Raw genomic sequence first — 69208 nt, 5'->3', positions numbered from 1 at the left:
CATATCCCGGAGAACATCATTAACCAGGGCCTGGAACACAGCAGGAGCATTGGTCAAACCGAATGGCATCACTAGGTATTCATAGTGTCCGCTAGCAGTGTTGAAGTGTCGTCACCTTCCCTTATCCGTACCAGGTGGTAGGCATTCCGCAGGTCTAACTTAGAGAAGATAGTGGCCCCCTGGAGTGGCTCGAAAGCCGAGGCGATGATTGGTAGCGGGTAGCGGTTCTTAATCCCGGTAGTCGATACACGGGCGCAGGGATTTGTCCTTCTCCACAAAGAAGAACAATGCGTCGGTGGGGGAGGCAGAAGGATGGATACCCCCTGCAGCCAAGGAGTCCTCGATGTACGTCTCCATAGTCTTGGTCTCCGAACCTGACAGTGAATACAGCCGTCCCTGGGGTGGTGTAGTGCCCGGGAGAAGGTCGATCCCGCAGTCATAGGGTCTATACGGAGGAAGTGAAGTGGCCCGGGCCTTGCTGAAAACCTCCCGGAGATCCTGGTACTCTGGAACGGCAGAGAGGTCCAGTTCTTCCGAGCTCACAGGAGGACGTCCCGGGGAAGGCTGCGACAACTTCAGGCAATAGTTGTGGCAGAACGGGCTCTAGCCCACGATAGTAACAGCAGTCCAGTTGATAAGGGGATTGTGGTGCTGGAGCAAAGAAAACCCCAATACCACGGGACCTGAGACTTTATGAGCATAAACTATATAGACTCAGTTGTTTCCGGACACACGCAAGTGGATAGGAGTAGTGTTGTGGGTGACCCTGCCTATAGAGCGCCCATCCAGTGCTCTAACGTTCAGGGGGCTGGAGAGGGGCTGAGTGGTGATGCCCAGCTCAGACACCAGCGTGGTGTCCAAGAATCTCTCGTTAGCCCCAGAGTCAATGAGAACCCGGAAAGATTTAGACTGGTCGCCCCACAGCAGGATGGCATGGAGAGGGTGCGAGTAAGGGAAGAATATTCTCTGTATGGCCCAGAGTACTTGTACCTACTGATGAGCAGGGATCTCGGGAAGCCGGGGTGGCCTGTAGAGATGCACTGCTGACAGCTGTGTTACTGGGAGGCTGGAAGGCTACTGTTGTGGCCGGCTGTCTCACAGATAATCCACGGAATTGCTCCAGCAATGTATTGAAGGCACAGTCATGGCTTTCTGCCAAGGTCTGGAATCTGTCCAGAAGACCTCGAAGTAACTCCTCGTGTCTCCCAATGGTGGCTCCTTGGGAGGAGATGGCGTTGCGGAGCTTGTCTAAGTCTACTGGGTCAGTCAGGGTAAGACCAAGATGCAGACAGTTCGAAGTAACAAAAGTTTATTACAAAAACAGGGGGCAGACAAACGGCAGGTCAAGGGCAGGCAGAGCAGAGCCCGAAAGGTACAGAACGGCAGTCAGGGTCAGGGCAGGCAGAATGGTCAAAACCGGGAAAACAAGAAAGCAGGGACTAGAGCGATAACAGGAGTACGGGAAATACGCTGGTAGGCTTGACGAGACAAGACGAACTGGCAACAGACAAACAGAGAACACAGGTATAAATACACAGGATAATGGGGCAAATGGGCGACACCTTGAGGGGGGTGGAGACAAGCACAAAGACAGGTGAAACAGATCAGGGTGTGACAGCCTGTGCCTAATGAGGAATTATACAATACATTTCTTTAGAAATACATTTGATTACTATGACATATCTGTAAGTATATGGTTAATATACACAAATGCCTTGGATTTACAAAAGGTTAATAAAACAAACAAGACATCCGAATTAGGATGTGACAAGCTGATGGCTGAAATGAACCAACCTGGGCCCGGTTTCCCAAAAGAATCTTAAAGGATCTGATCTTTTTTTTCAATTATCACCTAAAATGACATACCCAAATCGAACTGTCTGTAACTCAGGACCTGAAGCAAGGATATGCATATTCTTGGTACCATTTGAAAGGAAACACTTTGAAGTTTGTGGAAATGAGAAATTAATGTCGGAGAATATAACACATTAGATCTGGTAAAATATAATACAAACAAAAAAACATACGTTTTCTTTCTTTCTTTTTTCCATCTTTGAAATGGAGAGAAAGGCCATAAAATTACATGAGTTTAGGCACAATTTAGATTTTGGCCACCAGATGGCAACAGTTTGTGTGCAAAGTTTCAGACTGACCCAGTGAAGCATTTCATTACTGCACAACATCGTATCATATCATCACTCTGAACAGTCGTAACCTCCTTGCATCTGCAAAAACCCGAGCCTTGCTTGTGATTCAAGACTACACAAATTGATTTAATTATTTATTTACTAGCTAATTAAATGGGAACACAGGATAAACATACACACTCTGAACCGGTTATTGACTGGAGACTTAATACGCTGAAAACAGGTCCCTCGCGGAATGACAACAACATGGATGCTTGTTAAAGAAGAGTTGGAGAGGGAGAGAGAGGGATAGAGGCACTTAACATTTCCACATTCAGAAACTACTCTCACCTACAGTAACCATATACTTTGCACACGAACCGCTGCCCGCTTTGAGAAAGAAATCATGAATGTATTTATCATGAATGAGTTTATCGCCTCCACCTCGTGTTAAGATTCAAAGTCAAACCATTTTAAACGCGCAGCTGCAGCTTCACGCTTTTCTGGTCTAATGTGTTAACTTCTTCACCCATCCTTTATACCTTTGGCTCGAAAGGGGCGGTTCTGGCAGGCTGGCACGCTCCCTGACCTCACTCCGGGGTGGTGATTACTCACTGTGAAAAGTTCTGGAAAATAATGATCTCTTATAACTTCTCAAATCACATCCGTCTCTTAACAAAAACACTTTCATAATTTTTCATATATGTGATATATATTACATATAGTATGGACAATGCATAGTATGGAAACATCATATATGTAGTGGCTATACTTTCAAAGTTACTGTATTTCCTTTATAACATTTTGAATGACATCACAAAAGAACAAATAAAATGACATTAGTATCCTATAGATCACCTCTGACCATTCCCCACATTCTACGTTGGAAATATTGCTCTAGTATTTGCTTTTGAATGTATTAGAGTTTCAGTGGGAAAAAGTTTGTTGAGACAAAGCACGTTCCTTTGGTGAATCTTGAGAGCACAGGCCTGGATCTTCTCTCTTGATTTACAACAGGACGTGAGTTGTTAAACCCCACTAGTTCTTTCCTTCCCCGTCTACGGGTTTGAGGGGTCTGATTGAAGTTATTCATTGTAAACCTGATCTGACCTATTTGGATTCTCGTAGGCAGTCATGACAGTCCCCCTCTGGTAGGTTACATTTTGGAAGGATTCTGCAAGTTTCAACCCCCAACAAGAATGACCACGGGATGTCCTGGTTGTGGATTGTCGTGACAGTCCCCCTCTGGTGGTTTAACCTGGTATGATTTCTGCAAGCTGCAGACCACCACAAGAATGGCCATGGGATGTCCTGGTTAAGGATCGTCGTTCCGCACCTGTCGTCCGGTTGATTTAGGCAGTAACTTAGGCAGATGTTAATAACGCACCACACTCACGCAATACATCCTTACATTTCTTCCCCAAATGAGTGGCGTTGTGGCATCATCTGGTGGTCGAACGGGGAACTTGTTAAGGGCCGTATTACTTTCTAAATGTCCCAATTTAAATTTAAAAAACAATATTTATGATATAGTTACAACACCTTAATAATCTAATTGGTCTCTATTCTACATACCTCCACGGTCTTGGCTAAATGACTCTATCATGACATTTTGTCTAATGTCATATCTAGGGTGATCCTACTTAGTGCCCTAAGCAACACACCACTATCTTAAGTTGATAACTACATGATGAGGCTAAAGCTGTAAGGCACTAGCTTCGGACAGTCTATAGGGATGACCTATGGACCTCTGGGGAGAAACTGGTGATTAATGTAGCTGTAGAGTCAAAGGGGCTTCAGGGTCTATTTACAACTTGACCAAGACTGGTATTTTGCTTTAACCCTAAAGTGATCCTATTATAAATTGTCATTAAATGTTCAGTTGTGCATGCCAATTTTTGCTTGCACATGCCAAGGGCAAAAAAAACAAGTATCATGGTAGGCTGCAACCTGGGCAATGAGTCTGAGGTCATCAGATAATTTCCATGTCAATGACCGTGTGTCAGTAAGAATCAGTGCCGACCTCAAGCCATATGCCAAGGGGACCGGTAGTGTTTTTTCTACAAGTCAATGTGTCTTACACCATTGTAGTGGCGATAGGTGTGAAGGAGTCTTTTTCATAGCTATGTTATCCACGGAGGAGCTAACTTCATAACGGAAGTACTCTATAAGCACTGAACCAGCGGCATGTGTGTTAACCATCAGAAGAGTGTTTTGAAGATTACCTTCCACGTGTTGCAATCTGAGTGACTACTACCTCCTCTGTCGCTGTTATCAAGGGCAATTCGACTTGTTAGGTCTCTAACCTTCTTACTGACTGTGGCTGGGCTAACTGTTGCTGGCATTGGTACCCCAGGAGACTAGCTACCCTACCGATTTATTCCGTAATATTATAGTGCCTTACAAAAGTATTCATCCCCCTCGGCGTTTTTACTATTTTGTTGCATTACAATCTGTAATTTAAATGTTTTTTTATTTGGATTTCATATAATGGACATACACAAAATAGTCCAAATTGGTAAAGTGAAATATAAAAAATAAAAGTGGTGCGGCATACAGTATGTACTCACCCCCTTTGCTACGAAGCCCCTAAATAAGATCTGGTGCAACCAATTACCTTCAGAAGTCACATAATTAGTTAGATTGCACACAGGTGGACTTTATTTAAGTGTCACATGATCTGTCACATGATCTCAGTATATATACACCTGTTCTGAAATGCCCCAGAGTCTGCAACATCACTAAGCAAGGGGCACCATCAAGCAAGCGGCACCATGAAGACCAAGGAGCTCTCCAAACAGGTCAGGGACAAAGTGGGGAAGAAGTACAGATCAGGGTTGGGTTACAAAAAAATATCAGAAACTTTGAACATCCCACAGAGCACCATTAAATCCATTATTAAAAAATGGAAAGAATATGGCACCACAACAAATCTGCCAAGAGAGGGCCGTCCACCAAAACTCATGGACCAGACAAGGAGGGCATTAATCAGAGAGGTAACAAAGAGACCAAAGATAACCCTGAAGGAGCTGCGAAGCTCCACAGCGGAGATTGGAGTATCTGTCCATAGGACCACTTTAAGATGTACACTCCACAGAGCTGGGCTTTACCTAAGAATGGCCAGAAAAAATACATTACTTAAAGAAAAAAATAAGCAAACACATTTGTTGTTCGCCAAAAGGCATGTGGGAGACTCCCCAAACATATGGAAGAAGGTACTTGTAATATTCATATGTGTAAACATATGGACTACTACAGCAGATACTTCGAACTCGACAAGCTTCACAGCACTACATCTGCAGCTGTGATACACAAGCTGAAAGCAGCCTTTGCCAGGCATGGCATTGTAGAGACTTTAATATCTGACAATGGGCCCTGTTACAAATCAAATGAGTTTGAATCCTTAACAAAAGCATGGGAGTTCACACGTCACCACAAGCCCACACTACCCTCAAAGTAATGGCCTTGCTGAAAAATCAGTGCAGATTGCTAAATCACTCATGGACAAAGCAAAAGCAGACAAAAGAGACCCCTACCTCAGTCTCCTTGAATACCGCAACACTCCAGTTGACAACTTCAAATCACCAGCCCAGCTGTAGATGAGCCGCAAACTTCACTCAATCCTTCCCAGCACCAACCAGCAGCTGCAACCTGAGGTCGTCATCTACACGGAAATGCATGAAAAACGTGCACAGAGACAACAACAACAAAAGAGATACTACTACAGGTCAGCTAGACCAATGCCACCACTGATCGACGGAGAGTCAGTTAGGCTCCAGGAGCATGGCCTCTGAAAGCCAGCAGTCGTCATCCAGCTAGCTGACACTGAACGTTCATATCACGTCCGCACCGCAGAAGGAGTGGGGTACCGCCGCAATCGCCGTCACCTACTGAACACAAAAGAACAACACACTGATGAGATGAGCTGTTCCCCTGAAAGAGAACGTGATGGACTTAACACACACACAGCACAACATACACCATGCTTACCCGCAACACCACAAGAACTGTTGACTGACACAGAAGCATGCTCAGCATCATATCGCACAAGGTCAGGAAGAGAGGCCAAGCCCAGAGCTGTCCTAGACCTGTGAAATGTCAAAGGGTGTAGGCGGATCGCTGCCCTAAAAGAGTTCCAGACTGTAAACTTGTTATTGAAAGTTCACTTGAAATGCTTTGGTATTGTATTTGTTTGAAATGTTAAGATGTAACTTCTACAGTGAAAGCTGAGTTGCTGAGAATCCCTTGTTCGAAAAGTAACAGTATGTTGGATCATTGTTTCAGAGTCTATGTTGATTCAGTTGGTGTAGTATGCAATATAAATGGTTACTTACACTGAGTTCAAACTACAGAGCATGTATTCAAAAGAAATGCTAAGAATATGTAAAACATTTTTCTTTTGTTTTAAAAGAAGGGGGATGTAATATTCATATGTGTAAACATACTGAATTATAATTGGATGCATTTTACCGCCGTATGCTATGATTGGTTAAGACCACCCAGATGGTTAGGTCATGGTCAGTTGATCATGGTTGGAGATACGTGAACATGCAGTTGTAGCTAGCTAATAAAGAGCTACGTTAAGAAATATCCTGTAGTACTGCATGTTATTATTTTGTACAAAGCGTGCAAAACAAGACAGTACTCTGGTCAGATGAGACAAAAATGTTGCTATTTGGCAATCAAGGAACACGCTATGTCTGGTGCAAACCCAAGACCTCTCATCACCCCGAGAACCCGATCCCCACAGTGAAGCATGGTGGTGGCAGCATCATGCTGTGGGGATGTTTTCATCGTCAGGGACTGGGAAACTGGTCAGAATTGAAGGAATGATAGATGACGCTAAATACAGTGAAATTCTTGAGGGAAACCTGTTTCAGTCTTCCAGAGATTTGAGACTGGGACGGAGGTTCACATTCCAGCAGGACAATGACCCTAAGAATAATGCTAAAGCAACACTCAAGTGGTTTAAGAGGGAACATTTAAATGTCTTGGAATGGCCTAGTATAAGCCCAGACCTCAATCCAATTGAGAATCTGTGGTATGACTTAAAGATTGCTGTACACCAGCGGAACCCATCCAACTTGAAGGAGCTGGAGCAGTTTTGCCTTGAAAAATGGACAAAAATCCCAGTGGCTAGATATGCCAAGCTTATAGAGACATACCCCAAGAGACTTGCAGCTGTAATTGCTGCAAAAGGTGGCTCTACAAAGTATTGACTTTGGGGGGGTGAATAGTTATGCACGCTCAAGTTTTCATTTTTTTTTGGTCTTATTTCAAGAAAAAATCTTTTGCATCTTCAAAGTGGTAGGCATGATGTGTAAATCAAATGATACAACCCCCCCCCCCCCAAAAAAAAATCAATTTTAATTCCAGGTTGTAAGGCAACAAAATAGGAAAAATGGCAAAGGGGGGGTGAATACTTTCGCAAGCCACTGTATCCTACCGGAACACATGATTAGAGCATTTTACTAGTTGCATTGTAGTTGAGACTACGCATGGCAAGGAATGATTATTGTTACAATTTTTGGTGGGGAGGTGGAAAGTCCACAGGACTTATTTTACGATCAGTGTGGGACACATCAGTGATATCTCAAGATGTATTCCAAGGTCGTCCACCCCTCTCTGTTCTCGTCGGGAAGTTTACAACTTGATTTGTTTCCTGAGCGGGCGGCCTCGTACAGTGTTGCACGTAGCCTCGACCCCCCCCCCCCCCCCCCCCCCCCCCACGGGCCTCGGGCCTAGTATTCCACTCCTTTGTGTCTTCGGGCCCCCCGACCAGCGGTTGGTGTTGGTGTCTGAGGCACAAACAAAAAGGTTGTGCCCTTTGTATGAGTTGTCAGCAGCCGTGTTGTTAGTAGATTGGATGTAACCTTTCAACCAAATCTCTTGGTGTTTGTGCTTCAAAACTCTCAGTGGCTGTCGTGGCCTGCCATCACCATAGCGTCCGCGTTTGGCAACCGTTCCAGTACCTGCCAACTGAGACAAGGATATCTTTCGGCGATATCGCACAGTGTTTCACCAGTTGGAGTCACCAGGTCAGTTGCGGGAGTGACGCCGTTAGTTGCATTGTAAGGGGTTTCAGTCCCCCTCAAAGCGGAAAATGTATCATCGGAAGCAGAGTCCACTCTGAACGTTGATGCTTTGTTTCCTGAGACAGCCGCGGTGTCTGAAGGACAAGAGAAGTTCATCTTAGCTAGGCTGATAACATACACAGGGGGAACAAGCAATAAGTTTGGGAAGTGTAGTTTCAGCATGAGACGCATTGTGAGAGGCGAGGTAGTCTGAGTGAAACCTCAAAGTTTAGAGTCGCATCGCTTCATTTTTAACCAACAATTAGCTGGGTTCACAGCCCTTTTGCGACCATTGAACAATGTTTGAGAGATGAGAGATATTGTCGAGCCCAAATCAATTAGCGCAGCATGTGTTAAGCAGTCCTCCAGGACTGTTTCCAGGTAGCAACTTTCAGAGTTGCGTTTTGTGGTCATATTCCCCAGAAAGTGGAGTGATAGTTCGCAACGGCGTAATGTATCATTTGTGTTCATGGTGAAAACAGCGACTTATCGACGTTTGAGTGGAATTGGCTATTGCGATGTTGTTTATCTCATGTGTTATGGCATTTGTATCAGAATCTATTGTCAAAGCCTGTGGGCTTGTTTCTGGATCGAGCAGGCACTGGATTGGGTTTCAAGTGAGAGCGGGGGTTATTGGATTGTGTCATGACTGTCCACGAGAAACTAAATAGGTCAGACCAGGTTTGCAAGGAATAACATCAATCAGACCCCCTCTCACCCGCAGAGGGAAGAGGAAATAACTACAGGTGAATAACAACTCATGTCCTGTCATAAATCAAGGGGAGAAGATTCAGGTCTCCCTCTCTAATATTCACCAAAGGAATGTGCTTTGTTTCAAGAGACTTTTCCTGCCGAAACTCTAACACGTTCAAAGCAAATACTGGAACAATATTTCTAACATAGAACATGGGGAATGGTCAGAGACGATCTATAGAACACAAATGTCATTTTGTTTGTTATTTTGTGATGTCATTAAAAATGTTATGAAGGAAATACTGTAACTTGGAAAGTATACACACTACATGTACAAAGTTTCTCCTGTGTTGTATATCTGACAAAAGGTCAGAGTGTGTATGGTGAATTATTAATTTCCAGAGCTAGGACATAAGGGTCAGCCGATTTAAGGAAATTTGAGAAGATATATTAGTTTGGCCGAAGCAAAGTATTGTCTCTCTGTCTCTCAAGCTTCATGAGCATGAGTAGACGCGGTGAGTGTTTCTTTATGTTGCCGCGTATTCCAGTACCATTGCTAGCAAGAAACGCTGATTGTGTTGAATGTGAGACGTTGTTTGTAAACCCCCGGTCCCAAATTGAAGGGGACCTTTTTGTGCTTGAAGTGAACATGCTTGTACAAGAATGGCTAGCTTTGCATTAGAAGCTAAGCTAACAAACAGAGAGAAGACATTGTTCTTTGTTTATAGCAGAAATCCCGAGCTTTGGGCGATGGAAGTCCCGCCTTTGCCGGAATCCCGTGTGATTTCAGCTTTCAGGGGTAACTGACCCCTTGTGGTGAAGAATTGCCAACAGTGTTTTTGTGAAGACAAAAAAAAAATCCAATGTGAGAGCAAAACGTCTTCTCACATCTGTAACAACTGGTTCCACTTTATAATATCCAACCAATATCAACTGATTGGATATCGTTGTCTCAGTTGATTTAACAAGGAAGTTAAATTGCCTTTTTACCAGGTTGATCATTCGGCGCAGGACCAAATTAATTTGTTCCAACCAATTAGACATTTTAAACTTAGCAATCTTAACCTAGATACAGCGACGCTTTCAGGTTAATTCAAGTTTAATTCCCAGATAGCCTATACATTTAAGGTTAATCATTAACATTGCTAAATCAATAAAATTTGCTTTTGCAAGTTCATAGATGTCCAACTCTCACATTACTTTTCCAGTATTGATGATTCATTAATGTCTATAAATTGATTAAAATCGTTTTTGCAGCTTCCAAACAGTCAAAACCCAAACTTATTTTATTTTTATAGTAATGACCAAGCTATCAGAGAGGGTGGCCCGCATTCCACCGCTAATTAATGAACCCTCACCCACAGAAAGATTGATCGATGACCTCAGCAGCGATATAAACCCAAACTATGCCATAAGCGAAAGAATAGCAGAAATAACAACAAATGCCCTACAAAATAAACCATCAGGCGCAGGCCTTGTAAAGGTTCTCTCCAGTTTAGCCCTGAAGTATGGCCACCAGCAGATTGACATCGGTCCAGTACCGCAGTGCACAGCAGAAGCACGAGCAAGAAACGGTTGACATGAAAGGACAGGTGGTGAGAACCATGAAACTAATAACAAAAGCAGAAAAGGAAAAGATACTGCTAGCCGAGGAACTGTGTTTGAAAACTGAACAATTAAAAGAAATGGCAAAACTTATGACGACGAACGAGCACAAACTCTTGAACAAAATCATCTTCTACAGGAACAACTCGATGTAGCCAAAAATAAATAAGACAAAGTCCACGCCAAACTAGATAAATCTGACGAGTTAGCTACAAACAGGGGCACGCAACTTGATAACATGCATGCAGTTTTGATGTAATGATGTATTTGGTATTTTATTAGGATCCCCATTAGCTGTTGCAAAAGCAGCAGCTACTCTTCCTGGGGTCCACACAATACATGAAACATAATACAGAATGACATAATACAGAAAATCAATAGACAAGAACTGCTCAAGAAAAGAACTACATACATCTTTTAAAAAGGCACACTTAGCCTACATGTCAATGCATACACACAAACTATCTAGGTCAAATAGGGGAGAGGCGTTGTGCCGTGAGGGTTTGCTTTATCTGTTTTTTGAAACCAAGTTTGCTGTTTATTTGAGCAATATGAGATGGAAGGAAGTTCCATGCAATAAGGGCTCTATATAATACTGTACGTTTTCTTGAAAGAATAAAAAATAAAACGGAAAGGATGCATGTTTTGGAATATTTTTTATTCTTCCTTCTTTTCACTCTGTCATTTAGGTTAGTATTGTTGAGTAACTACAATGCTGTTGATCAGTCCTCAGTTTTCTCCTTTCACAGCAATTAAACTCTGAAACTGTTTTTTTTCTGGCTGGATTGGGGACGGTGTCAGCTGGGATGCTACCGGACGTTGTTCAGGTGAGGTACTGATAAATTGCATGGTGTGTTTATTTGTTGATCTGTTATTGCGTTGTGTATGGGTGTGTACTGTATTGTGTTTTAGTGTAGTGCATGGTATGTTTATGTATTGTATTGTGTGTCTGAATATTGATCTATTGCATTGTCTACTGGTCTGTCTAGTAGTGTATTGTGTGTTGGTGTGTACACTACATTGTGTGTCAGTTTATTACAGGGCTCTCCAACCCTGCTCCTTGAGAGCTACCATCCTGTAGGTTTTCATTCCAACCCTAATCCAACCCTAATCCCTAACCCTCATCTAGCGCACCTATTTCTAATAATTAGTTGGTTTAAAAGATTAATCAGGTTAGTTACATCTGGAGTTGGAGTGACAGGAGGGTAGCTCTCCAGGAACAGGGTTGAAGAGCCCTGGTCTAATGCATGTTATGTTGGTGTATTCAACTGTGGGTGTGTTGTTGTGGCAGCATTGGGAGGTGTTCCAGAGAGTCACAGAGATCTTCATCCTGGTGCCAGTTGCTATAACAGCCTCCACTCTTCCGGGAAGGCTTTCCACTAGATATTGGAACATTGCTGAAGGGACTTGCTTCCATTCAGCCACAAAAGCATTAGTGATGTCTGGCACTGATGTTGGGTGATTAGGCCTGGCTCGCAGTCAGCGTTCCAATTCATCCCAAAGGTGTTTGTTTGGGTTGAGGCTGGGGCTCTGTGCAGGCCAGTCAAGTTCTTCCATACCGATCTCGAAAAACCATTTCTGTATGGACCTCGCTTTGTGCACAGGGGCATTGTCATGCTGAAACAGGAAAGGGCATTCCCCCAACTGTTGCCACAAAGTTGGAAGCTCAGAATCATCTAGAATGTCATTGTATGCTGTAGCATTAAGATTTCCCTTCACAGGAACTAAGGGGCCTGAACCATGAAAAACAGCCCCAGACCATTATTCCTCCTCCACTAAACTTTACAGTTGGCAGTATGCATTGGAGCAGGTAGCGTTCTCCTGTTATCTGCCAAACCCAGATTCATCCGTCGGACTGTCAGATGGTGAAGTGTGGTTCATCACTCCAGAGAACGCGTTGGCATTGCGCATGTTGATCTTAGGCTTGTATGCGGCTGCTTGGCCATGGAAACGCATTTCATGATGCACCCGACGAACAGTTCTTGTACTGACATTGCTTCCAGAGGTAGTTTGGAACTCGGTAGTGAGTGTTCCACTCGAGGACAGACGATTTTTATGCACTACAAGCTTCAGCACTCGGCGATCCCGTTCTATGAGCTTGTGTGGCCTACCACTTCACTGATGAGCCGTTGTTACTCCTAGAAGTTTCCACTTTACAGTAACAGCACTTGCAGTTGACCGGGGCAACTCTAGCAGGGCAGAAATTTTACGAACTGACTTGTTGGAATGGTGGCATCCTATGACGGTGCGACATTGAAAGTCACTGAGCTCTTCAGTAAGGCCATTCTAATGCCAATGTTTGTCGATGGAGATTGCATGGCTGTGTGCTCAATTTTATACACCTGTCAGCAATGCGTGTGGCTGAAATAGCCAAATCCACTAATTTGAAGGGGTGTCCATATACTTTTGTGCATATACAGTGTACCACACTGACCTTGGGAGGCCCAGGTTGTAAATTACAGCTCTAACAGCTAGCTAGGTATTTACAGCAACGGACGAACACCAACACTAGTTTAAAAACACCATTTATCCCTATCCTCACATCACCTCATTGTCCTACATAGGTTCATGCATGCCAATTCCTCCCTGCAATAAGGCCCTCTTCACTAGCATCTTAGTGTGAGACTGCAGTTGCTATAGGGAAGGTGCGTCTTTCTACATACCATGCCCTCTCTATCACGGGGGCACGTGTGTATCCATTAATCATTATTACTAATGACTATTTACCATATTGAATACAGCTGCGGGATTCCTGCAAAAGCCTGCATGCTCTTTCTGTCTATGGGACACAGAACATTCAGCAAAGAGACCAGGAAACAACTAAAACTAAAACTGTAGGTTTCTTCCATATTAGAGACCTTTTGGTTGCTAAATAATTTTATGACCCAAATAAAACCAATGCTTAAAATCTGAGAGACAGACCAGACTCTGTAGAGCTTGTGATCAAGGACAGTCAAATCAATTATTCATGTGGTTTTATATTTTGAATGCTGGTTAGGGAAAGTTGTACAACTGAATGCCTTCGACTGAGATGTGTTTTCCGCATTTAACCCAACCTCTCTGAATCAGAGAGGTGGGTTAACTGCCTTGCTCAGCGGCAGAACAGATTTTTACCTTGTCAGCTCGGGGATTCAATCCAGCAACCTTTCGGTTACTGGCCAAATTCTCTAACCACTAGGCTACCTGCCACTCCTAGGTTACTTCCTGATTGTTCCAGATACCAGACACGTATCAACTCTATTCCAACAATTTCAACTTCACCATCTGTGTTTACGGGTTCTTAATTTTAATTTACCACTGGATATAAGGGGAAGTGAATAATGCCACTGAAGGCTATTTCATCACCTGTGCCTTCCCCCAGTCTGCTGCTTCTCCCAGCTGTAACCACATTGCTTTCATTTGTGCACCTCTTTGCTCCTCAATTCATGCACCTTGGTTGGAGAGCCATGCAACTCTGAATAGTTGACTGAACCACACTCGACTGTGTCCTCCCAAGGATGATCGTGGTGGGAGTGATCATCGGCTCCAAGAGGATAGGCATCAACCCAGACAATGTGGCCACTCCCATCGCTGCCAGCTTCGGTGACCTCATCACCCTGGCCTGCCTCAGCCAGGGGCTCTATGAATGCATAGGTGAGGGGAGAGAGCAGCAGGCATAGAGAAGAGGAAGGAAGGGGAGGTGGGTAGTTGAGAGGGGCAGTGAGAAAGAGAGAGGTTTAGGTCACTAGGGGGCAGTCTGGCCCATTTACTGGAGAGTCATAGCTACATTTATGGCTCTGACACTAGTCTGTCTGGCTATCAACTGTGTTTGTTTAGCAAGTATGTCTGCTCCTCTCTGTCTCCACAGAGTATTATCCCTATGTGTCGTACCTGGTGTGTCTGATCTTCCTCTGCCTGACCCATCTGTGGGTGGCCGTCTCCTTCAGAAACCCAGCCAGTTGCATTCTACTCTACACAGGCTGGGAACCAATCATTACTGCCATGGTCATCAGCAGGTCTGCTACCCTGTTCCGTGCCCCTGAAGTCGTCACAGCATTCGAATCTTGTGAACTTCATGGAAATACCATGCTTCAATAAAAAAAAAATCTCTAGTATCGGAGGACTCATCCTGAACACAACTGTATCAGACCCGAACATGGCGGGAATGATAGTCTACACGGCAGTTATGAATAGTAAGACGGGGAGCTGGGTTTTTAGGAGCACACATTCAGGATCCTTCAAGAAAATGGGAAGTCATAATGCATGTGATCATTGTGTCTCTCCTCCTCATCTCAATCTAGGTGTTGGGGGGAACTTGGTTGCCATCTAGTCCAGTCGTATCACCACTGATCTGCAGGCAGGTGCCTGAGGACCGAAGGAGCTGCTACAACCCCTGCAGGACCTTTTGTGGCCCAGGTAATGACACACACATGACCAATCCCTTTAACATGCATGTGAGCACAAAATTAATTAAATCCTCTGTTGTCAGTGTATTTTACCTGTCAGTTCAACCATCTCTACCTCTCTAACAAGAGCCAATCATCGCTCTGCCCAGGTGCTGCTCCTGTCTATCACCTTCTTAGCTGCAGCCCTTCTACATGTAAACCATGAAGCAAGAGAGATCAGTTAGGCCAATTCATGTGTCTCAGTAGTCATAAGTGGATTATTTCTCCTCTGCTCCTTCAATAACACTCATACTGAGTATACCAAACATTAAGAACACCTGCTCTTTCCATGACATAGACTGACCAGGTGAAAGCTGCTGTATGATCCCTTATGGATGTCACTTTTTAAATCCACTCCAAATCAGTGTAGTTGAAGGGGCAAATGATTTTAAAGCCTTTTGAGACATGGAATGTGTATGTGTGCCGTTCAGAGGGTGAATGGGTAAGACAAAAGATTGAAGTGCTTTTGAACAGGGTATGGTAGTAGATGCCGGGCACACCGGTTTAAGTGTGTCAAGAACTGCAATGCTGCTGGGTTTTTCACACTCAACGGTTTCCCGTGTGTAACAAGAATGGTCCATCCACCCAATGGACATCTAGCCAACTTGACACGACTGTGGGAGGCATTGGAGTTAACATGGACCAGCATCCCTGTGGAACACTTTTGACACCTTGTAGAGTCCATACCCCGACGAATTGAGGCTGTTCTGAGGGCAAAAGGGGGGTGTTCTTAATGTTTGGTGTAGTCAGTGTATACTATAATAAAGGGCTGCCTCTCTCACTCTTTTTCCCCGTTCAGTATATCTTCCTCTGTGTTCTCTTCTCTCAGGTTTTCACTCTGCTGTGTCTTGCTGACTGGATGGTCCATTGCCTGTGGCGGACGGGCAAGGACCCAGACAGTTACTCCATCCCCTACCTCTATTGGGCATGGCCCTCCTCGCTCTGGCCTTCTTCCTGCTCTGGCTCATAGAGGAGCAGGTTCCCACTGGAGACTGACACCCTGGGTACTTCATCTTATACTATTCTCCTTTCATTCTGCCTGGGTAAAGTAGGCACAAAGCGTGGCAATGCCTTCAAATGATGTAGTCAACTCCACACAAAGTTGAGAAATTCTAAACATTCCCTTTACATGTAAAATGTTTAATAAATTAATTTGAATTTATTCAGACGATTGTTTTGTGGTGTTGGTCCTTCAGTTGGTTGAAATTTGAGACTCAGGAAAGTGTTATTAATCCAACTTCAAAATGCGTTTCTCTGCATGTGACAATCAAGATTTGTTTGCTCGTGCACATGACAAAAGTAACCGAAGTCTGCAGGTGTTTTCATGGTTTTTCGCATGTGCCAGGTTATATAAATTTAAACGGCAGTACAGGCGCTCTAAAAAGTCAGATAAACAATACTTTTTTGTGGATATTTTGTCTCAAATTTCGACTGGCTGAAGGACCAACCGCACAGACAACCAGTAAAGTTCAAATACTGAACAAAAATATAAACGCAACATGCAATGCAAATTTAAAAGACTACTGAGTTAGTTCATATAAGGTAATAAGTCAATTTAAATTAATTAATTAGGTCCTAATCTATGGATTTCACGACTGGGAATACAGATATGCTTCTGGTCACAGGTAGGGGCGTGGATCAGAACCAGTCAGTATCTGGTGTGATCACCATTTGCCTCATGCAGCACGACATCTCCTTCGCATAGAGTTGATCAGGCTGTTGATTGGCTCCTGGATGGCTTCTTGCCATCCAGGACCTCTATACCAGGCGGTGTCAGAGGAAGGCCCTAAAAATTGTCTAGGACTCCAGCCACCCTAGTCATAGACTGTTCTCTCTGCTACCGCACGGCAAGCAGTACTGGAGCGCAAAGTCTAGGTCCAAGAGGCTTCTAAACAGCTTCTACCCCCAAGCCATAAGACTCCTGAACATCTAATCAAATGGCTACCCAGACTATTAGCATTGCCCCCCCTTCCCCGCTTCTACGCTTCTGCGCTTCTGCTACTCTCTGTTATTATCTATGCATAGTCACTTTAATAACTCTACCTACATGTACATATTACCTCAAATACCTCGACTAACCAGTACTCCCTGTATATAGCCTCGCTATTGTTATCTTACTGCTGCTCTGTAATTATTTATTACTTTTATTTATTACTTTTTTAAAGTATTTTCTTAAAACTGGTTAAGGGCTTGTAAGTAAGCATTTCACTGTACAACCTTGTTGTATTCGGCACATGTGACAAATCAAATTTGATTTGATTGTGGAATGTTGTCCCCACTCCATATTTATTCATATGGTCCACTTTCTTCATTTTTTTTCTTGTTCGCGATCTTACAGTGTGTCTAAACTCCAGTCCCTCTCAATCTCTTCTTCACAATCCACGTCTCAATTGTCTCAAGGCTTAAAAATCCTTCTTTAATCTGTCTCCTCCCTGTCATCTACACTGCCTGAAGTGGATTTAACAGGTGACATCAATAAGGGATCATTGCTTTCACCTGGTCAGTCTATGTCATGGAAAAAACAGGCATTCCTAATGTTTTGTACACATGTATATTTGTATTATTTTATAAAATGGCATCTAGTGGTCTTTTTGAGTACTGCAGATTATCACAGGCGTGTAATTATTTCTGGCTCTCTGTGGCCTTCTCACATGTAAAATATATAAAATAATGAAAGAAGATGATTTTTAAATAAAACATTTACTGACCAAGCTGTAAAACATTATCCTAAATATAAACCATCAACTTAGTAAATAACATTGGTGTTTAATATGAGGCCTCAGGTTTCAGCATGAAATATCCTTCTTTCTTTTTTTTACACACTTATTTATTTTACTATGTCCAAATGTCTTTGTTGTAAATGTTTTGGCACCAAACTGGTGGCAGTTGTGAAAAAAGTGAATAGTTGGAAAAGAATGCCATTGTTGATTAGATGCTATTTTCTCTTGAACCATATGTTATATCCCCTATAAACTCATTGACACAGATATATATATATTTAAAAAAAATATATACCATATATGTATACATTTTTTTAAAGTGAATAAAGTCTAAATTACCAAAGTTACCATACCCTAAATTTGACAATGTGAGACAATAATGTTGCAGTTACTTCCTTCCCTTATGAAAAAAGATTGCAGTCAGAGTGCAACATACAATGCGGCATAACTGTGGTTATAGTGAAGTATAACTGCTGTTATTCTACATTTACTGTGTCCAAAATATTACAGTCAATCTTTTTTTGCTAAGGGTTATCTGTGTGACTTGTCTTGCATTGTTTTGTGAGTTGAGAATGAGTCCAACAAACTGTCTAGTGAATTAAGAAAAATATAAAAAATCTTGTTCTGCCTCTGCATCTATATGACGAGTAGCCTAATTTCCAGGTACCAGTAGTAGTAGACAGGTCTACTGGACAGTGAAAACATTGCTCCCCTAGCGGCAGAGTGAGATAGTGCTTTTGGGAAGCAGCACTTCGCGCTGGGACTGGTTCTCTCGCAGCCATTTTCTGTCCAACCACACGGCGGTTTAGAGAAGCTAACCAACCAGGGCTGTATCGGAGGTTTGTGGCTGGCTCCGGCCAATGATTGCTATCCGATTTCGCTTTACCTCGAATCGAAATCTCCGCGTTTGACTGTTTCTTTTTATTTGATGGTAGTGTGAATGGGAATTAGCAGCGGGAAAGTAGAAATAAAGACTGCGAGTTGTTAAATTACAGGACTCGCTAGTAAATGGTTTCCTGCTATGGGTTCTCACGCACAGGCCCCCCAAACAAAGACTAGCTCAAAAAAAATCATCTGTCAAATGTAGCTATGGTAATTGGCTATGTTAGGCATGGTGGTCAAACTGGTGAAGTCGACGGGACATCTTGAATATTGTTTAAACATGAAGAATTTTTCCAAATCGTGAGTTACTAATCGATTTAACAATGGCCATTAAATGGTGCGTTTTTGATTTAGTATGAATGTGAGTTGGCTAGTACGAGCTAACATTAACGTTAGCTCTCCTTCCCATCTAGCTAGCGCATCTTGTTATCATAGCTAACTAACGTTAGCTAGGTATCTAAAGTTATCTTAAGTTAAAATGATAACTGTTCTGTCTCCGCGTATTTACCGTCTCTGGGTTTTTGGCAAGTTCGCTTCGACGACATAAGCCAGTTAACGTTATACTCGCTACTACTAGCCAACCAGTTAGCCATTGTATTTCCCCTCTGGCTAATTGTCAGTAAACACGGGAACAAAGAGAATGTTGCAGAGCCATGGGCTCTGGAAAAGCTAGTGTTAGCTAGACTCTAGCTGGGTAGCAAGCGGCTTATAGATTCATGACCATCCATGTCTGAACTAGTAACAAGTCGTAGTTTTTATGCAACTGTGTTAGATTCTCCATTCCATGCTAATGTGAATGTACTCTGTTTTAGCTGCGACTAGACAGCGGTGCTCACAGATAGAACAATGAGACAGATATTTCACCGGATGTATAAATGTGAAGCATCCGCTTGGCGTTTCCACTCCAGTAGCGAGGGGATGGCCGGTGTTGTGCCGAAAATCGCCACCATACCAGAATCGCCCCCATCTAATTTTGTGGCTAGAGTCAAATACTTTCTATGGAACAAACTTCACGTCAGGATAGGCAACCGAAATTAATAATGAATGTATGTGTGTTACATTAAACATAGAGGAGGGAGTAAAATGTTGGCAAGCAATGAATTATTATCCTTACACTTTCAAAAATACTAGTTGGGTAAGACATGGGAGAGATGACACATTTTGGCGAAGAGATTTAATCATAGACTAATACAAATCGGTAGGAGCTACATGGGCAGCCTCCCAGGAAAGCAACTTTCGCCCCCGGGTGTGGGTGGGCACTGAAGGGGGGGGTTCGCCCAAGGCGCCATACCAGCTAGAACCGCCACATACACTTGAAACAAATAGCCAAACCGAAAACTGCAGACATAAAATGCTTTCTGCTACTAAGATCAGTGAAATGTAGGCTAAACTGACAACGGAGTGAAGTGCAGAAATCTCAACTAGCAATCAAGTCGCAGCATTGAATAACGTGAAGGGGGGGGGGGGGGGGGGGGGGGGGGGGGGGGTTGGCACAACACCGGCAGTGTGAGATGGATTTTGGCCGACATTCTGCTAATGTTCTAATCGATTAAACATTTGATCTCAATACAGTTTTCTTATCGCAAAACTAAAATATGTTACTTACAGAGTGAACTAAGTTTTGTAGACTTTACCCTTTTCCAAAGATTTAAAAAGTTGCGTTTAAGAATGCAAAGGCAAATTGAGTTATTTTCACATGCGTTCCCTAATGGCAATATGCAAATGTTCGCTAGAATTCGCCAATCACGTTACATTTGTGATATAAAAAGGAAGGGGGATTAACAATCCACTACCCCATTCCAGCCCAATGCAAACAGCCTGGGAGGACGGGACACCACCACTCAATGCACCCTGTAACTCTTCTGAAGTCAAATCTCATAAACAGTACCAGTCAAAAGTTTGGACACACCTACTCATTCTCAGGGTTTTTCTTTATTTTTACTATTTTCTACATTGTAGAATAATAGTGAAGACATCAAAGCTATGAAATAACACATGGAATCATGTAGTAACCAAAAAAGTGTTAAACAAATCTAAATATATTTTATATTTGAGATTCTTCAAATTAGACACCATGTGCCTTGATGACAGCTTTGCACACTCTTGGCATTCTCTCAACCAACAAGTGCTCAGCATATGTAGGAACTCCTTCAAGACTGTTGGAAAAGCATTCCTCGTGAGAGAATGAGAGAATTGAGAGAATGCCACGAGTGTGCGAAGATTTCAAGGCAAAGGGTGGCTACTTTGAAGAATATAAAATATATTTTTATTTAACACTTTTTTGGTTACTACATGATTCCATATGTGTTATTTCATAGTTTTGATGTCTTCACTATTATTCTACAATGTAGAAAATAGTAAAAATAAAGAACAACCCTGAGAATGAGTTGGAGTTTCCTAACTTTTGACTGGTACTGTACCTAATACTTATCTGCAGCTGCCACCACCTCTATTTTCTGTGATTTAAGTTCCATTGCTGCGGTACAGTTCATAAGCCATTGCTATGAACGATAAGAAGCCAAACTTACTGAAGCATAAATCACTCGTTGGCCTATCCCTTTGTGCTGGCACAAATCTACTCGCACCCTTGACCCATCCTCTAATTTCTTCACTGCCTCATCATACGACACCTTCTACACTACTCTGACTCTAGCCACCTCAACCTGCCTCTCTCGCACCGGACACTTCCGATCCCCAGCAACACGGGCACCCCTACTGTTGACACACACAACTTTATCCACCGAAACTACACAATCCTCTATCCCATGCCTTCCTGCACACTTCCCACATATTGGAAACTCCCTCCTACAAACTGCTGCTACATGACTAAACGTTGCACCTGAAACAGCTCAGTGGATTCGGCCCAAAAGCTCTAACAGGATAACAGATATATCCTAACATGACTTTGTCAGGTAGAGACTCTGACACCTCATAAGGACTGCCGGTGGCTCCTCTGTTTCACCACCCTCCCCACCGGGTTTGCGTCGCATCAAACAGAGCGGGCGTCGCACCAAACAGTGGGCGTCGCAAATTCCAAGGATCTTGTACTTCAATTGCTCCACCTTCACATCTAACACTACCCCAGAAATCCCTGCTTTTAATGATACCCTGTTCCTAAGATCAAAGTAAGAAACAGATCTTGACCCAAGTTGTGTGACACGGAGCGCCTGCTCCCTCTGATTAGAAGAAACAAACAAATATCACAAGTCCACTACAGGTTACCTTCATTGATTCAACTGCACCCAACTCGTTTCTCACCCACCCTGAAGCCACATGGATCAGCCCACTTTCTCCAAAAATGTCGCTCCTGCTGGACCAGATTCTTCTTTATCATGTCCAACGATGCTAAGCTCGGGTTCCAAGCCCTTCACAACACCTTCCACCTCACTTAACTTACCCTCATGCACTTCTATTGCCCTTCCAGAACTCGGTCCGGCACACGGTTCATTCTGTTTGCACTACACAACACCAATCTTCTTCGACACCCCCATTCATTGTTATCGCCGTCTTCCTCAGTTTTAAATCCATCCTCTGCTTTTCATTCTCTTCCTCTTTTTCTGCCTCCATTCCTCCTCAGAAATTCACGTTTCTGTGTCCATGCCCCAATATTGCTGATCTTGTTCCATGATTCCCATGTAGCACCATTCAGCACAAGACCACTTGTTTCATGCCAGCTAACAACCTCAAGATGTCCTCTCCGTCTGAAAAAAATGCTTCCCAGGCGACTAACATGTACTTTCAGTTTTTGATTGGCTATTTGGATAGTTCATCCAGCCAGTGATTGGTTAATGTAGCTAAAACAGAAACAGGTTAGAATACACAGTCAACCCATATTGTTGTATTTCCCATGAATGGATTAGGGTCTATATGCAGACTGCGTTTACTACATGCTGCGCCCACTACGTGTCACTTACTACATGCCACGCCCACTGCTATTGAGGCTGTTATCTAGCTAGGACACTTGCACACACTGTCCTTCGCCCCCGCCTGTCGCGCACTGCTTTCCCGCAGTTATTTTAACATGACGACGAGGGTAATCACAACCCGGTAGTGTCACGCGGGAGTTGAGTTGTCGACATTAGTTACTTCCCCCATCGTAACTTCCCCCCCAGCTAGTTACTTCCCCCATCGTAACGTTAACAGAACTGCGGGAAAGCAGTGCTTGGCAGGTGGGGGCGAAAGACACTGTACCGGTGTCCCCTAGCCTCACTAGCTAGAAGCCTCCTTTGGTGTTTTTGTTGGGTGGTTGGCATTGGTGCATTACTGCAAGCTACTGTGCTGGAGTGTGGCCCAGAGACAGAGCTAGCAGCCTCAATGGCAGTGGACACGGCATGTGTCGTGGAAATATTCAGTCAATAATGTTTCTCAAATACTGGAACCTGTGAGTTCAAATAGACTTTATTACAAAGTAACACAAGCCGGGCTGGTTCACGAAGCATCTGCCTTCCCAGCCTTGGCACACACTTTTTATACAGTTTTCATCCTTACGTCACACATACAGTAATGCCTCCTTATGTTAATGATTCATCCCCTCTGGCATTTAGCCACCATTATCTTTTTTCCTTGTACTAATTTTAGCTTGGTTTCACATTAGGTCATAGATTCCATTGGTGGCGTAACCACAGCGACAGTGAACATTAGGCCATAGCAATGGTATAAAAAGAAACAGACATGCAGACTCCTAAGACAGGTGCATGTCTAATGGTGCTTAATGACCTTGACACACATATAGAGTGCACTTATTCTTACTACTCTAAGATGTCACACATGTACTGGAAAGTTCCCAATACTTGTAGTTAGTGAAATATATAGTGGGCGTAGCATATAGTAACTGCAGTCTGCAGATAGACATTATTGCATGAATGCCCTAAAAATAACTGAGTTATAACTTCTGCCTGTTTACAGATGGACGGCGACAGTTCAACCACCGACGCCTCTCAGTTGGGAATGTCAGGGGAGTACATGGCAGGAAGCCACTACGTTCTTCAGTCACAGGACGGTAGGTGGTGGAACTCACCTCACAGACTAAGCACCCCTAATCAGCCACAGCCTCTTTTCCGACATCCACAATCCCTTGGTCATAATAACTTGGGTGCCCAATGATGCTGGACACAATCAGAGCACCCCTATATAAACATAAAGATACTGACATGGCACTACCACCTTTCACAAGCCCAAAGATGCTTCACAAATAACCAGGCTTACATACTGTAGTAATCATAAATTATCAGGCTTGACATGAACCAAGTCACATGTAGATTTTATCTAGATAGAAGATTTGTATAGACACAATGTGGTGTTGAATAGGGATCTAACATGTCCCTCTCCCTGACAGATGATGGGGATGAGAGCCTGCATGACCATGAGGAAGGCAACGGCAGCAAGGAAAACTTCCGTGAGCAGGACATCTACCTCCCCATCGCTAACGTGGCTCGCATCATGAAGAACGCCGTCCCACAGACAGGAAAGGTATGGATTCAAATGTTATTTATCACGTGGCGAATACAGCTGGTGTAGACTTTACAGTGAAATGCTTGCTTACGAACCTTTTCCAACGATGCAGAGGTTACAAAATAAAATAGTAACTAACACAAGGAATAAAATAAAATACACATGGAATGGAGCTACAGTGGGGAGAACAAGTATTTGATACACTGCGGATTTTGCAGGTTTTCCTACTTACAAAGCATGTAGAGGTCTGTAATTTTTATCATAGGTACACTTCAACTGTGAGAGACGGAATCTAAAACAAAAATCCAGAAAATCACATTGTATAATTTTTAAGTAATTAATTTGCATTTTATTGCATGACATAAGTATTTGATTCATCAGAAAAGCAGAACTTAATATTTGGTACAGAAACCTTTGTTTGCAATTACAGAGATCATACGTTTCCTGTAGTTCTTGACCAGGTTTGCACACACTGCAGCAGGGATTTTGGCCCACTCCTCCATACAGACCTTCTCCAGATCCTTCAGTTTTCGGGTCTGTCGCTGGGCAATACGGACTTTCAGCTCCATCCAAAGATTTTCTAATGGGTTCAGGTCTGGAGACTGGCTAGACCACTCCAGGACCTTGAGATGCTTCTTACGGAGCCACTCCTTAGTTGCCCTGGCTGTGTGTTTCGGGTCGTTGTCATGCTGGAAGACCCAGCCACGACCCATCTTCAATGCTCTTACTGAGGGAAGGAGGTTGTTGGCCAAGATCTCGCGATACATGGCCCCATCCATCCTCCCCTCAATACGGTGCAGTCGTCCTGTCCCCTTTGCAGAAAAGCATCCCCAAAGAATGATGTTTCCACCGCCATGCTTCACGGTTGGGATGGTGTTCTTGGGGTTGTACTCATCCTTCTTCTTCCTCCAAACACGGCGAGTGGAGTTTAGACCAAAAAGCTCTATTTTCGTCTCATCAGACCACATGACCTTCTCCCATTCCTCCTCTGGATCATCCAGATGGTCATTGGCAAACTTCAGACGGCCTGGACATGCGCTGGCTTGAGCAGGGGGACCTTGCGTGCGCTGCAGGATTTTAATCCATGACGGCGTAGTGTGTTACTAATGGTTTTCTTTGAGACTGTGGTCCCAGCTCTCTTCAGGTCATTGACCAGGTCCTGCCGTGTAGTTCTGTGCTGATCCCTCACCTTCCTCATGATCATTGATGCCCCACGAGGTGAGATCTTGCATGGAGCCCCAGACCAAGGGTGATTGACCGTCATCTAGAACTTCTTCCATTTTCTAATAATTGCGCCAACAGTTGTTGCCTTCTCACCAAGCTGCTTGCCTATTGTCCTGTAGCCCATCCCAGCCTTGTGCAGGTCTACAATTTTATCCCTGATGTCCTTACACAGCTCTCTGGTCTTGGCCATTGTGGAGAGGTTGGAGTCTGTTTGATTGAGTGTGTGGACAGGTGTCTTTTATACAGGTAACAAGTTCAAACAGGTGCAGTTAATACAGGTAATGAGTGGAGAACAGGAGGGCTTCTTAAAGAAAAACTAACAGGTCTGTGAGAGCCGGAATTCTTACTGGTTGGTAGGTGATCAAATACTTATGTCATGCAATAAAATGCAAATTAATGACTTAAAAATCATACAATGTGATTTTCTGGATTTTTGTTTTAGATTCCGTCTCTCACAGTTGAAGTGTACCTATGATAAAAATTACAGACCTTTACATGCTTTGTAAGTAGGAAAACCTGCAAAATCGGCAGTGTATCAAATACTTGTTCTCCCCACTGTATATAAATCGGACGATTAATCGGTATCGGCTTTTTTTGGTCCTCCAAAAATCGGTATCGGCGTTGAAAAATGATAATCGGTCGACCTCTAGTTTTGACCTTAACTTCTATAACGGTATTTGAATGTTTGGTTTGTTAAAGATGATACGCCGTGCGAAACGTCCATTTTTATAGTTTACTTGGCTACTTGAGTCATCTCTCTCTGCTCTCTGTCTCCATGCTGCTTTCCACACAGACCTGGCCCCGCCCCATGGTACTCAAGGAGCGCATTTGTTGTTCCTTGGCCACGAGACACTTGCGTTTAGTCTGCATGGTGAATGCAGCACATGCAACAATGTTGATGACAACTGTTAGTTTTTACTCTGTCTATTTAGAACCTAACGGACAACTAGGAAAAGCTCAAACCAAGTTTATTCACCCAATGGATCAGACAGATGAACAGTGTGGTGGCAATTCTACCTTTAACTAATAATGAGGAGAGGCGAAATCAATAATCAATCAAGGTATTACTTTTATTAAAAACATATTATAATAAGGAGGCTGGTTGCACCACCCACGCAGGTGAAATGGAGTGAGAGCCTCACTGTACAAAGAGTACAGGAGCATTTATATAGTCAAGTTACCCCATGCAAGCATCTGCAAAACACGTGACCCTATGTACGTGTATGTGTGTGTGAGGGGAGACAACTGGGCGAAAAGGTTGCCTCAGTCTGTCGCAACTGAGTGAGGATAATAGTGGCCAAAATGACAGGAAGTCACTCCAGACATACTTCCTCTAACGGTAGCTCAACGGTTCCCCCAAGTTGGGCAAGGAAGCACCTTTGACTGTCGGCCCAGATGATGTATGAGACCATTTGAGACCATTTCCACACTACACACCATATGGGCAAACAATCTAGGGCTTGTTTTTAATCAAATGTTGCAATTGTGATTTGACTTCTGATTTAGAGCAAAAAACTTGGGTGAACTGTTTGAATCATGGAAATAGAATGATTATTCTGTAAAAACTCAAACGGATGACGAGGAAAATCTAGGTCAAACCGCTGAGAAGATTTATACCCTCCTATTAGGCAGTTTCGTCCTTGCACAACTAGACAGCCAATACATCTCTGTTGCTAGGCAGGAACTCGGGTGGTGTGTGTCAATCAATCAAATTTATTTATAAAACCCTTTTTACATCAGCCGATGTCACAAATTGCTGTACAGAAACCCAGCCTAAAACCCCAAACAGCAAGCAATGCAGATGTAGAAGCACGGTGGCTCGGAAAAACTCCCTAGAAAGGCCAGAACCTAGGAAGAAATCTCGAGAGGAACCAGGCTCTGAGAGGTGGCCAGTCCTCTTCTGGCTGTGCCGGGTGGAGATTATAACAGAACATGGCCAAGATGTTCAAACGTTCATAGATGACCAGCAGGGTCAGAAGATAATAATCATAGTGGTTGTAGAGGGTGCAACAGGTCAGCACCTCAGGAGTTTATTGGCTTTTGGCTTTTCATATGCGATCATTCAGAGTTAGAGACTGCAGGTGCGGTAGAGAGAGAGTCCAAAACAGCAGGTCCGGGACAAGGTAGCACATCCAGTGAAAAGGTCAGGGTTCCATAGCCGCAGGCAGAACAGTTAAAACTGGAGCAGCAGCATGACCAGGTGGACTGGGGACAGCAAGGAGTGATCGTCCTGAGGCATGGTCCTAGGGCTCAGGTCCTCCTCCGAGAGAAGAGAGAGAGAATTAGAGGGAGCATACTTAATTTCACACAGGTCACCGGATAAGACAGAAATACTCCAGATATAACAGACTGACCCTAGCTCCCCGACACATTAAACTATTGCAGCATAAATACTGGAGGCTGAGACAGGAGGGGTCGGAAGACACTGTGGCCCCGTCCGACGATACCCCCGGACAGGGCCAACCAGGCAGGATATAACCCCACCCACTTTGCCAAAGCACAACCCCCACACCACTAGAGGGATATCTTCAACCTACTATCCTGAGACAAGGCCGAGTATAGCCCACAGAGATCTCCCCCATGGCACGAACCCGAGGGGGGCGCCAACCCGGACAGGAAGATCACGTCAGTGACTCAACCCACTCAAGTGACGCACCCCTCCTAGGGACGGCATGGAAGAGCACCAGTAAGCCAATGACTCAGCCCCCGTAATAGGGTTAGAGGCAGAGCATCCCAGTGGAGAGAGGGGAACCGGCCAGGCAGAGACAGCAAGGGCGGTTCGTCGCTCCAGTGCCTTTCCGTTCACCTTCACACCCCTGGGCCAGACTGCACTCAATCATAGGATCTACTGAAGAGATGAGTCTTCAATGAAGACCTAAAGGTTGAGACCTAGTCTGCATCTCTCACATGGATAGGCAGACCATTCCATAAAAATGTAGCTCTATAGGAGAAAGCCCTGCGTCCAGCTGTTTTGCTTAGAAATTCTAGGGACTGTAAGGAGGCCTGCATCTTGTGACCGTAGCGTACGTGTAGGTATGTACGGCAGGACCAAATCGGAAAGATAGGTAGGAGCAAGCCCATGTAATGCTTTGTAGGTTAGCAGTAAGACCTTTAAATCAGCCCTAGCCTTAACAGGAAGCCAGTGTAGAGAGGCTAGCACTGGAGTAATATGATCACATTTTTGGGTTCTAGTCAAGATTCTAGCAGCCGTGTTTAGCACTAACTGAAGTTTATTTAGTGCTTTATCTGGGTAGCAGGAAAGTAGATCATTGCAGTAGTCTAATCTAGAAGTGACAAAAGCATGGCGAAGTTTTTCTGCATCGTTTTTGGACAGAAAGTTTCAGATTTTTGCAATGTTAGGAAGATGTATATTGCTGTCCTTGAAACATTCTTGATATGTTCGTCAAAAGAGAGATCAGGGTCCAGAGTAACGCCGAGGTCCTTCACAGTTTTATTTGAGATGACTGTACAACCATCAATTAATTGTCAGATCCAACAGAAGATCTCTTTGTTTATTGGGACCTAGAACTAGCATCTCTGTTTTGTCAGAGTTTAAAAGTAAATAATTTGCCGCCATCCACTTCCTTATGTCTGAAACACAGGCTTCCAGGGAGGGCAATTTTGGGGCTTCACCATGTTTCATTGAAATGTAAAGCTGTGTATCGTCCGCATAACAGTGAATGTTAACATTATGTTTCCGAATGACATCACCTAGAGGTAAAATATATAGTGAAAACAATAGTGGTCCTAAAACGGAGCCTTGAGGAAAACCAACATTTTCAGTTGATTTGTCAGAGGACAAACCATCCACAGAGACAAACTGATATCTTTCCAACAGATAAGATCTAAACAAGGCCAGAACTTGTTCGTGTGGACCAATTGGGGTTTCCAATCTCTCCAAAAGAATGTGGTGATCGATTGGTATCGAAGGCAGCACTAAGGTCTAGGAGCTCTAGGACAGATCGAGCCTTGGTCTGACGTCATTACAAGGTAACTTACCACCTTCACGAGTGCAGTCACAGTGCTATGATGGGGTCTTAACTTCTCACGAGTCACCATCCTGGATCCGGGAGCACCCTCATCAGTAAAAAAAGCTGACTAGCATAGCCTAGCGTAGCGCCACAAGTAAATACTAGCATCTAAATATCATTAAATCACAAGTCCAAGACACCAGATGAAAGATACACATCTTGTGAATCCAGCCATCATTTCTGATTTTTTAAATGTTTTACAGGGAAGACACAATATGTATTTCTATTAGCTAACCACGATAGCAAAAGACACAACTTTTTTTTCCCACCATTTTTTTCCTGCATAGGTAGCTATCACAAATTCGACCTAATAAAGATATAAATAGTCACTAACCAAGAAACAACTTCATCAGATGACAGTCTGATAACATATTTATTGTATAGCATATGTTTTGTTCGAAAAATGTGCATATTTCAGGTATAAATCATAGTTTACCATTGCAGCCACCATCACAACTCTCACCAAAGCAACTAGAATAACTACAGAGACCAACGTGAATGACCTAAATACTCATCATAAAACATTTATGAAAAATACACAGCGTACAGCAAATGAAAGACAAAGATCTTGTGAATCCAGCTAATATTTCAGATTTTTTAAGTGTTTTACAGCGAAAACACAATATAGCATTATATTAGCTTACTACAATAGCCAACCACACAACAGCATTGATTCAAGCCAACAATAGCGATAATGAATAAACCAGCAAAAGATATTAATTTTTTCACTAACCTTCTCAAACTTCTTCAGATGACAGTCCTATAACATCATATTACACAATACATATAGAGTTTTTTCGAAAATGTGCATATTTAGAGGCACAAATCGTGGTTATACAATGAGAATAGTAGCCAAGCTGCCAACAAAATGTCGGGAGAAATCTTGGGAGAGGCACCTAATCTAATCAATAACTAATCATAAACTTGACTAAAAAATACAGGTTGGACAGCAAATGAAAGATACATTAGTTCTTAATGCAACCGCTGTGTTAGATTTTTAAAATTAACGTTACTACGACATACAGCGTGCGTTAAAGCGAGACCGCACCGAAATTAATGGCGGAATAGTAGTTTGACATTTTTCAACAGAACAACGAATTAACATCATAAATAGTTCTTACTTTTTGATGAGCTTCCATCAGAATCTTGGGCAAGTTGTCCTTTGTCCAGAAGAATCGTTGCTCGGTTGTAGATTGTCGCCTTCAACTTTGGAATTAGCAGTAAACATTAGCCATGTGGCGAAGACGTGCCCAACTCACTATAACGCAGCACTAAGAAAATTCAGAAAATCGCAATATACTGATATAAAATGATATAACTCGGTTTAAAATAACTACATTATGACGTTTTTAACACCTATATCGAATAAAATCAGAGCCGGATATATCTAAGGCCTATAACGAGAGCTTTCCAGAACGCCATCCTGAGGTCTGTCTTGCGTCATGGCGAATGTTGAAAAGAGTGTACCCCACGTACCAAGACCCTTTATATGGCCTCAGATCTGCCTAGCAACTCCATTCCAATTCTCACTGCTTGCTGACATCTAGGGGAAGGCGTATGCAGTGCATGTCGACCAATAGAATACATGCAAATTAATAAACTGACCCTAGAACAGAGTGCCTGATTTCAGATTTCTCACTTCCTGACAGGAAGTTTGCTCCAACTTGAGTTCTGTTTTACTCACAGATATAATTCAAACGGTTTTAGAAACTAGAGAGTGTTTTCTATCCAATAGTAATAATAATATGCATATTGTACGAGCAAGAATTGAGTACGAGGCAGTTTAATTTGGGAATGAATTTTTACAAAGTGAAAACAGCACCCCCTATTGAGAAATTAAACCAGACTGAAGCATTTCGTATACATTGTCTTCAGGAAGGCAGTGAACAGCTTTTTCAATTTTTTTTGAGAGGAATGGGAGACTCGATATAAGGCCAATAGTTTTTATATTTTCTGGGTCAAGGTTTGTCTTTTCATGAGAGGCTTTATTACTGCCACTTTTAGTAAGTTTGGTACACATCCGGTGGATAGTGTTGGATTCGGGGTAAACTTTGAACATTGATATACTGGAGACATGCTAGATCAGAAGCATAGTGTAAACCTCTTAGGGATCCCTTCACCCCCATTCCCGCTCGAGTCCCGGTAACGGGATTGATTTGACAACATCCAGTGAAATTGCAGCGCGCCAAATTCAAAAACAGAAATACTCAATAAAAATTCACAAAACATTCATGTGTAATACATCAAAATAAAGCTTACTTTGTTGTTAATCCAGCCGCCTTGTCAGATTTCAAAAAGGCTTTACGGTGAAAGCAAACCATGCGATTATCTGAGGACAGCACCCCGCATACAAACACATATAAATTCAAATGCAACCAGCCAGGTGCGACACAAAAGTCAGAAATAACGATATAATTCATGCCTTACCTTTGAAGATCTTCTTCTGTTGGCACTCCAAAATGTCCCAGAAACATCACAAATGGTATTTTTGTTCGATAAATTCCTTCTTTATATCCCCAAAATGTCCATTTATTTGGCGCGTTTGATTCAGAAATACACCAGTTCCAACTCGCCCAACATGACTACAAAGTATCTAATAAGTTACCTGTAAACTTGGTCCAAACATTTCAAACAACGTTCCTAATCCAAACTTACGTCACCTAAAATGTAAATATTCGATAAAATTTAAGACGGGAAATACTGTGCTCAATTCCGGACGAAAACAAAGTGAATCGCGTTCCAGGTCGAGCGCTCTAATAGACTTGAGTCCCTTTGTGTGACACATGGAAAGGAATACTTCTTCATTTCTCAAAGGAAAAACATCAACCAATTTTTAAAGACTGATATCTAGTGGAAGCCATAGGAACTGAAAGCATATTTCAATTTAAAAGGGATTACCATAGAAAACTAATGGAAAACACATTGAGCTCAATTTTTTCCCCTGGATGGATTGTGCTCGGGGTTTCGCATGCCAAATCAGTTCTGTTATACTCACAGACATTATTCAAACAGTTTTAGAAACTTCAGAGTGTTTTCTATCCAACTCTACTAATAATATGCATATCCTAGCTTCTGGGCCTGAATAGCAGGCAGTTTACTTTGGGAACGCTTTTCATCTGGACGTGAAAATACTGCCCCCTAGCCCAAAGAGGTTTAAGGAGTGTAAGAGACTGGTTTTTACATCAGAAGTTAATGGTTCTCTGTAGAAAGACCGATGGCTTTGGAATGTGTTGGGTGGACGGAAGGAAGTCACAGGATTGCTATAGGGGAAGTGGATGGACATTTGTGGATTAGGTTGAGGTCAGGAGGTCAGGTCAGATCCCCTGAAGGGAGAAATGATGGTTCATTACCCTATTACCCTCTTCCTGTCTAACCATAAGATGTAAGGATTGGAGAGAGGGAGTAGTGCCTAAAGTGGATATATATATTTGTGATGGTGGAAACGTGCTTTTGTTTGAATACAGCTGTTTGGACCATTTGGGAATAATTAAACTTGGTTAAGCTTCTCTAGTGTCCGTGAGTTATTTACTCTGAAATATTAGAACCTAACAATAGGGAGCCGTTTATTATATTCAACATAGGAGGGCCAAGCACAGGAACCAGCTCTTTCAGTAGTTTAGTTGGAATAGGGTCCAGTATGCAGCTTGAAGGTTTTGAGGCCAAGACTATTTTCATCAATGTGTCAAGAGATAATAGTATTAAAAACCTTGAGTGTCTCCCTTGATCCGAGGTCCTGGCAGTGTTGTGCAGACTCAGGACAACTGAGCTTTGGAGGAATACGCAGATTTAAAGAGGAGTCCGTAATTTGCTTTCTAATGATCATGATCTTTTCGTCAAAGAAGTTTATGAATTTATCACTGCTGAAGTGAAAGCCACCCTCTCTTGGGAAATGCTGCTTTTTAGTTAGCTTTGCGACAGTATCAAAAATACATTTTGGTTTGTTCTTATTCTCCTCAATTAAGTTGAAGAAATAGGATGATCGAACAGCAGTGAGAGCTCTTCGGTACTGTCTTTCCAAGCTAGTCGGAAGACTTCCGGTTTGGTGTAGCACCATTTCCGTTCCAATTTTCTGGAAGCTTGCTTCAGGGCTCGGGTATTTTCTGTATACCAGGGAGCTAGTTTCTTATGACAAATGTTTTTGGTTTTTAGGGGTGCGACTGCATGTAGGGTATTATGCAAGGTTACATTTAGTTCCTCAGTTAGGTGGTTAACCTCACTAGGGTATGTGGGACGCTAGTAGCGTTCCACCTCGTCAACAGCCAGTGAAACTGCAGGGCGCCAAATTCCAAAACAACAGAAATCCCATAATTAAAATTCCTCAAACATACAAGTATTTTACACCATTTTAAAGATACACTTGTTGTAAATCCAGCCACAGTGTCCGATTTCATTAAGGCTTTACGATGAAAGCACACCAAACGATTATGTTAGGTCTGAGCCAAGTCACAGAAAAACACAGCCATTTTTCCAGCCAAAGAGAGGAGTCACAAAAAGATGAAATAGAGATAAAATTAATCACTAACCTTTGATGATCTTCATCAGATGACACTCATAGGACTTCATGTTACACAATACATGTATGTTTTGTTCATATTTATATCCAAAAATCTAAGTTTACATTGGCGCGTTATGTTCAGTAGTTCCAAAACATCCGGTGATTTTGCAGAGCCACCATTTTTCAGAAATACTCATAAAAACATTGCTAAAAGATACAACTGTTAGGTATGGAATTTTAGATCCACTTCTCCTTAATGCAACCACTGTGTCAGATTTCAAAAAAACTTTACGGAAAAAGCACACCATGCAATAATCTGAGTACAGCGCTCAGAGACCAAAACAACCCAAACAGATATCCGCCATGTTGTGTAGTCAACAGAAGTCAGAGATAGCATTATAAATATTCACTTACCTTTGATCTTCATCAGAATGCACTCCCAGGAATCCCAGTTCCATAATAAATGTTTGTTTTGTTTGATAATGTCCATCATTTATGTCCAAATACCTCCTTTTTGTTTGCGCGTTTAGCCCAGTAATCAAAATTCATGAGGCGCGATCACTAGGTGCAGACAAAGTCAAAAATTCCGTTACAGTCTGTAGAAACATGTCAAACGATGTATAGAATCAATCTTTAGGATGTTTTTAACATAAATCTTCAGTAATGTTCCAACCGGAGAATTACGTTGTCTGTAGAATTGCAATGGAACGCAAGCTAACTATCACGTGAACGCGCTTGGTCAGCTCATGCCTCTCTGGCAGACCTCTGACTCAATCCCCTCTCATTCGCCCCCACTTCACAGTAGAAGCCTCAAACAAGGTTCTAAAGACTGTTGACATCTAGTGGAAGCCGTAGGAAGGGCAATATGACCCCATAGACACTGTGTATTCGATAGGCAATGAGTTGAAAAACTACAAACCTCAGATTTCCCACTTCCTGGTTTTTTTTTCTCTGGTTTTTGCCTGCCATATGAGTTCAGTTATTACTCACAGACATCATTCAAACAGTTTTAGAAACTTCAGTGTTTTCTATCCAAATCTACTAATTATATGCATATTCTAGCTTTTATGGCTGAGTACCAGGCAGTTTAATTTGTGCACGCTTTTCATCCAAAATTCCCAATGCTGCCCCCTACCCTAGAAAAGTTAACAGATTTTTGTACTCTGAATCTTTGTTGTCCGAGAATTTATAGATGGCTTTTGATGATCCTTGGTTGGGGTCTGAGCAGATTATTTGTTGCGATTGCAAAAGTAATAAAATGGTGGTCTATTAGTCCAGGATTATGAGGAAAAACATTAAGATCCACAACATTTATTCTACAGGATAAAACTAGGTCCAGAGTATGATTGTGGCAGTGAGTAGGTCCGGAGACATGTTGGACAAAACCCACTAAATTGATGATGGCTCCGAAAGCCTTTTGGAGTGGGCCTGTGGACTTTTCCATGTGAATATTAAAGGTACCAAAATTGTGAATATTATCTGCCATGACTACAAGATCCGATAGGAATTCAAGGAACTCCGTGAGGAACACTGTATACGGCCCAGGAGGCCTGTAAACAGTAGCTATAAAAAGTGATTGAGTAGGCTGCATAGATTTTATGACTTGAAGCTGAAAAGATGAAAACGCAGTCATTTCTTTTGTTGTAAATTGAAATGTTCTATTGTAAATGTTAGCAACACCTCCGCCTATGCGGGATGCACGGGGGATATGGTCACTAGTGTAACCAGGAGGAGAGGCCTCATTTAACACAGTAAATTCATCAGGCTTAAGATTATGATGAACGATTAGTTCATTGACTATAACTGCCATGGAAGTGAGGGATCTAACATTAAGTAGCCCTATTTTGAGATGTGAGGTATCACAGTCGCTTTCAATAATGACAGGAATGGAGGAGGTCTTTTTTCCAGTGAGATTGCTAAGGCGAACACTGCCATCTTTTGCCCAGCCTAGATCGAGGCACAGACACGTTCTCAATGGGGATAGCTGAGCTGACTACACTGACTATGCTAGTGGTAGACTCCACTAAGCTGGCAGGGTGGCTAACAGCCTGCTGCCTGGCCTGCACCCTATCTCATTGTGGAGCTAGAGGAGTTAGAGCCCTGTCTATGTTCATAGATAAAATGAGAGCACCCCTCCAGCTAGGTTGGAGTCCGTCACTCAACAGGCCAGGCTTGGTCCTGTTTGTGGGTGAGTCCCTGAAAGAGGGCCAATTATCTACAAATTCTATCTTTTGGGAGGGGCAGAAAACAGTTTAACCAGCGATTGAGTTGTGAGACTGCTGTAGAGCTCATCACTCCCCATAACTGGGAGGGGCCAGAGACAATTACTATCTTTCTAGCTGATTTTCACACTGAAGCGATGTTGCGCTTGGTGACCTCTGACTGTTTCATCCTAACATCATTGGTGCCGATGTGGATACAATATCCCTATATTCTCTACACTCGCCAGTTTTAGCCTTAGCCTGCACCATCTTCAGATTAGCCTTAATGTCGGTAGCCCTGCCCCCTGGTAAACAGTGTATGATCGCTGGATGATTCTTTTTAAGTCTAATACTACGGGTAATGGAGTCACCAATGACTAGGGTGTTCAATTTGTCAGAGCTAATTGTGGGAGGCTTCGGCGTCTCAGACCCCGTAACGGGTGGAGGAGAGACCAGAGAAGACTCGGACTCTGACTCCGACTCGTTGCTTAATGGGGAGAACTGGTTGAAAGTTTCTGTTGGCTGAATGAGCGACACCGGTTGAGCATTCCTACAGCATTTCCCTCCAGAAGCCATGAGAAAATTGTCCGGCTGCCGGGACTGTGCGAGGGGATTTATACTACCCTCTGTACTTATTGGTGGGACAGGCGCTGTTTCGTCCTTTCCTAAACTTAAATGACCCTTGCCTAACGATTGCGTCTGAAGCTGGGCTTGCAGCACGGCTATCCTCACCATAAGGCGATCGTTCTCCTGTATATTATGAGTACAGCGACAATTAGAAGGCATAATGTTACTGTTACTACTTAGCTTCGGTTGGTGGAGGTCGTGCAGAACCATGTCCGGGGTGAAAAAGTTGAATGAAAAAAGTACCGTGAAGTTGGCAGGTAGCAAAGAAACGTTAGCAACAAACCGCACAGCAGCACGTAAACATGTCTACCGTAGATGACGATAACGTATTGGAAGGAACAATAGTGTAATGTGTGTAATAGAACTTTCCTTGTCACTTCATCTGACCTGACCTCCGCCCACATTCCTCCTTCTTCCCTAATCCATGGCTATCCAACCTTATCAGTGACTGAAACCAGACTGTTACCCTTTGGCCCTCTCCATAGGATCCATGAGATTTAACAATTACATTATAGATGTAAAGTAGTTAAAGTAGCATGAATAAGTATATATTTCAAGCTAGAATCCAACACCACCCTAGGGTCACGCACTACTCATAAAGCAAATGTAGAACTTTTATTATTCAAAAACATAAAATACCACCATACCATCCCAATGTATTTTTTTGTTGTGTGAAATTATATTTTGGCAATATCGCCCAGCCCTATTTTGTGTGTGTGTGTGTGTTACAGTGCCTTCGGAATATATTCAGACCCTTTGACTTTTTCCACATTTTGTTACGATACAGCCTTATTCTAAGATGAATTAAATTAATGTTTATCCTCATCAATCTACACACAATACCCAATAATGACAAAGCAAAAACAGGTTTTAATTATTTATATTTTTTTAATTGTATGAATTATCTTATTTACATAAGTAGTCAGACCCTTTGCTATGAGACTTGAAATTGAGATCAGTTGCATCCTGTTTCCATTGATCATCATTGAGATGTTTCTACAACTTGATTGGAGTGCACCTGTGGTAAATTCAATTGATTGGACATGATTTGGAAAAGAAAACACCTGTCTATATAAGGTCTCACAGGTGACAGTGCATGTCAGAGCAAAAACCAAGCCACGATGTCGAAGAAATTGTCTGTAGAGCTCTGAGACAGGATTTTGTTGAAGCACAGATCTGGGGAAGGGTACTAAAATGTTTCTGCAGCATTGAAAGTGTCGTGGAAATTCAGTACTGAGAGAGATTTGGTCGTTTCTTCAAACAGTTATGTTTATTTAGTATTGATTAATTATTGCAATAATGAGGCTGGTCGACCCCCCCCCACCCTTGAGTGTTGGACCGAGTAACCTAACCTTTACACAAATGCAGAGTACTATATATAGCTGATACTAACAATGCTCAGTCATAGTTGGTTCAACCCCCCTTATTCAGACCAAGGAGCATCATAAGCCCCTCTGGCTTCGTCTTGTCGTTATCTGCAAGTAGGTTGTTGTCTTAACCCCACCCTGGCTTAGTTTCCCAGATGCAATGATGGTTTTGAGATGAGTGATTGTTCTACTCCTAAGCTATCCCTTAGTAAAACACATTATTGTCTATGTAATGCAGTCTTTAACCCATTTGTCAGCTCAAGCCATCTCCAGTGACCATACGCCCAGATTAGCTGCAGGGAACTAGAGTGGAGCCCATGAAAACACAGACACTAACGGGACAGAAATGTCTTATTATTAGTAAAATATTAATTGTTAACCATTAATATCAAATAAACCAGATACGTATGTAATTTTTCTATCACAGAAGTCCCTAAGAACACAGAGCTGACAGAACTTGAGAGGATCTGCAAAGAAGAATGGGAGAAGCTCCCCAAATATAGGTGTGCCAAGCTTGTAGCATCATACCCAAGAAGACTCGAGGCTGTAATCGTTGCCAAATGTTCTTCAACAAAGTACTGAGTAAAGCGTCTGAATACTTATGTAAATGTGATATGTAAAATTTCTAAAAAGCTGTTTTTCTTTTGTCATTATGGGGTATTGTGTGTTGATTGATGAGGGGGAAAAACTATTTAATCAGTTTTAGAATGAGGCTGTAACGTAACAAAATGAAGAAAAAGTCAAGGGGTCTGAATACTTTCCGAATGCACTGTATGTGTGTGTGTGTGTGTGTGTGTGCGGAAGTAGTGTTTGAATGTGTGAGGTATTTGTGTGGGAGTGACAGTAGTGTGTGTGAGTGTGTATATAAAGTCTAGTGAGTGTGCATAGATAGTTTTGGTACCATTACTTGACTGTAGTCTGACTATTTAGCAGTTGTATGGCTTGGGGGTAGAAGGTGTCTCGGAGCCTGTTGGTCAGAGAGCCAATGCTCCGGTACCGTTTGCCGGACGGTAGCAAAGTGAACAGTCTATGGCTTGGGTGACTGGAGTCTTTGGCAATTTTTCGGGCCTTCCTCTGACACCGCCTGATATAGAGGTTCTGGATGGCAGAGAGCTCAGCCCCAGTGATGTACTGGGCTGTCCGCACCACTCTTTGTGGCGCTTGCGGTCATGTTGTGATGCTGCCAGTCAAGATTCTCTCTTGGGGACGAGGCACTGCCGTGCCCTCTTCATGACTGTGCGGGTGTGTGTGGACCATGTTAAGTCCTTAGTGATGTAGATGCCAAGGAACTTGAAACTCTCGACCCGCTTCACTACAGCCCCGTCGATGTGGATGGGGCGTGCTCTCCCCTCTTTCTCCTATAGTCCACAATCAGCTCCTTGGTCTTACTGACGTTGAGATAGTTGTCCTGGCACCACACTACTAAGTCTCTGACTTCCTTTCCTGCAGGCTGACTCGTCGCCGTCGATGATCAGGCATACCACCGTCGTGTTGTCAGCGACTTGTTGTCAGCGATTTTCTTACTCTTTCAAATGATTGCTCGATCCACACAGCAAACATTGTGTGGGCTATGTTAGGAATGCTGTGTTGCAGATGTAGCGCAAAAGTTTACGTGGTGTTGTTACGTCATGGACCTACGTTATATAGGAATGCACGGTAGCTTTGGCATCGGTTTTTAACATCGGCGTTAAACTATATATTGGCCGATACCGATGTTAGCATTTTTAGCTAATATCAGCCGATTTCTATATGTTCATCGATATATCGTGCATCCCTACATTTTTTGCTTTGCTGTTTTTTTTGCTTCTCTTTATTTGTATTCTGTATTCTACATCGACACAAATCAAGATTGAGACCGTGGCAAAGCCAGATACATAGACCTAGGGCTGGGTGATATGGCCCAAATATTATATCACGTTATTTTTTAATTTAAATTATGGTATTTTTAGTTTTTGAATAATAAAAGTTCTACATTAGCTTTGAGTAGTGAGTGATCCTAGGGAGGCAACACACACATTCTAAGTGATTTAAATGAGTCTTTCTCCATTCTTTCTCCATATAAAACTGATTGTTTTATACTGTTCAATTCAACTTCAACCAAAACAAATTTCAGCACTTCTATCATTTCTCCTTTTCCTGCACTCAATTGGAGTGGTGGAAAAAGTACCCAATTGTCATACTTGAGTGAAAGTAAAGATACGTTAAAAACTTCTCATGGCTGCAATCCCGTTAACGGGATGATATGACAACAGCCAGTGAAAGTGCAGGGCGCCAAATTCAAACAACAGAAATCTCATAATTAAAATTCCTCAAACATACATGTATCTCATACCATTTTAAAGGTAATCTTGTTGTTAATCCCACCAAAGTGTCCGATTTTCAAATAGGCTTTACAGTGAAAGCACCACAAACGATTGTTAAGTCACTGCAAAATCACAGAAAAACAGTCATTTTTCCAGCAAAAGACAGGACTCACAAAAAGCAGAAATAGAGATAAAATGAATCACTAACCTTTGATGATCTTCATCAGATGACACTCATAGGACTTTATGTTACACAATACATATATGTTTTGTTCGATAAAGTATTTATATCCAAAAACCTCAGTTTACATTGGCGCCATGTTCAGAAATGCCTCCAAAATATCCGGAGAAATTGCAGAGAGCCACGGCAAATAACATAAATACTCATCATAAACTTTGATGAAAGATACATGTTTTACATAGAATTAAAGATACAGCGGTTGCATTAAGAACAAGTGTGTCAGATTTCAAAAAGCTTTAAGGCAAAAGCACAATATTCAATCATCTGAGAACAGCATTCAGCCACAAAAGGAAGCCATACAGTTACCCGCCAAATTGTGCAGTCAACAAAACTCATAAAAAGCATTATAAATCTTCACTTACCTTTGCTGATCTTCATCAGAATGCACTCCCAGGACTCCCACTTCCACAAGAAATGTTTGTTTTGTTCGGTAATGTTCATCATTTATGTCCAAATAGCTATTTTTGTTAGCGTGTTTGATAAACAAATCCAAAGTCAGGAAGCGCATTCACTAAAAGCAGACGAAATGTCAAAAATTTCCGTAACAGTCAGTAGAAACATGTCAAACGATGTATTGAATCAATCTTTAGAATGTTTTTAACATAAATCTTCAGTAACGTTCCAACCAGAGAATTACATTGACTTCAGATGTGCGATGGAACAGAGCTCCCTCTCATATGAACGCGCATGGTCAGAGCATGGTCAGGTCATGATAGACCTGACTAATTCCTGTCTCCTTCGGCCCCACTTCACAGTAGAGGCATCAGACAAGGTTCTACAGACTGTTGACGTCTAGTGGAAGCCGTAGGAAGTACAAACTCATCCATATCCCACTGTGTATTCAATAGGGGCTTGGTTGAAAATCGACCAACCTCAGAATTCCCACTTCCTGTTTGGATTTTTTCTCTGTTTTTTGCCTGCCATATGAGTTCTGTTAATCTCACAGACATAATTCAAACAGTTTTAGAGACTTTAGAGTGTTTTCTATCCAATACTAATAATAATATGCATATATTAGTAACTGGGACTGAGGAGCAGGCTGTTTATTCTGGGCACCTTTCATCCATGCTACTCAATACTGCCCCTGCAGCCATAAGAAGTTAAGCAAACCAGATGGCACCATTTACTTGTTTTTTAAATGTACGGATAGCCAGGGGCACACTCCAACACTCAGTCAAAATTTACAAACAAAGCATTTGTGTTTAGTGAGTCCTCCAGATCAGAGGCAGTAGATGACCAGGATGTTCTCTTGACAAGTGTGTGAATTGGACCATTTTCCTGTCCTGCTAAGCATCGAAAATGTAATGAGTACTTTTAGGTGTCAGGGAAAATGTATGGAGTAAAAAGTACAGTATTTTCTTTAGGAATGTAGTGCAGTAAAAGTTGTCGAAAATAAATAAAAAAGTAAAGTACAGATACCAAACAAACGACTTAAGTAGTACTTGAAAGTGTTTTTACTTTAGTACTTTACACCAGTGCTCAATTGAGATCATTTCCACACTGCCACGTAGGGCTGCACGATATGGGCAAATAATCTAGGACAATTTTTTAACCAAATGTTGCAATTGCGATTTGACTTGCGAATTAGAGCAAAACTGTTGGAATCATGGAAATAGAATGACTATTCTAATTCTATAGTTAGAATATAATAGTGGGAACTTTGAATACAGTGTTTGAGATGACAACGAATTAAAATGCCAGGCATGAGTTATTTTGAGAGGGTAGGAACTAAGTGTTTAAGTGTTTACTAGGGAACCCTATAAGCATTTGGCTACATTGCATGTTTTCTCTTAGCTACTTCATGTAGCTAACATATTCTTGCTTTGCATGTTCCTCTTTGATATTCCTCTTTCTTGCTTTGAACTTATTCCTCCTCAACTTGCTAAGAAAAGACAAACTAGCTGTTTGCTGATGTAAGAAACACAAACCAATAGTGTCATTATAGAACACTAGTGGATTTATATTAAGAAGCAAAGTGAAAACAACATCGTTGTCATCAACATTGTAGCATGTGCTGCATTGACCATGCAGACTGAATGCAGTGTCTCGGGGTTGAGGAACATCAAATGCGCTTCTTGAATGACAGGGGGCGTGGTTAGGTCTGTGTGGAATGTGTCACAGAAAGAAAGAGTGGAGAGAGATGACTCAAGTAGCGAAGTAAACTATAAAAATTGACATTACACATGGCGTATCACATTTAAAAAAAAAAACATTCAAATACCGGTATAAAAGGTAAAGTAAAAACCCAAACCGGTCCCTTCATCAATACCGGTATATCATAATATACAGTATACCGCCCAACCCTACATAGACCACATAATCATCATATAGGGCTTCCAACAACCCCTAAATTACTGTCATAACCAATTTGAGGCCATGTATTTTAAAGAAAGCTGGACTCATGCAGTGGTAGAGGAAACACTGAGACTGAGTACTCTGTTCAGCACAGAAGCGCCTGTCAGGTCACCCAAGGACACACTGTACTTAAAAATAAATGTAATCATTTGTCAAGACTAAATATTCACCAGTGTTGGTGTGTTTCTCCTCTACCATGGCCCAAACACACAGTAGGCTACATGTCCTGTGGTGGAATTATTGTAATCAAAAGGAGGGACTTTTAAGATTTCTTCAAAACAATCAAACTTTATTATTTAATTACTGCAGTAATGGAGCTGGTCGTGATCACTGAGAACTCTACGAGCTGGTTTGAGCCACAGCATTTTATAGCCAAGTCCGTCCTCCTTCAGTCTACACGACACACAACAGATGTATGGAATGGGTCACAAGGTTAAGATTTGTATGAAAGATACTTATATCTTTCATACAAACAGTATCTGCTGTAAAAACATGAGAACCCATTGTTTGGATACCAGTGTCTGGCCCCCCATCTCCATACTAGAGCCATCTCTCCCTGGTACCATATAGAACAGATACATTAACTCTTGTTCTGGAATGCGGAATCCCCAAAGACATCGTAAATCTTTCAGAGGCCCATCCTCAGTAGAACACATCACAGATGAGAATTCTAACAACCTTTTATTATGTTGCATAAAACAGCCATTTGATGCAATAACAGCATTATAACATAATCTTGTAATTTCCACCATAGTCCTTGAGCCTCCTGGTACTCCCTCGTTCCAGCTCCAGGTGGTAAAGCTCTCGAAGGCTGCTTGTTTGCTGCCTGACTGACTTTGGTTCAGTGTTTTCCCACCCAGCATGGCTTCCATGACTGATTAACAACAACAGATGTGACATTCCACATAAATTGCTCATGTCAGGTTGACCTGGCCGTGTTTGTTTTTCACCAGATCCATTAACAACGCGTCGAATTTGAACACTGATGGGTGGTTTCCCGGACACACTTTCCAGAGATTCTCCAATAACCATGCATTTTATTAAGGCTGGGAATTGCCAGGGACCTTATCAAAATACGTAGGTGCCGATACAATATATATTGTGATTTTCTAGATTCTAAACTCAGTTAAAAAAGAAACGTCCCCTTTTCAAGATAATTTGTAAAAATCAAAATAACTTCACAGATCTTCACTGTAAAGCGTTTAAACACTGTTTCCCATGCTTGTTCAATGAACCATAAACAATTAATGAACATGCACCTGTGGAACGGTCGTTAAGACACCAACAGCTTACAGACGGTAGGCAATTAAGGTCACAGTTCTGAAAACTTAGGACACTAAAGAGGCCTTTCTACTGACTGAAAGACACCAAAAGAAAAATGCCCAGGGTCCCTGCTCATCTGCGTGAACGTGCCTTAGGCATGCTGCAAGGAGGCATGAGGACTGCAGATGTGGCCAGGGAAATAAATTGCAATGTCCGTACTGTGGGATGCCTAAGACAGCGCTACAGGGAGACAGGATGGACAGCTGATCGTCCTCGCAGTGGCAGACCACATGTAACAACACCTGCACAGGATCGGTACATCCGAACATCACACCTGCGGGACAGGTACAGGATGGCAACAACAACTGCCCGAGTTACACCAGGAACACACAATCCCTCCATCAGTGCTCAGACTGTCCACAAATGGCTGAGAGAGGCTGGACTGAGGGCTTGTAGGCCTGTTGTACGGCAGGTCCTCACCAGACATCACTGTCAACAATGTCGCCTATGGGCACAAACCCACCGTCGCTGGACCAGACAGGACCGGCAAAAAGTGCTATTCACTGACTAGTTGCGGTTTTGTCTCACCAGGGGTGATGGTCAGATTCGCGTTACACGGAGGCCTGTACTCTGGAGCGGGATTGATTTGGAGGTGGAGGGTCCGTCATGGTCTGGGGCGGTGTGTCACAGCATCATCAGACTGAGCTTGTTGTCATTGCAGGCAATCTCAACGCTGTGTGTTACAGGGAAAACATCCTCCTCCCCAGACGTGCTCAATGGGATTGAGATCCTCCTCCCTCACCCTTCCTGCAGGCTCATCCTGACATGACCCTCCAGCATGACAATGCCATCAGCCATACTGCTCGTTCTGTGCGAGATTTCCTGCAAGACAGGAATGTCAGTGTTCTACCATGGCCAGCGAAGAGCTCGTATCTCAATCTTATTGAGCACGTCTGGGACCTGTTGAATCGGAGGTTGAGGGCTAGGGCCATTCCCCCCAGAAATGTCCGGGAACTTGCAGGTGCCTTGGTGGAAGAGTGGGGTAACATCTCACAGCAAGAACTGGCAAATCTGGTGCAGTCCATGAGGAGGAGATGCACTGCAGTACTTAATGCAACTGGTGGCCACACAAGATACTGACTGTTACTTTTGATTTTGACCCCCCCTTTGTTCAGGGTCACATTATTCCATTTCTGTTAGTCACATGTCTGTGGAACTTATTCAGTTTATGTCTCAGTTATTGAATCTTGTTATGTTCATACAAATATTTACACATGTTAAGTTTGCTGAAAATAAACGCAGTTGACAGTGAGAGGACGTTTCTTTTTTTGCTGAGTTCATATTTACTGCAATTTGATACTGCGTTTTTATTCGCGATTTGATGTTCCAAACATATACTATATGTCAGATGCAGAGAGACGAGAGAGCGTGAGGAAACGAGTTTTGATAATTAAAGTGCTGAAAACATTTTGGCTCACTTAAAAAGAGAAGCTATAGGATGAAAAATATCATAGTTTTGGCGCTGACTAGCGCAAGCTAATGCTAGAAAAAACAAATGTATAGTAAAATATCAAAATATCGTTCCAAAGTAATATCAGAATATGTAACTATCGACCATCCCCTGTGTCCAGGAAACCGGCCTTGAATGTAGTTTCCACATGTGCAAAATCAACCTTTTTAGGCTGCAATTTGACACAGATCCACCTTTTCCTATTCATTCTGTCCAGATAGCAAAAGATGCCAAGGAGTGTGTGCAGGAGTGTGTGAGCGAATTCATCAGCTTCATCACGTCGGAGGCCAGCGAGCGCTGCCACCAGGAGAAGAGGAAGACAATCAACGGCGAGGACATCCTGTTTGCCATGTCCACCCTGGGCTTCGACATGTACGTGGAGCCCCTGAAACTCTACCTTCAGAAGTTCAGAGAGGTGAGAGGGAGAAGGGAGAGAGAGCCTGGGTGTGCGTGTGTGCAATTTCTCGACCTAAGACATTTGCTTGTGGACTGGTCCTTACGAGTTCTCAGGAAATCTCTGTATGGCCTTGACTCAAACACAAAGGGCTTGATGTTGCTGTGTTCTTCCCTTACCTGGCCCTTAAAGGGGAATGGAAACACTTCAGGAAGGAAATCTAAGCAAATAGATATATATATTAAATCCACTAATTCTAAACATGTGCATTTAACATAAAAACATATCTATATTTAGTATTTTGATCGTCGACAAGGTTTATTTGAGCTATGATCAGCGCCATTTTAAATTGCCATAGAAACGACTGACGCCAGTGCATGCGTCACTGGCAGGAATCAGCAGATTGTCTGTGGTATTGAATTTTCGTGCAGAGAGTGAATCGAAGAGAGTGAGGTTAGGTGCGGACAATGAAGATGGCGACAACAAGTGGTAATTCAAACCAGGCTGTATGAATTGTCAAAAAAAAAAATCCCTCTGTAAATTTCCATCGGCTGCCCAAGGACTTACAACTTTTGAAGAAGTGGCTCCATGTCCTGAAGAGGAAGGACGTGCCAGCTCGAGCTTGCAGGATCTGCAGACAGCACTTCGCGGAGGTAGACTTCGCGATGAAGGGCTAGGCTAGCGTTTGACACTAGATGAAGGTAACAAGCTAATTGCATCTGAAGTGTTTTGTGTAACACCCCCCAGCAAATAACGTTAGCAAGCAACTCAACTGCAACTAAAATTGCAACACAGTTTATACATGTACCCCTGATATTAGGTAACGTTAGTTTAGCTAGCTTCCATCTCAGATAGTCAAGTACTGTAATACATTTTGTTGACAGATTTATTTTTGTAATGTTTTGTTAGCTCTGCCTTATTTAGCTAGACTGAAGTTGACATAGCTAATGTTTGCTGAAAAATAAATGCCACTTTATTTGGTGTGTGTTGACAAAGCATACAAGACAGCAAGCTTGTTAATGCCAACTGATAGATTTGGGTTCAGTTGTCTTAAAAAAACGTAGTTTTTTCCCCAGGATGACATCTTTATCCGTGAAAATGTTTTCATCCTGGAGGAGACTGTACAGGAGGCAGAGGTGGTACATGCAAATCTGTGTTATTTCTAAGGCTATTGTTTATTTCAAGTATATGCAGTAATTCTATTTAACTAGCCTAATAGATGCCTTAATTGTTTTCTACCAACAGGAAAGAACGGTTAGTACAGCAGGCCAAACTGACCCCTGGGTGCCAGAGTGTTCCTGTGCTGCAGTAGAGGAGAGGTCCACCGGGACCATCTGTAACCGATGTGAAAACTAAAGAGCTCAGGGCCCAGCTAGATTGAGCTCACGACCATCCGTATACAATCGAGTCCTGCCCCTATACGCCACAGATGGAGCTGACGGAGAGTGAGATCAGTGAAGACCAGAACTCGCTGTGTGAACCTGAGGGCTCAGAATCACAATCATCACAGTAAAATATACTATACAATATATACAATATACTATCGATCACTTTGGGGAAGCGGGATGGTGTTCCGAAAATGGAGAAGGAACAGGCCATTCAACAGCGAATTCAAAGATACACCCATCCATAAAGGGAATCCGAGTGGAATAGTTTTTCTGCATATTTTTTTTTTTTACCCTTTTCAATGGATGTGCTACCTTGTCCCAGTTCGACTCTCTCAACATATGAATGCTCAGCTATGAAAAGCCAACTGACATTTGCTTCTGAAGTGTTGAACTGTTGCACCCTCTAACCACTGTGGTTATTATTTTGATGTAAAAAGTGCTTTTGTAAAATATATTTGATTGATTGATTGTTTGCTGTGCTGGATGCTGTGTATTCACTAACTGTCTGAGTGATGGGAAATTTTTTATAGTATCTGTAGCATATTTTGGTGTGTATTTAATCTGCATCTTAACTTCATAAAGTGGCAATCAGCAGTAGAAACAATTAACAAAGTGTCTCCCTGCTCCTCTTTCGGTAAAAAGCTGAGGGATGGGGCTGGAGAAATGTAACCACTCTCAAATTCATAGACAGAGCTATAGATGCAAGGACTGACCATCCATGATATCAAAATTGTTATCCTGTCTCTATGATCTGTTTCCACTACTATGTACCCAGTTCGCTTTGGATAAAGGTGTCTGCTCAATGGCATATATTATTAAAGTCTACTTTGACTCTAGCTGCCCAGCTAGCTGCCCTGTTCTAGCTGCCAACTAGCTGCCCAGTGTAGTTACCATTCCTTTCCAATAGAAGGCCGCCAAAGCTAGTTGAAGTCACTACTCTAGCGACAGGGACGGGGTTAGTGCACATTGAAAGTCGTTTTATCTTCAAAGCAAGTTTATCTGGTTACACTTGAACCTGTTGTTATAGTGGACAAGCTAACTAATACTATTTTTACATAAAACCCAGGCGTTAGGTATATGTCTTAGGCTAGGCTAGATTTACTAAATAAAAATAAATTACTTTTATTCAATGCCTTTGCTTCTGGCTATGCGCGACTTGTGGAAGAAACGGCACACGCAGGGATGAGACGCCGTACACCTCGTCCAATTCTCCCTTATGCGGATAGGGTGAACTGGCGATAAGCTGCCAGCCTGTATGCTCTGCAAACACAATCATAGGACAAGTTAGTCTGATACCTAAACTAAATCACAATGTATTTATAATGAGCACGCCCCATTATTGGTTAGAATGAGATTTCATGAATCATGATGTTGTCTGCGATTTGAACTCTGGTCGTCTAATCTAAAGTAAATGTGTTACCAACGCGCCAAACAGCGCTGATGATAAACATCGTTATAGAACGGATACTATATATATTGGACACCTACCCACTACTGATATTAACCTTAAACAATTGATAATCAAACAAAATTTCACCAATTATTTAACAGGTATATCGGCTGCTGACTGGTCGAGTAACCTCTTCTGCCAGGAAGTCCTTCGTTAGCATTAGTGACACGTTCAATAACTACATCGCCATCCAGACAGACTGACAGGAACCCAGCCACCATCCGCTGGGATTTTGTGCTGTATCGCCACCATGTGCTGTATCACCACAACACACACACTCCTACTCTAGCCATTACCTGGCAGCATCCCCACTCACACCAGTTTGTGTTTGCCTACGCAGACCCTCTAGCTGAGGTGTTTCATGCAGCATATCTGTGTTGTTACTGCTACGAGAATAGACTCTTTGATCTGGGGCAACGATTGGCTCAAACATGAACGGCTTCAGTAGGTTTATTGGCTCCCTAACTAGCATTATTTCATTCTCTGTAATAAACTCAGACTCGGAGCTACTCGATAAATTCAGCCATTTTGGGGAGTTACAAAATGTTCTCTCCTGCCAGTGACGCAACAATGCCAATATGGCGGTTTACAGTTAGTTAGCTGGCGTTTGTAAATCATAGTGTTTCCATTCCCCTTTAACTTATCACACGGTTGATGCTGTGGAAATACAGCTCAATGTATAATACTAACACATTCTTAATGTGTATCTGTAGGCGATGAAAGGGGAGAAGGGAATCGGAGGCGTATCTGTAACGGAGGGACTCGGAGAAGAACTCACGGACGACAGCTTCGGTAAGTGGGGCCTCAATCCTCATAGAAAGTATCAACAGTCGTTATCTTCCTCCAGCACTCTGTTAAAAGCTCAAGGATTAGGCCTAGATGAAAGGATGAGAAGTGATGTATGTATAAATGTACTCCTTTGTTATTTATTTGACAGGGTCATCAGCTAGTTTATGGTCCAGTTGACTTTCATGGCCTTATTTACTGCAGTTCTTCCCCCCTGGACCCAGGCATAATCCTCCCCTGAAGATCAACAGATAAGAGATTGGCCTTTCATCCTGGTCTCCCTAGGAAAATAGATTACTAGGCAGTAACCTAGAGATTAGAGTGGCCCGGGGCCTAAACCAGAAACCTTTCGGCTGCTAGTTCAAGCTCCGGGCTGGGCTTGGTCTCCCTGGGTAAAGATATTTTAGTTAGTTGTTGATCATTGCTAGACAGCCATTTTCAAGTCTTGCCATACATTTTCAAGCAGATTTAAGTCAAACTGTAACTAGGCCACTCCAGCAACATTCAAATTTAATCTAGGCAAGCAACTCCAGTGTATATTTAGCCTTGTGTTTTAGGTTATTGTCCTGCTGAAAGGTGAAATTTGTCTCCCAGTGTCTGTTGGAAAGTATTGTGGAGTAACTACAGTGTTGTTGATCCATCCTTAGTTTAATGACTGTGATAAGAGAGAACTAACTGTTTTAAAGTCACCATTGGCCTCATGGTGAAATCCCTGAGAGGTTTCCTTCCTCTTCGGCAACTAAGTTAGGAAGGACGCCTGTGTCTTTGTAGTGACTGGGTGTATTGATACACCTTCCAAAGTTCAATGAATAACTTCACCAAGCTCAAAGTGATATGCAATGTCTGCTTTTTTATTTGTACCCATCTACCAATAGGTTCCCTTTGCGAGGCATAGGAAAACCTCCCTGGTCTATGTGGTTGAATCTGTGTTTTAAATTCACTGCTCGACTGAGGGACAGATAATTGTATGTGCGGGGTACAGGGATAAGGTATTCCATGCAACTTATGAGACTTGTTAAGGAAATGTCTACTCCTTAATTTATTTAGGCTTGCCATAACAAAGGGGTTGAATACTTATTGACTCAACACATTTCAGCTTTTCAATTTTATAATTTTGTAAACATCAAAAAACAGAATTCCACTTTGACATTATGCGGTATTGTGTGTAGGCCAATGACACAACTTGATTCTCCTTCATTCTATTATATGTTTAGTAAGTCCTCTAATTTATAGGGAGACTGACACAAGGCGGGCTCTAATGGCCGGACAGTGTGACATTAGGAACGACCCGTTGATTAAGAGAACTCAATCCGTTTAATGTTCATATGAGATAAAGCTGAGATTTCCTCATAAGAGTTCAGTTTTTTCTTTCCTGTTCAGAGGACAATTTCTATCTTAAAAGGAAATAGGCTATTCATAATTCTAAACATGACTTAAATAAGTTGCATACATTTTATGTTTATAGTAAAGTACATATTATACTTTTAATAACATAGGAAAAATATCACAATGTATATTGGGTTCATACCAAAACATGTGAGTTTTTCAGTTTAATATATTGATAAGAAACGTTTATGTTCTGGCGTTAGCACCCTTTTTTGCTCTTTGTTCACAAAGATGTATTTTTGACTCTGCAGGGGGCACTCAGGGTCGGAAAGAAGTGGGGGGGGGGGGGAACAGATGAGCTTTGGTATTTGGTATTTTATTAGGATCCCTGTTAGCTGTTGCAAAAGCAGCAGCTACTCTTCCTGGGGTCCACACAAAACATTAAGCATAATACAGAATGACGTAATACAGAACATCATTAGACAAGAAAAGAACTACATACATTTTTAAAAAGGCACATGTTGCCTACATATCAATGCATACACACAAACTATCTAGGTCAAATAGGGGAGAGGTGTTGGGCCACGAGGTGTTGCTTTATCTGGTTTTTGAAACCAGGTTTACTGTTTATTTGAGCAATATGACATGGAAGGAAGTTCCATGCAATAAGGGCTCAAATATAATATTGTACGTTTTCTTGAATTTGTTCTGGATTTGGGGACTGTGAAAAGACTCGTGGTGGCATGTCTGGTGGGATAAGTGTGTGTCAGAGCTGTGTGAAAGTTGACTATGCAAACAATTTGGGATTTTCAACACATTGTTTCTTATAAAAAGAAGTGATGCAGTCAGTCTCTCCTTAACTCTTAGCCAAGAGAGACTGGCATGCAAAGTATTTATATCAGCCCTCTGATTACAATTAAGAGCAAAACGTGCTTCTCCGTTCTGGGCCAGCTGCAGCTTAACTAGGTCGTTCCTTGCAGCACTGGACCACACGACTGGACAATAATCAAGATTAGACAAAACTAGACCCTGCAGACCTTGCTTTTTGGAGTGTGGTGTCAAAAAAGCAGAGCATCTCTTTATTACGGCTAGACCTCTCCCCATCTTTGCAACCGTTGAATCTATGTTTTGACCATGACAGTTTACAATCCAAGGTAACGGCAAGTCATTTAGTCTCCTCAACTTGTTCAACAGCCACACCATTCATTACCAGATTCAGCTGAGGTTTAGCACTTAAGGAATCGTCCCTTATGTCCTTTATGGCCCGTCATATAATGAAGCACATTCCGGTGACTCTGGTAACCCATTCAAAGGCAGAAAGGGTGACCCTGGTTCCTGTGTTGATGTTTAATTGTAAATCACCCCCGTTGCGCATGTCCTCCTTGTGGGCCCTCGTCACAACACATGAAAATCTTCTGAAGAACTTATAAAAAAAAGTACACACCATATAAAGCACTTAAATGTTGCTAAAAGTAATTGGTTAATTGAAAATCTTCTGAAACCGCCGCTCTTTCTCTTTACTGCCCAAATACAGATAGTAAGAACATGAACCAGCAAGCTATTTGATTCTCTATTTTAGGAAACAAATGTGCACAAATTATTTAAAGGTGCAATATGCAGAAATCGCTCCGCCTTTTCCTGGTTGCATGTGGCATTGTGTTGTTGGTTCCACTTTTCTGGGCTCTGTTATTTACTTGACAAATAAGGAACACTCAAAATGTGCACTTATAAATCATAACAATTTTAATCAAAATACAGCTGTAGACAGAAGTCAAAAATCAAACATCAGACGTACAACTGATGTCTCCTGAGTTCTGCCCCCAACAAAAGAAAGACAGGATCTTATATACACCTTATGGTGTGATCTCCTATGTCAAACCCTGCATGTGCAGCTAAAAGAACAAATTCTTAACACAAGGTTTCTGAGAACCTGTCTCAGCGGTATGCAAATCTGCCCTTGTTTCAGAGAAAAACAGAAGCTGTCTCTGTGTCTCGCTATCACCCTCAGTCCCTTTTCTCGCAGACGCGGGGCTGCGGGATTTGGCAGAGAGCTAGACACAGACAGGCCTCAATATTCAGCTATACATTGAGCATAAGTACAATGGCATGTAAGCAAATTAATAACAACATAATCAATGGTGGGGGTCTTTAGAAGACCCCCAGAATCAACTTTAACCCTACGGTGTTGTGTGACAAAACTGCACATTTTTAGAAGGCTTTTTATTGTCCCCAGCACAAGGTGCACCTGCGTAATGATCAAGCTGTTTAATCAGCTTCATGATATGCCACACCTGTCAGGTGGATGGGTTATCTTGGCAAAGAAGAAAATATCACTTAACAGGGAAGTAATCAAATTTGTGCACCAAATTTGAGAGAAGTAAGCTTTTTGTGCATATAGACAATTTCTGGGATCTTTTATTTTTCAGCTCCTGAAACATGGGACCAACACGTTGCATTTATATTTTTGTTCGGTAGACTTTATGGTGTAGTTGCTCTAACTGTCATGATGGCCTTATTTACTGCTGTTCTTCCCCCTGGGCCCCAGGCCTATTCCTCCCCTAAGTTATGGTCCTTTCATCCTGGTCTCCCAGGGGAAATGGATTCTTAGGACCCTAAGGAGCTAGAAACAAAATATGTTTAAAATGTATTCTGTCCTATATTCATTTTGAACAATGGGTAACAATGAGTGACACAGACAATTGCTTAAGGGAAAATGTGAATCTGAATAATGTTAACCCTTTACACTCGTTCCTGTATGCGGGTTGAAGATGGCAGATTTGGGGACTGATAAGGGCCTAAATTGGAAAACAGTGGCTGTACAGTAACATGCTATAAATGACGTCAGAGTTCAAGCACTGCGCTGTATGGGTTTTGACTGACAGCCGTTCTGAACTTGAGCACTGCACGTAACAAGAAGTTGCCCCCATCCCTCCCGCTAATTGGGCAACTTTTGCAAAATTTTTGTTGTTTTCTGAGTGACGGAAATGCTGTAAAAGAAGAGGGCTCGATGTATGTTGAAAGATAAGACGTTGAGGATTCTAATAAATACCGCTTTGATGTCAGAACCAAGCCAAACACCCGTGAGTCCAAATTTGCCCATCACATTTCCATATCATAAATCTCATGTCATATACAGTGTCAACGTTTATGATCACTATGTTTGACGTACAGTTACAAGATGACCAGGCGTCATACCCTGAGTTGTTCTGAACAGAATGAGCCTATGTTTGTCTATTGTGAAGAAAATTCGCTGCAGAACACACACCTCTATGCACTCATGACTCCTTGCTATGCGCACTAAAATTACGATCTGTTTCTCTGAATACCCTTGTGAAAGCCTAATACTGTAAGGTCGTATTTTATAACTTAGCTAGCCATGTTGACAATATAACAAGCTTTCAAATTATGCCCACCTGACCTAGATTGTGATTTATAATCGGACATTTTTGGATTGTGTAAACAACAGTAATTGTGTGATGGCTGGGATTTAGGGTTATGTTCCAAACAAATAAACTACAAGTGAGTCATACAAGTGCATTGAAATGACTTAGGAACGAACTGTGCATATGTTGGAGAGGTGTGTGGCCACTTGGAGACACCAGTTAGTCCTCTAACTCAAACCCTTGCCATTTTTTTGTCAAATGTTACACTACACCTACCCCACATTTTCCAGGAATATTCTCATGTTACTGAATTTATCCAGAGTATTTTCTGATTTTGTTATCAACAAATGCGGCAAAGTACAGTAAATGTAAAATGCATATCAAATCAACAGTAATGTTTTGGATTCAGTTGTGTCAGGTTAACTGTTGTCCTCATCTTTGGTCTAATAATTTCCCCCTAATCTCCAAACTGTTCCCTTTCAGTTGCGACCATACTTTTGCATATGCTATTCATATTTCAATTGATCTGTTTCCTCTTGCAGCGAACCAGTTGCCTGCTGGAATAATAACTGCTGATGGACAACAACAGAATGTCATGGTTTACACCACCTCGTACCAACAGGTAAGGTTTCTCCTGAGTCTCCATGCACGCTGCTAGTACTCATTAAAGACCAAACACGTGAGAGTGATGAGTTGCACCATCAGTCGGGGCGCTGGTTGCAGTGGCACAGGCGTCCCGTCCCGCACCTCTCTGGGGACACACCCATGTGCACAGGGGCCATCTGACTCACCACCACAACGAAAGTACACACCACACACAATTTGTGCACCCGGAAAATGTTAAATCATGATTAATGAATATGTAATAGAAGAAACATCTGGGTAACCCATGGCTTGCAGCTAACCATAAAGAAGTGAGAAACAAAGATCTCTACATGTAAGTTCTGCTCTCGTTCCTCCAGATCCCTGGAGTGCAGCAGATCCAGTTCTCTTGATGAGGTTCCGGAATTCCTCATTCTGAATCAGAACACGTCGTTTGGAATGGGGAGGAGATTACTGCAATACTGAACACTCAGGTCAAAAGATGGTGGTGGGAAGATGGGAACACCCATGGGCGAGTGAGAGGGGAGCGTATGCAGAACTTGCAGATTTGGGTTTGAATCAGAATCAGATTGTTTTGGTCATGATAAAGAACCAGACTGGAGCTGATCTGGAGCCATTTTTTGGGGCTGTTTTTCATTAGTTTGTTTATTGGAGATTGTTTTCAGAGTACTTTATTTCTTTTTGTTTTCCTCCATGTTGTGTATCATTTTTTGAGTTATGAGTTTGAGGGCGGGAATTAATTGGGGGTGGGGGGCGTGAACATGAGAAGCAAAGTTGAAATGTCTGTCTGGGGAATTGGTGACCTCTTTGAAGCAATATAAACAGTTGTTGAACGTTGACTTCTGCACTCTGAACTCCATTGTGAACAATTGTGAGTGGAATTACGTTATTTAAGATTAGATTCATGTAACTCTTTTATAATTTCTGTAAAGTTATTTTGTCAGTCCTTTTAATAAAAATGTTAGCGTGATGCCAGTCTCCATTTATATTTTTCCCTGTTCACCCACGATTGCGTGGCCAAGCACGTCTCCAACACCATCATTTAGTTGGCTGACAACACAACAGTGATCACCGACAACAAAAGCCTATAGGGAGTGTAGGAGTAAAATGAGACACATGGATGGCATGTGGAGGCATAGGACAGCTGAACATTGAAGTGGCAGACCACATGACGAGAAGAGACACATAGTCTGCTGATTCCACTAAAAGCACACATACCAGACAAATAGGCGCCTAAAACAATTGGACACACTAGACTTATAGTCTACCCATTCCACTAAAAGCACACATACCAGAGAAATATGCCTAAGGCAACTGGACACTAATGATAGAAGAGACACATAGTCTGCCAATTCCAATAAGGACACATACCAGAGAACATGCTGGGGCACTGAGTTAAATACAGGGTTGAGTCATAGGCCTATAGGAGAGATGGACATATATTATTTTTAAGACAAGCACGGGTCTGGCCACTATTATAATTTAACTGAAAGCAGATAATGGGCGTTAGTAGGCGTGAACAAGCAGGAAGCCTGAACTAAAAAGATAATAATGGCAGGAAGAATTAGGGGAAGTATGCTTATTTGCATATGGGGTGGACCCATATGCTATTTGTGTATAAATGTTGGAGCCGGGGCTGGGAAGCGGTGTGTGTTCCGCGGGACATTCCGGCTTGCTATACAAATTGTATTAAAAAGTCTATTTGATTTCACAAGTTCTTACAAGTGTTATATTTCTGAGACGATGTTCCACGACAGGAGGAGGTCAGAGACCTGGCAGTGTTGTGCCAGGACAACAACTTCTCCCTTAATGTGAGCAAGACAAAGGAGCTGATTGTGGACTATAGGAAAGGAGGGCCGAACAGGCCCCCATTAACATCGACGGGGCTGAAGTAGGACGGGTCGAGAGTTTCAAGTTCCTTGGTGTCCACATCACCAACAAACTATCATGGTCCAAACACACCAAGACAGTTGTGAAGAGGGCACGACAAAACCTTTTCCCCCTCAGGAGACGGAAATTATTTGGCATGGGTCCCCAGATCCTCCAAAAGTTCCACAGCTGCACCATCGAGAACAACCTGACCTGTTGCATCACCGCCTGGTATGGAAACTGCTCGGCATCTGATTGTAAGGCGCTACCGAGGGTAGTGCATAGTACCCCGTACATCACTGGGGCCAAGTTTCCTGAAATTCAGGACATAGTGGGGAGAACAAGTATTTGATCCACTGCCGATTTTGCAGGTTTTCCTACTTACAAAGCATGTAGAGGTCTGTAATTTTTATCATAGGTACACTTCAACTGTGAGAGATGGAATCTAAAACAAAAATCCAGAAAATCACATTGTATGATTTTTAAGTAATTAATTTGCATTTTATTGCATGACATAATGGTGTCTTTGTAGTCCGTGATTGTCTGTAGACCCTGCCACATATGTCTTGTGTCTGAGCCGTTGAATTGCGACTTCACGTTGTATCTGTACAGACTTACGGAGGGAATAACTACCCTGTTTGTATTCAGACATATTCCCAATCACCTTGCCATGGTTAAATGCGGTGGTTCGCACTTTCCGTTTTGTGCGAATGCTGCCATCTATCGACGGATTCTGGTTTGGGTAGGTTTTAATAGTCACAGTGGGTACAATCTCCTATACACTTCCTGATGATCTCAATCACCGTATGTGTGTATTCGTCTATGTTCTCAGAAGCTAGCTGGAACATATCCCAGTCCACGTGATCAAAACAATCTTAAAGATGTACTTCTCCTTAATGCAACCGCTGTGTCAGATTTCAAAAAAGCTTTACGGAAAAAGCACACCATGCAATAATCTGAGTACAGCGCTCAGGCACCAAAACAAGCCATACAGATACCCGCCATGTTGTGGAGTCAACAGAAGTCAGAAATAGCATTATAAATATTTACTTACCTTTGATGATCTTTATCGGAATGCACTCCCAGGAATCCCAGTTCCACAATAAATGTTTGTTTTGTTCAATAAAGTCCATCATTTATGTCCAAATACCACCTTTTTGTTCGTGCGTTTAGTTCACAAATCCAAATTCAAGAGGCGCAGGCACTTAGTCCAGATGAAAAGTCAAAAAAGTTATATTACAGTTTAGGATGTTTTTAGCATAGATCTTCAATAATGATTTTTTCTCAGGTTTTTGCCTGCCATATGAGTTCTGTTATACTCACAGACATCATTCAAACAGTTCTAGAAACTTCAGTGTTTTCTATCCAAATCTACTAATAATATGCATATCTTAGCTTCTGGGCCTGAGTAGCAGGCAGTTTACTCTGGGCACCTTATTCATCCAAGCTACTCAATACTGCCCCCCAGCCATAAAAAGTTAAAGCATGGATTCTGATTGGTCAGACCAGTAGACCTTAGCACGTGTACTTCCTGTTTGAGTTTCTGCCTATCGGAAGGGAGGAGCAAAATGGAGTCATAATCAGATTTTCCAAAGGGAGGTGGGGAGGGCCTTGTAGACATTTAGAAAAGTTGAGTAGCAGTGGTCCAATGTTTTTCCAGTGCGAGTACTACAGTCAATGTGTTGGTAGAACTTCGGTAGCATTTTCCTCAAATTTCCTTTGTTAAAATCCCCAGCTACAATAAATGCGTTCTCAGGATATGTGGTTTCCAGTGTAGTTCATTGAGGGCCGTCGTGGTATCAGCTTGAGGGGGAATATACACGTCTGTGACAATAACTGAAGAGAATTCTCTTGAGAGGTAACACGGTTGGCATTTGATTGTGAGGTATTCCCAGTCGGGTGAACAAAACGACTTGAGTTTCTGTATGTTATCACAATCACACGATTAGTAGTTAATCATGAAACATACACCCCTGCTTTTCTTCTTCCAGGAGAGTTCTTTATTCCTATCTACAGGATGTACTGAGAACCCAGCGGCTGTATGGACAGGGACAGTATATCTTGAGAGAGCCATGTTTTCGTGAAACAGAGTATGTTACAATCAAATCCAAAATATATACACTGCTCAAAAAAATAAAGGGAACACTTAAACAACACAATGTAACTCCAAGTCAATCACACTTCTGTGAAATCAAACTGTCCACTTAGGAAGCAACACTGATTGACAATAAATTTAACATGCTGTTGTGCAAATGGAATAGACAACAGGTGGAAATTATAGGCAATTAGCAAGACACCCCCAATAAAGGAGTGGTTCTGCAGGTGGTGACCACAGACCACTTCTCAGTTCCTATGCTTCCTGGCTGATGTTTTGGTCACTTTTGAATGCTGGCGGTGCTTTCACTCTAGTGGTAGCATGAAACGGAGTCTACAACCCACACAAGTGGCTCAGGTAGTGCAGCTCATCCAGGATGGCACATCAATGCGAGCTGTGGCAAGAAGGTTTGCTGTGTCTGTCAGCGTAGTGTCCAGAGCATGGAGGCGCTACCAGGAGACAGGACAGTACATCAGGAGACGTGGAGGAGGCCGTAGGAGGGCAACAACCCAGCAGCAGGACCGCTAACTCCGCCTTAGTGCTCCTCCTGCTCCTCCTTGCACAGCCAGAGCCCTGCAAAATGACCTCCAGCAGGCCACAAATGTGCATGTGTCTGCTCAAACGGTCAGAAACAGACTCCATGAGGGTGGTATGAGGGCACGACGTCCACAGGTGGGGGTTGTGCTTACAGCCCAACACCGTGCAGGACGTTTGGCATTTGCCAGAGAACACCAAGATTGGCAAATTCGCCACTGGCGCCCTGTGCTCTTCACAGATGAAAGCAGGTTCACACTGAGCACATGTGACAGACGTGACAGTCTGGAGACGCCGTGGAGAACGTTCTGCTGCCTGCAACATCCTCCAGCATGACCGGTTTGGCGGTGGGTCAGTCATGTTGTGGGGTGGCATTTCTTTGGGGACCACACAGCCCTCCATGTGCTCGCCAGAGGTAGCCTGACTGCCATTAGGTACCGATATGAGATCCTCAGACCCCTTGTGAGACCATATGCTGGTGCGGTTGGCCCTGGGTTCCTCCTAATGCAAGACAGTGCTAGACCTCATGTGGCTGGAGTGTGTCAGCAGTTCCTGCAAGAGGAAGGCATTGATGCTATGGACTGGCCCGCCCGTTCCCCAGACCTGAATCCAATTGAGCACATCTGGGACATCATGTCTCGCTCCATCCACCAACGCCACGTTGCACCGCAGACTGTCCAGGAGTTGGCGGATGCTTTAGTCCAGGTCTGGGAGGAGATCCCTCAGGAGACCATCCGCCACCTCATCAGGAGCATGCCCAGGCGTTGTAGGGAGGTCATACAGGCACGTGGAGGCCACACACACTACCGAGCCTCATTTTGACTTGTTTTAAGGACATTACATCAAAGTTGGATCAGCCTGTAGTGTGGTTTTCCACTTTAATTTTGAGTGTTACTCCAAATCCAGACCTCCATGGGTTGATAAATTTGATTTCCATTGATAATTTTTGTGTGATTTTGTTGTCAGCACATTCAACTATGTAAAGAAAAAAGTATTTAATAAGAATATTTCATTCATTCAGATCTAGGATGTGTTATTTTAGTGTTCCCTTTATTTTTTTGAGCAGTGTATATATATTAATGTCACATGCGCAAAATACAACAGGTGTAGACCTTACTGTGAAATGCTTACTTACAAGCCCTTAACCAACAATGCAGTTCAATAAATAGAGTTAAGAAAATATTTACTAAATAACCAAAGTGAGAAAAATATATATATATACACATGTATATATATATATATATATATATTATACAAATTACATAACAATAACGAGGCTATATACAGGGGTACTGGTACTGAGTCAATGTGTGGGCGTACAGGTTAGTCAAGGTCATTTGTAAAGTGACTATACATATATAATAAACAGCGATTAGCAGCAGTGTAAAACAAAGGGGGGTCAATGTAAATAGTCTGATGTCGCTCTGGAAGGAGAACCTTGGAAGTGGTGGATGGTGTGCACACCTGAGTCGGACGAGAATTCCACTCTAAATAACTCTTCTCCGCCGGTGGTGTTTTGGAGCAGCCTCTGGAATAAGTTCACTTCCCTGCGGGGTACGAACAAAGGATCCAATTCGGGAAAGCCTTATTCCTGGTTGTAATCAATCAATCAAATGTATTTATAAAGCCCTTTTTACATCAGCCGATGTCACAAAGTGCTATACAGAAACCCAGCCTAAAACCCCAAACAGCAAGCAATGCAGATGTAGAATCGCAGTGGCTAGGAAGAACTCACTAGACAGGCAGGAACCTAGGAAGAAACCTAGAGAGGAACCAGGCTCTGAGGGGTGGCCAGTCCTCTTCTGGCTGTGCCAGGTGGAGATTATAACAGTACATGGCCAAGATGTTCAAACGTTCATAGATGACCAGCAGGGTCAAATAATAATAATGACAGTGGTTGTAGAGTGTGCAACAGGTCAGCACCTCAGGAGTAAGTGTCAGTTGGCTTTTCATAGCCGATCATTCAGAGTTAGAGACAGCAGGTGCGGTAGAGAGAGCGAGTTGTAAACAGCAGGTCCAGGACAAGGTAGCACGTCCGGTAAACAGGTCAGGGTTCCATAGCCGCAGGCAGAACAGTTGAAACTGGAGCAGCAGCAGGTGGACTGGGGACAGCAGGTGGACTGGGGACAGCAAGGAGTCATCAGGCCAGGTAGTCCTGAGCCATGGTCCTAGGGCTCAGGTCCTCCAACAGAATAGAGAAAAGAGAGAAAGAGAGAGAGAGTTAGAGGGAGCATACTTAAATTCACACAGGACACTGGATAAGACAGGAGAAATACTCCAGATATAACAGACTGATCCTAGCCCCCCGACACAAACTATTGCAGCATAAATGCTGGAGGCTGAGACGGGAGGGGTTGGGAGACACTGTGGCCCCGTCCGACGATACCCCCAGACAGGGCCAACCAGGCAAGATATATCCCCACCCACTTTGCCAAAGCACAGCCCCAACACCACTAGAAGGATATCTTCAAACCACCAACTTACTACTCTTTGACAAGGCCGAGTATAGCCCACGAAGATCTCCCCCACGGCACGAACCCGAGGGGAGCGCCAACCTGGACAGGAAGATCACGTCAGTGACTCAACCCACTCAAGTGACGCACTCCTCCTAGGGACGGCATGGAAGAGCACCAGTAAGCCAGTGACTCAGCCCCTGTAATAGGGTTAGAGGCAGAGAATGCCAGTGGAGAGAGGGGAACCGGCCAGGCAGAGACAGCAAGGGCGGTTCGTCGCTTCAGTGCCTTTCCGTTCACCTTCACACCCCTGGGCCAGACTACACTCAATCATTGGACCTACTGAAGATATGAGTCTGTAATAAAGACTTAAAGGTTGAGACCGAGTCTTCGTCTCTCACATGGGTAGGCAGACCGTTCCATAAAAATGGAGCTCTATAGGAGAAAGCCCTGCCTCCAGCTGTTTGCTTAGAAATTCTAGGGACTGTAAGGAGGCCTGCGTCTTGTGACCGTAGCGTACGTGTAGGTATGTATGGCAGGACCAAATCAGAAAGATAGGTAGGAGCAAGCCCATTTAATACTTTGTAGGTTAGCAGTAAAACCTTGAAATCAGCCCTAACCTTAACAGAAAGCCAGTGTAGAGAGGCTAGCACTGGAGTAATATGATCAAATTTTTATATTCTAGCAGCCGTGTTAAGCACTAACTGAAGTTTATTTAGTGCTTTATCCGGATAGCCAGAAATTAGAGCAATCTAGAAGTGACTAAAGAATGCATCATTTTTGGACAGAAAGTTTCAGATTTTTGCAATGTTACGTAGATGGAAAAAAACTGTCCTTGAAATATTCTTGATATGTTCGTCAAAAGAGAGATCAGGGTCCAGAGTAACGCCGAGGTCCTTCACAGTTTAATTTGAGACAACTGTACAACCATCAAGATTAATTGTCAGATCCAACAGAAGATCTCTTTGTTTCTTGGGACCTAGAACTAGCATCTCCGTTTGTCCGAGTTTAAAAGTAAAACATTGGCCGCCATCCACTTCTTTCTCTCTGAAACACAGGCTTCCAGGAAGGGCAATTTTGGGGCTTCACCATGTTTCATCAATGTACAGCTGTATATCGTCCGCATAACAGTGAAAGTTAACATTATGTTTCCGAATGACATCCCCAAGAGGTAAAATATATAGTGAGAACATAGTGGTCCTAAAACAGAACCTTGTTTGTCAGAGGACAAACCATCTACAGAGACAAACTGATATTGTTCCGACAGATAAGATCTAAACCAGGCCAGAACTTGTCCTTGTAGACCATTTTGGGTTTCCAATCTCTCCAAAAGAATGTGGTGATCGATGGTATCAAAAGGAGCACTAAGGTCAAGGAGCACTAGGACAGATGCAGAGCCTTGGTCTGACACCATTAAAAGGTAATTTTACCACCTTCACGAGTGCAGTCACAGTGCTATGATAGGGTCTAAACCCAGACTGAAGCGTTTCGTATACATTCTTTGTCTTCAGGAAGGCAGTGAGTTGCTGCGCAACAGCTTTTTCGAAAATGTTTGAGAGGAATGGAAGATTTGATATAGGCCGATAGTTTTTTTATATTTTCTGGGTCAAGGTTTGGCTTTTTCAGAAGAGGCTTTATTACTGCCAATTTTAGTGAGTTTGGTACACATCCGGTGGATAGGGAGGAGTTTGTTATTTTCAACATAGGAGGACCAAGCACAGGAAGCAGCTCTTTCAGTAGTTTAGTTGGAATAGGGTCCAGTATGCAGCTTGAAGGTTTAGAGGCCAAGACTATTTTCATAAATGTGTCAAGAGATAATAGTATTAAAAACATTGAGTGTCTCCCTTGATCCTAGGTCCTGGCAGAGTTGTGCAGACTCAGGACAACTGAGCTTTGGAGGAATACGCAGATTTATAGAGGAGTCCGTCATTTGCTTTCTAATGATCATGATCTTTTCATCAAAGAAGTTCATTTATCACTGCTGAAGTGAACGCCATCCTCTCTTGGGGGAATGCTGCTTTTTAGGTAGCTTTGCGACAATATCAAAAATCAATTTTGGATCGTTCTTATTCTCATTTAAGTTGGAAAAATAGGATGATCGGGCAACAGTGAGTACTGCACGGTACTGTCTTTCCAAGCCAATCGGAAGACTTCCAGTTTGGTGTAGCGCCATTTCCGTTCCAATTTTCTGGAAGCTTGCTTCAGGGCTCAGGCATTTTCTGTGTACCAGGGAGCTAGTTTCTCATGACAAATGTTTTTTTGTTTTTAGGGGTGCGACTGCATCTAGGGTATTATGCAAGGTTACATTTAGTTCCTCAGTTAGGTGGTGAGTTACTGTCGCTCTGATATCCAAATGGTCTTTCCAGCTGTATGTAATAACACCCCAAAGAATGTGCGACTGCACTTGAAGAAACTTTCAAAGTTCTTGAAATGTTCCGCATTGACTGACCTCCATAACTTAACGTAATGATGGACTATTGTTTCCCTTTTTTATTTGAGCTGTTCTTGTCATAAGATGGACTTGGTCTTTTACCACCCCTACCTTGTCACAACACAACTGATTGAGTAAAATGCATTAACTTCTTACAGCTGAGATCCCGTTAACGGGATCGATATGACAACAGCCAGTGAAAGTGCAGGGCGCCAAATTCAAACAACAGAAATCTCGTAATTAAAATTCCTCAAACATACAAGTATTTTACACCATGTTAAAGATAAACTTGTTGTTAATCCCACCACAGTGTCCGATTTCAAAAAAGCTTTACGACGAAAGCACACCATCTGATTAGGTTAGGTCAGTACCTAGTCACAGAAAAACACAGCCATTTTTCCAGCCAAAGAGAGGAGTCACAAAAAGCAGAAAAAGAGATAAAATTAATCACTATCCTTTGATGATCTTCATCAGATGACACTCATAGGACTTCATGTTACACAATACATGTATGTTTTTTTCGATAAAGTTCATATTTATATCCAAAAGTCTCAGGTTACATTGGTGCGTTACGTTCAGTAATGTTTTGCTTCCAAAACATCCAGTGATTTTGCAGAGAGCCACATCAATTTACAGAAATACTCATAATAAACATTGATAAAAGATACAAGTGTCATGCATGGAACTTTAGATAAACTTCTCCTTAATGCAACCGCTGTGTCAGATTTCAAAAAAGCTTTACCATGCTATAATCTGAGTACAGCGCTCAGAGACCAAAACAAGCCATACAGATATCCGCCATGTTGTGGAGTCAACAGAAGTCAGAAATAGCATTATAAATATTTACTTACCTTTGATGATCTTCATCAGAATGCACTCCCAGGAATCCCAGTTCCACAATAAATGTTTGTTTTGTTCGATAAAGTCCATAATTTATGTCCAAATACCTCCTTTTTATTCGCGCCTTTAGTTCACAAATCCAAATTCACGACGCGCAGGCCAGACGAAAAGTCAAAAAATTCCATTACAGTTCGTAGAAACATGTCAAACAATGTATAGGATCAATCTTTAGGATGTTTTTAACATAAATCTTCAATAATGTTTCAACCGGAGAATTCCTTTGTCTTTAGAAATGCAATGGAACGCAGCTACCTCTCACGGGAGCGCGCCTGACTGAGCTCATGGCCTTCTGGCAGACCCCTTACTCAATCAGCTCTTATTCTCTCCTCCTTCACAGTAGAAGCCCGAAACAAGGTTCTAAAGACTGTTGACATCTAGTGGAAGCCTTAGGAAGTGCAATCGGACCAAATTTCCACTGTATGTTGGATAGGCAAAGACTTGAAAACCTACAAACCTCAGATTTCCCACTTCCTGGTTGGATTTTTTCTCAGGTTTTTGCCTGCCATATGAGTTTTGTTATACTCACAGACGTCATTCAAACAGTTTTAGAAACTTCAGAGTGTTTTCTATCCAAATCTACTAATATTATGCAAATCTTAGCTTCTGGGCCTGAGTAGCAGGCAGTTTACTCTGGGCACCTTATTCATCCAAGCTACTCAATACTGCCCCTCATCCATAAGAAGTTTTAAGAAGGAAAGAAATTCCACAAATTAACTTTTAACAAAGCACACCTGTTAAAAAGCACACCTGTTGAAATGCAGTCCAGGTGAATACTTCATGAAGCTGGTTGAGAGAATGCCAAGTGTGCAAAGCTGTCATCAAGGCAAAGGGTGGCAACTTTGAAGAATATAAAATATATTTTTATATTATTAACACTTTTTTGGTTACTACATAATTCCATATGTGTTATTTCATAGTTTTGAAGTCTTCAATATTATTCTCCAATGTAGAAAATAGTAAAAATAAAGAAAAACCCTGGAATGAGTAGGTGTCCAAACTTTTGACTGGTACTGTATATGCTGGTCAATGGAGGGAGACAAGAGGGTCAGGCAGGAAGTTTACTTTCTGTCAAACATATTTTTGTTAAATCTCATGGATTCTATGGCGGGAGGCAAAGGGCAACAGTCTGGTTTCAGTCACTGATAAGGTAGGACAGCCTTGGAGTTGGGAGGAGTGAGGAATTTGGCACGAGGTCAGGTCAGATGAAATAAGAAGGAACAGTCCTATTACACACACAATGACTAAACCAGCGAGAGGAACCAATTAAGTTCCTGACTAGCAACAGAGATATATTGGCTGTTGCCGTGGAAATTCAGTACTGAGAGAGACTTGGTCATTTCTTCAAACAATCATCTTTATTTAATATCGATTAATTATTGCAATGATGAAACCGTCAGCCCAACAGCCTCGACTGTCAGACCGAGCGCTTGAATCATACAGAGAATACCGGTTCTTTATATACCAAACCTGAAACTGCTTCAACCATGGCTTGACTTTCACATCAATGCCTCCAAAATGTTGTTTAGAGTAAAATTACCCCAACATCGATCCTTTCATATGATGCATTACCCAATAAAGCAGCTAACCCAACCCAACTATGGTGTTTAAAGTAGCTCCCAGACCCAGAGCTGTCTATCTACAGTGAATCTAGTCTTTCTTTCTCTCATTAGCTCCGCTTCCTCTGTTATAGTGTCTTCAAGCTCACCCATTATGCAGCTGGACCCCACTTCACGTGAGAACTATGCACCCACCGAGGAGAGGCGTGACGATCTTTATCGCTGCAGGTGTTGTAAGGAGTACTGTGTGTGGACCAGACCAATGCTGTCCCAACACCCCTGCTTGGTATCTTGATGTACACTCAATCTCCAGAATTCTGCCCGTGCCATCGGTTATCCCCTGCTCCTCATGTGCCGCTTCCAAATGGGAATATACACACTGCAACGCATGAGTCATTTCCTGACAACATAGACTCTCCCATTATGGACAGATCTCTAATTTGTGACGTGAATAACAGCCCTCGGGACTCCCATCGGTCTCCCATTTACCAGCTACCAAGCCATGTGGCATGAGGCCTCATAAAATGATATCCCAACAATGCTACTAAAGTAACCCCTGCTACTACTAAAATGGCCCATGACTATAGCCTCAGAATAACTATTGCATGTAATCTGTCAAGTGTTCGTCGGCTGTTAGAAATTGGGAAAGAGATTAATGATGTTGGAATAATATCCAACCTAATAAAACTTTGAGTCACAGGTTTCTTGAAAGTTGACAATAGAGTCTGAAATGCCAACACTATCTCTGCTACTTTCACCATGATCTGGGTATGTGTAATGTTCAATTTAACTTCATAATAGTTCCTATATTGTGCACAGTTAGCGGTCCTCCCTCTCCTACGAGCTATCTCCTGTAACAATATATATAGAGTGGTATCATTCCATCTAACCCATAACACAATAGTCACTACTCCTAATGCACATCTACAGTTATAATCATACTAAAACATTCTCAAATCAATTAGTCAATATACATCAATCCATCCTCTGGAACAATGATCACTCTTATGTTCCACGAAACCTAAAAACATATTGACTTGAAAAGGAAAGAGAAAAAGTACATGTTTAATAATTCACACCAACCTAAGACTGGGGAAAGAACCATCCATCCGCTCCATTCTATGCCCATGTGATGCTGATCTCCATGCCGTCTCTTTCATTTTCATCCTTGGTTGTTATCTCAAGACACAGACTATGAACATTGTATGCAATTAACTGTACCGTATCATCCAGCAATCTACAGTTGAAGTCGGAAGTTTACATACACTTAGGTTGGAGTCATTAAAACTCATTTTTCAACCACTCCACACATTTCTTGTTAACAAACTATAGTTTTGGCAAGTCGGTTAGGACATCTACTTTGTGCATCACACAAGTAATTTTTCAACAATTGTTTACAGACAGATTATTTCACTTATAATTGTCACGTTCCTGACCTGTTTTCTCTTGTTTTGTATGTGTTTATTGGTCAGGGCGTGAGTTTTGGGTGGGCAGTCTATGTTTTCTATTTCTATGTTGGGATTTTGTGTTCGGCCTGGTATGATTCTCAATCAGAGACAGGTGTCTATCGTTGTCCCTGATTGAGAATCATACTAAGGCAGCCTGGGTTTCACTTGTGTTTTGTGGGTGTTTGTTCCTGTGTCAGCGTTTGGGCCACACAGGACTGTTTCGGGTTTGTCACGTTTGTTGTTTTGTATGTTGAAGTGCTTTGTTTTGTCATTAAATAATGAACACTTATCCCTCCGCATCTTGGTCCGATCCATGCTCCTCCTCGTCCGAGGAGGAGAACGACATTGACAGCCGTTACAGAAACACCCACCAAACCAGGTCCAAGCGGATTGGAGAAGGACGGCAAGAACAAAAGCAATGGAGAGAAGAGGAATGGACATGGGAGGAGATCCTGGACGGCAAAGGACCCTGGACTCAGCCAGGGGAATATCGCCGTCCCAAAGCGGAGCTGGAGGCAGCGAAAGCGGAGAGGAGGTTGTATGAGGCTAAAGCAAGGCAGAGCGGCTGGAAGCCCGAGAGGCTCACCCAAAAATTTCTTGGGGGGGGGGGCTAAAGGGGAGTGTGGCGAAGCCGGGTTGGTTACCTGAGCCAACTCCCCGGGCTTACCGTGGAGTGAGAGGGCGTCGTACTGGTCAGACACCGTGTTATGCGGTAAAGCGCACGGTGTCCCCAGTACGCGTGCTTAGCCCAGTGCGGGCTATTCCACCTTGCCGCACTGGGAGGGCTAGGTTGGGCATCGAGCCGGATGTCATGAAGCCGGCCCAACGTATCTGGCCTCCAGTACGTCTCCTCGGGCCGGCGTACATGGCACCAGCCTTACAGGTGGTGTCCCCGGTTCGCCTGCATAGCCCAGTGCGGGCTATTCCACCTCGCCGCACTGGCAGGGCTACGGGGACCATTCAACCTGGTAAGGTTGGGGAGGCTCGGTGCTCAAGAGCG

The 69208-nt window shown here is 42.6% G+C and overlaps 1 protein-coding gene, 1 non-coding gene and 1 pseudogene across 4 annotated transcripts; all 3 read left to right on the top strand.

The window, feature by feature from the left end:
• The first annotated feature begins 13995 nt into the window (after positions 1–13995).
• LOC120066593 lies at positions 13996–15892 on the top strand (annotated as a pseudogene).
• A 2486-nt stretch (positions 15893–18378) lies between these two features.
• LOC120066144 (nuclear transcription factor Y subunit beta) lies at positions 18379–55892 on the top strand. Of its 3 annotated transcripts, none has more exons than XM_039017290.1 (7): positions 18379–18481; positions 23430–23523; positions 23860–23993; positions 45810–46007; positions 49538–49616; positions 54862–54941; positions 55282–55892. In XM_039017290.1, exons 2-7 carry the CDS (start codon positions 23430–23432, stop codon positions 55312–55314), a joined length of 618 nt encoding a protein of 205 aa, XP_038873218.1. In that variant the 5' UTR covers positions 18379–18481; the 3' UTR covers positions 55315–55892. The 3 variants fall into 3 exon arrangements, with proteins under 3 accessions (XP_038873218.1, XP_038873220.1, XP_038873219.1); XM_039017291.1 differs by lacking the exon at positions 18379–18481 and adding an exon at positions 18512–18824; XM_039017292.1 differs by lacking the exons at positions 49538–49616; positions 54862–54941; positions 55282–55892 and adding an exon at positions 47232–49528.
• LOC120066882 lies at positions 54998–55111 on the top strand. The gene has a single exon (XR_005478861.1). It is a non-coding gene; the product is annotated as a small nucleolar RNA SNORD67 (small nucleolar RNA).
• Positions 55893–69208: the final 13316 nt, after the last annotated feature.

Source organism: Salvelinus namaycush, chromosome 21, assembly GCF_016432855.1.
Source record: "Salvelinus namaycush isolate Seneca chromosome 21, SaNama_1.0, whole genome shotgun sequence".
Taxonomy (NCBI): domain Eukaryota; kingdom Metazoa; phylum Chordata; class Actinopteri; order Salmoniformes; family Salmonidae; genus Salvelinus; species Salvelinus namaycush.
The sequence above is the reverse complement of the archived record's forward strand: the minus strand, read 5'-3'. Positions and strand labels throughout refer to the sequence as shown.

What these genes read in the sequence shown, in the direction of transcription:
- LOC120066144 (XM_039017290.1), top strand. Translation starts at nt 23,430, where the DNA reads ATGGACGGCGACAGTTCAACCACCGACGCCTCTCAGTTGGGAATGTCA. An exon ending in ACCTTCAGAAGTTCAGAGAG is followed by an intron (nt 46,008 to 49,537) that starts GTGAGAGGGAGA and finishes GTGTATCTGTAG; the next exon opens with GCGATGAAAGGGGAGAAGGG. An exon ending in ACTCACGGACGACAGCTTCG is followed by an intron (nt 49,617 to 54,861) that starts GTAAGTGGGGCC and finishes TTCCTCTTGCAG; the next exon opens with CGAACCAGTTGCCTGCTGGA.